General features: G+C 37.8%; 1 protein-coding gene and 1 pseudogene across 1 annotated transcript in view; one reads left to right on the top strand and one right to left on the bottom strand.

Moving 5' to 3' along the window:
- Positions 1 to 9974: 9974 nt before the first annotated feature.
- LOC136826965 (uncharacterized) lies at positions 9975 to 35498 on the top strand (annotated as a pseudogene).
- A 22937-nt stretch (positions 35499 to 58435) lies between these two features.
- The window catches only part of LOC136826967 (probable ATP-dependent DNA helicase HFM1), a 189103-nt gene continuing 175449 nt past the window's right edge, over positions 58436 to 72089 (bottom strand). The window contains 6 exon segments of the mRNA XM_067084575.1: positions 58436 to 58573; positions 59136 to 59206; positions 59368 to 59417; positions 62748 to 65489; positions 65631 to 65771; positions 71969 to 72060. Coding sequence (XP_066940676.1) covers positions 59164 to 59206; positions 59368 to 59417; positions 62748 to 65489; positions 65631 to 65771; positions 71969 to 72060 — 3068 coding nt within the window. The 3' untranslated portion in view covers positions 58436 to 58573; positions 59136 to 59163.

A 72089-nucleotide genomic window follows, 5' to 3' on the forward strand; every position in this document is an offset into this window, starting at 1 on the left:
GAATAAAAACCAAGCAAATGTGATGTTATAAACTATATTGTGTTTGTTATTGTGGTGTAAGAGGAATTTACCATAAGGAATAAAAGGAACTATAGCAGGGTATGTTTTATGGAATTTACCACAGAAGAATAAAGGAACTATAACAAAATATAATGCATTTTTAAGGTGAAGTAAGAGGCACTCACTATACGAGAATAAAAATACGTACGACATAATGTTTTTATAGTGAAGTAAGAGGAATTTACTATAAGGGAATAAAAAGTCATATAGCAAAATATGTTTATAGGGTGAAGTAAGGGGAATCTACCATAAGCAATTACGACAAATTACTAATATCCTTTAAAAGTAAACACACAGAGACTGGCGTTGTTGCCCTAGATAACCTTAGACTTTGCACGGATAGGCAACCTAACGCCTTTCTCTACCCCAGGACCGACAACAAAAAGAAGAGTAAAAGTAATGATGTACGCGGCAGACTTGCTTCTTGAAGAAAAGAGGGTTATGAGTCAGCAAAAACACACGGAATGGGGTTAATCCAAAGCTTAGCAGCACAAGGAGACACTAACTGAACCGTGTAACCTAACTGGTACCGATCGACTGACTGATTGATTAGTGGATTTCAGCAGACTGGTTGCATAATAACTATTGTAACTGACGAGTGAAACACACACACACACACACACACACACACACACACACACACACACACACACATATATATATATATATATATATATATATATATATATATATATATATATATATATATATAAATTTTAACTAATAAAAAGTTACAACTGGATGAAAAAACTTTTCACAACCTTCCAGCTTAAAAATCTACCCTTAAGAAACAGGCAGGTTTTGTACTTCAGAAAATACAGAAAAGTTCTCATTCTGGGGGTGAACTGTATGATGTATTAATCACTCCAGGTAACCGGTCACTGAAGGTTACCTATTTATCAACTTTTTCAGATCCCAATGAAATAAAAATTTAGAATTACTTTCCCAACCCCTTGAGGTTTGCCCTAGTTTCTGTGGGAAGCCCCGGAGGAGGACCTCTGATTTAGACTTGGGTCCCAGGGCTCCACAGCTGAACCCCGGAAGAGATCCATGCAGTAGAAGTGGCCCACAGCTTCCCTTGGAAGCACCAGAGCTACTCTATCGAACCAGGGACCCAAGGCGCCCTCCAGAATCCTAGGAAGATTACCTTTCATATCAAAATTAATTTATTCTTATGTTAAAAGAAATTCACGACCCATCAGATCCTTTCTGTCATTCCTCGAAGGCACAGGATCCATTCAACAATCTGTCCTGAGGCTTTTTGGGACCGCCTTGGCCCTAGGTGATGGGATAATTGACCCAGGGGGATTCTGAAGGGAGCCTAGGGTCCCGGTTCAGCACAGGAGCCTTTCTGTGGTGCTTTCCAGGGCAGCCCGGAGGCCAATGTTCTAAATAAAAAAAAAAAATAATAATAAAAAAATTCGGCCTTAGCTGGGGCACCCAGGGTCACAGGCTTATCAGAATGGTTCTCCTCCGAAGACTCCAGCAAAAGTCTAAGGAAATTGTAAGATTTGTGAGGGCGATAAAAAAATACTTTTATGTCACCAGAATACGAAGGGGTTAACAATACTGATAACAATTTAATTACAATTTCACCACAATTTGGAAACCCCACACACAAGCCGTTTCCAACCCTCTGTGTATGGTGACAATTTTTACTACGCTGTATCTTGCAATCCCTCATACAACCTACTTTTACTATTCTGCATTAGGTCAATCTACACACTAACTCATTTTATATATACACTTTGTCCCGAGTAGCTATATACCTGTTTATTAATTTGTTACAATTTAATTACTTTTTTCATTACGTTGCATTAAGGAACCACACGCAACTCATTTACAGGTCGTCTCAAGTGACAATCTATTCGTTAATACCATAACGACTCCATAACAATACACTAAGTTGCATTTGGGAATGTCATACACGCAACCCCTTTTCAATCCGTCCTCGTGTCAACATGCCACAACACGTCCCACTTAGAAAGAGAGACAGAGAGAATGAGGATGAAATTGTACCTAGAGCCAATGATAGGTCTCCGCTTCCCCGCCATTGATAATTAGGTGCACGGGCAGACCGCAATTGCTCGTTACGCAAATCACGAAAACGTAACCCTTTAACAAGGTAATGCGTGAGGCTGTCCTTGGAGGAAAAGAAAGGACAAAAAAAGGAGGAAAAAGTAAAATCTTGTAAATTGCGTCCCCCAAAATAATCACAGCGTTCGCCAGATTTTCTTAGGAGACTTTCTTGATTATAAAACCGGGATCTTGGTCAGGTTTATTTGCGTCTTTCTTTCTTCTTTTTTTTTTTGTGTGTGTGAATGCAGCCAATACTTGGCTCCCCCAACCCCCTCTCTCTCTCTCTTTCCTTGCACTTGTAGCGATATTTATTGCGAAAGCAAGCAAATAACCTAATTTTATTTTGAGTACATTACGTGGCTCAACAATGTCCTAAAAAAATTTAAGAAATCAATAACTTAATATCTCGACGGATGTAATGTTGGAGACTATGAGAATATAACCTTTATGTCATTCAACCCCTTAGGAATTTGAAAGAGCAAATGAGTACTAAATAAATAATAAGAAAAAAGTACTAGAATAAATAAAGAGAATCAAAACCTTAGAAGAAGCCGTTCAAACATTTCAACGTTCCTCGTGTCACCTACATCACTTCACATAACGTTATAGGAACAAGAGTAAACGTGTTCCAAGATTTTGATCCGTCTTTGAAATTATCCAAATAAATTAATAACAGAGCCAGGAATAAAAACGGGGGGGACTAATAATAACAGCCGGTTTTATAATACTTCTATATATTATGTATACATGCCACATTCCCATACGAAAATTGTGATTACTCTACGACAATGGAGGTGCGTCACCATTTCACTGATAGGGGAACCCCAAAACGCCCCCGATAACATGAAATATTGAAATATACTCGTAGGTTAGCTCTTCCACCCCCTAACTTACGTGCATGAGTTGGAATTGCACCAAGGATGTTGACAGCTTCCGTGTTTATTCCCCCATTCGGATTCAAGGCTTGTAGTGAGAAGCGCATCCGTATACTGAGGAAATAGGTTGGTTTAAAGGTCATGGCAGTACATACATACATACATACATACATACAGAGAGAGAGAGAGAGAGAGAGAGAGAGAGAGAGAGAGTGTGTGTGTGTAAGCTTAAAAAATCTAGATTGCCCGCTGGATCAGTCTCTGACTCAGGCTTGGCAAATGCGACCATTTGCTTTCTCAGCCAAATCCCGCAACCTATAAATCGTAGTTTCTACAAAGCGAATTCTTTGACTGACAATCTGAATAGTGAAAATGCAGCTGGATTTGACATAAATTACTGAAAATAATATTTCACACTCACATTTAACTTCTTTTACATAAGTTTTAATAATTTAATGGCAGCAGGGTGATTCGTAAAAAAATATTAGAGAGCAAACAAAACAGAACATGTGAGTCAGAGAAGAAGCAAAACAATAAAGGTAGCAGGTTGTGTGAAAAAGATTGTCTGTGGAAGACGCCAAGGGGTTTGAAACACTACTGATGAGTGTAAGTTTTACCACGGACGAGTTTCATCCTCAATTGATCAGTTAAAAGTACATATGTGGCAGTGACTGTTGTGTTGGTTTGTCTTTGGGACCACTCCCAATTAGGGGACAAGGCTTTAATATATATATATATATATATATATATATATATATATATATATATATATATATATATATATATATATATATATATATATATATATATATTTTTGTCTCAATAACAAGACAGTCTCTGCAAATAATGCCATTGATTTCAAAAGAAATTGCATCAGAGAAAAATTATGCCAAAGTAGTTAAGAGGGCATTGTGGTTATTGCAATACACACACACACACACACACACACACACACACACACACACACACATATATATATATATATATATATATATATATATATATATATATATATATATATATATATATATATATATATAATCAGCGCCAGTCTCCTCACTACAACATAATTCCTGAAGTCATTCTCAGCCCTGTCTTCCAGAGGCTTCCATCACGCCTATGCCGAACGCTGACCTGCGCCAGTTCCCACTGACCATCACTCATTAACAATACTTTTTTTTTTTTTTTTTTTTTGAGGGTCGTTGTCTTTGAACACCAACGACAGTTACCTAGCAATACGAAGAGCATGCGATCAATATAGTTGACATTATTTTGATTACGGGCGACGGATATTGATCGACGGAGGAGCCACTGTGGTGTGTACGACAGTGATATTAGTATCACTTCTTGTACATTACCCTAGTCTTACATTAGCTTTTGGTAGTAACAACATAAACTCCGTTTCCACTTCCTTTCTTCACTCTTGCAGCCAAACGCCTCTAGCTATAATTCTTAAGTGCAACCTAAGGCTTTCTCCTGGTTCCACCTTTAAATCCTTGTACTTCGTTTCCTCCGTTCTCTGGATCTCTTTACCTTGCTGTCCAACCACTCGAACTCCCACTTTTCACTGTCTCAAGCGCTGAATGGCCAAAGTGCCCCTGTGCATGGCTTGAAGCCTGAATTTCACAAGTCAAATCAAGTAACAAAATTAAGATGGTGATTTTTTTAGAAATATTTGTTAGAACATAAATAGCCGCCTATGCTTATAGCTTAATTTAACAATATTTCTTGAGATCTTGGAGAAATCTTGCATAAGAAAAATGACAGACCACCTTTTAATAGTTTAATTCAGATATAAATTCCTCAACTCCATTTGTAACGCCATTCAACTTCCAATCGATCAATCAACATTAACATAGTCAGCAATTATCAGACAGCACAACACAAGATTTACAATTTTCCCGATAATAATTTACTTATAAAAAGTACTGAACTACAAGAGAGACAGGAAGTTATAAGTTGCAGAACAAAATATGAAAGACCATAAATGAGACTTCCAATTCCGGTAACCAAACACTAAAGCTTCCCACGACGACAACAGGTAAGGCAGACTGATTCATTCGTTTATCAATAGTGCGAACCGAAACTGGTAAGACACGAAAAGCTGAGTTATTAATACCCCTTGTTTGATTGATCAGTTCATTCATCTCTATCTTCCCTTTTCTTCCTCTGCAGAATGCATGGCTTCCAGAGCTATAATAATGGGTTATCAAAATAACTTCTGTGGACAAATAACTGCAAGATATGTTTATTTAATTACAAGGATATTCTGCCCACTTGCTTATGCCAATGAGTCTCTACAATTTCTCCTCTTCTTAGACAGACTAGTATTGAATTACCAGCTAATTCCCTATAAGCTAATTCCCTATCATCTCTTCTGGTTGAGGTACAGTGTATAAGGTGATAATAGTAAGGACACTACCGACGCAACAAACTAACATGTTGTTAAGGATATATTTAAATCACTGTCTCAGTATTGTTTCATTGTCATCTTCGTCACCGCCTCGAACGCCGTGTGACGCAAAGGGTTCTGTACAACTCTGCTACTCTTTCCTGGGCTGTTTTTTCCACAAATCTCCAGTCATCTCCGGTATCCTTTCTCTATATTTTTATTCCAAAATGCCTTTACATAGCTAATTCATCAGATTTCAATCCCCAAGCCATACATCATATTGAAATTGCCTATCACATGCTATATCCTTTAAAGCTTTGGTAAGAGTCAAATAATTTCATAACTTTTACAAGTGAACGATGAGTGCCTCAAATACAACACCTAACATACATACTGCTGAATCTGGAACAGCTACTTCATTTTACTTTTCATTACAAGATAAAATCCAAGAAGAAATCCGAGTCACTGATAATGACGTTCTTGAGACGTATAATTAAAGCCAACAACAAGTAATATGTACTAGTAATGATATAACATAGGTACTAGTAATCATATAACATAGGTAACTCACGTGCAAATTTTTATTTAGCGTCTTAGGCACTCGGTTTATTCGGAGAATGATAAAACATTTAAAAAAGAGGTGGAAAGGAATATACACCAGTTTATGAAGTTCACATGGTGCAAAAAGATGATCCACTGTTTTATGGCAGTTTGGTCGTGTAGACCATGAGAGAGAGAGAGAGAGAGAGAGAGAGAGAGAGAGAGACGCAGACTAGTGAAACTTGTGTAAAATTGGTAAGATAGAAAGTTTTACATCGTGGGTGACACAAGCGTCACATAGGTATGGCGTTGAAATCCAGGACGTGAGTTAGTGAACGGGATATAGGTAAATGTGCAAAGTGGGTCAACGTGCTACTGATGAGGCTTCTGCATGGTGCCATCGCTCTGAAACTAGGGAAGTTTTCGCAAAGTACAGTACCCTTAATTCAGCAAATAGGATGATTGATGTGTTTATGAGTCACAAAATTGGAGGCTGCAACGATTTCTTTTTTCCACATTCAAATAAAACTTCCACACACACAAACATTATAAAACATTATATATATATATATATATATATATATATATATATATATACATTATATATATATGTATATACATGCACACACACACACACACACACACACACATATATATATATATATATATATATATATATATATATATATATATATATATATATATATCTAAACAGTATATAGAATCCCCTGGAGGAAACGCACCCATGCTTTCACTCCTGTAAGATGCCACAAAAGGAAAACAATAGCTTTCACTCCTCTCTCCGTCAAGTCACCAAACCGACGGGGTCAGGGAGTTCGCAGCTCAATACTTTGCCCTGATATCTTTAAATAAAAAACAAACATACAAAAACAAAGAGGGTACTAAGTCCTAAGTTTTGAACGTGAGTGGATGTGATACGGAAGAGGAAAACAAGTGATGATAGTTATTTTTGACACCCAAAGAGATAAAATATGAATTGTTGAAGAGATAGAAAATGGTAGAACTTTAGCCCCAGGGAGACACTTGATGACAATTGACAGAGTACAGATGTAACACCTCAAGGACTGCATGGGATAAGACTAAGTGTGCCTTGAGGCAAAGTTCTGTGGGTCAGGAATGGGAAAAAAACTAGTGAAAGAGTGTTTTTGGGAGAGCCTAAATCTGTACCCAGCTAGGTGATTTTAAATGCAAAAAGAAGGTGACAGAGAAGAAGTATGAATACCTAGAGTAATCGAGACACGAGACTCTTTTTGAAATAAGCCTTGGAAGTGGGTTGAGTGTAGGAAATTGATGGTTTTCAAAGCAAGATGGACATTGTTCAGTGGCGACGAAAAGTTTGTTACAGTTTGAGCTAGTACAAGGTAACTGGAAGATCTAGTGGATGTAATAGGGAGAGGAGGAGTAGCTGATCATTACTTTGTTGAAGTGAAAGTTACGATAGACAGACATTAAAATGAAATTTAAGGCAGACAGACATTAAAACTGAAGTGGAAGTGGTGAAAATGCAGCAGTAGATGTAATTAACAAAAGTGAGTCTGATAAGATCGAAGTGAGAAGAGGAACAGAGAGGATGGATGAAAAATGGCTAGATGTAAAGGTAAAGAGGTGGAGTAGAGGAGTGTATATAAAAACTGACTCAGACAAGCTTGTGACCGTCAATAGAGAGACAATGTGTTGAGTATATTCAAAAGTGAAGATAGAAACTAGTGAGGGTAATCAATAAAATCCACAGTGAATTGTATGGACTGGGGAGTGGCTGGTTTGGCAAACAGTTGGATCTACGACAAAGATGTGCTATCTATGGTAATTTCAACATCTTTATGAATGGAGAGATGAGATCTGTTAGTGAAGGACCATTAATGTAAATTTAAAACTGTGGGAAGAGAAATTGAGCCACGAATGAAGAGTGGAATATAACTGGACTTGGAAAATGGAATTTAGGTCAAAGGCCAAGCGCTGGGACCTATGAGATCATTAAGCACTGAAAGGGGCACTGAGAGAGCAGGAGGTCTGAAAGGTTTAACAGGAGGAAAACCTAGCATTTGCACTACGAGGCAATTGTTAGGAGAGGGTGGACAGTAAGATGGCAGAAAGATAACATAACCTGAGGTACAGTCATAGGAAAGAAAGGGGTTGCAGCTAGAGGCTAAAGGAATACTGCTAAGACCCTTCAGCTATGCCCACAATGAACCACTTTTCGGATGATACAGTGTTGACTGGGGACAGCAAAGAGAAACTGCAGAAACTTGTGAGTTTGAAAAGTGCTTGCAAGAGGAGAAAGCTGACTGCAAATAGCAGCAAGACGATAAATGGAAAAAAAGAAGAGGAAGCATGAATGGCAAAATGGATGATGGAAGAAAGATAGCGGCTGATTCGCACAGGTATTTGGGAGTAAACACGTTGGAGGAGGGTATGATAAGAAAAGAGGTGAGTCACAAAATAGGCGAGGCAAGAGAGGAGGAACAATACATGCAAAAGATCTGAATGGAACTTGAAACGTCTACGTAAGCCAAAATGGGGTATATAGATTGTTGAGCTAAATGTCCTTTATGGTAGCAAAGTTAACTTCAAATAAAAGGAAAAGTTGGAGCTTTTCAGATGGACTATTTGTATAGTATATGTGGTGAAGAAGAACTGAAAGGGTGAGGAGTGATGACATACACTGAAGTGTTAAAAAGGTCTGAGAAGGTTCAAGGACGAGTCAAAGAGCTTTGAGATAGTTTGGTCATGTTAATTTGATAAAATATAACATGGTGAAATTATTAGGAAGTAAGGGCCTTAATAGGCAGAGAGCACGAGAGTGCGTGCATAACAGAGGGGAGTTTGATACACTGCTGATGAGCCTTCTGTGAGGTTGTATGAAGAAATTAATGATGTGGATGTCTTCTGCACAATGAGTCCATCCATGAATCAGAAAGTAAGAAGTATAAATAACTTATTGGCTACTGTGTTGTTTCTTTTCTCTGGAACCATACCCTGCTGGGGGAAACGGATTAATTACACACACACACAATATATATATATATATATATATATATATATATATATATATATATATATATATATATATATATATATTTTTATATATAATATATAATATATATATATATAATTTTTTTACTGTAATCTAACGGTGTACTATGCTTGTGTGTGTATGTATATATATATATATATATATATATATATATATATATATATATATATATATATATATATATATATGTGTGTGTGTGTGTGTCTGTGTGTGCATGTCTGTATAAGATATTTATATAAATGGTAGCACGCACCTATTCATTTGTACGTAGTTCGAGTGGCGTAGGTATTTCATTGCATCGTGCCCTTCAAAGCCCTTGACCTACGAGGAAATCCTGATTTAATTAGAAAATAGTGTTTTATTTGGTTCATTTTAAATTGTTAAAGCTTAACCGTCACGGTATTTGTATTCAAAAGTCACTACTATTATAAGAGGGCTCTAAGAATATTGAAAAGAAAAAAAAAAAAACACCCGGTTGACTTCCGGAAGTTATTGTATCAGTCACTTATTCTTACGAAATCTTCAACCCCCAATATTCACAAGTTTATCTCCCCCCCCCCGTCTCCGTTCTGTCGTACGTCGGTTTGAAATCTCTTCTACCTCTATACAAATATGTATCCCCCCTTTCCTTTTACCCCATTTTAGCCCTGGCGCCTAAAGTTAAGCAAGAGGTTTCTTAGCTCCGCCCTCTACCATCGTACCACCTATGACGTCATGCGATGTCACCTCATCCTCGTTTCGTTGTCTCCTCGTCAAGTTTTATATGAAGTTTTGAATCTCTTCTTCCTGGGTGCCAGACGATTCATACAACCAATTACCGGCTCGGAACCAGTCGTGCTCGGCACCGAGAAAGAAAATTAATTAAAGTAATGATTGCTCTGTCAAATGTAAATGAGAAGAATTTTCCTCGGTGGTAACTAAGCCCCGCCCCCACCTCAGTCCAATAAAACCAGCAGCCACGTGGGTCAGAGTTTATATTCTAACGGACTCGCGTCGGATCTACGTCGGTCGCGGAGTGGATTATTCGTCACTGGAAAGCCCATTATTGACGAGAAATTCCGCTGTCAAAATTGAACGCTGACGCAGTTAGAATATCTCTTGCACTTGTGAAGTACGCAATAATATTAATCACTATTTAAAATCACGCATTTAATCATGAATCTGTTCAGTGTGGCACTGCTCTTCATCTGCCTCGTCCTTAAAGGAGTGTCATCATTGCCAAATTTCATGACTCAAGATGACCTCAGTGACGGTCAGCATGAAATTCGGATTCATCTCAACGGCATCAACGCCAAACAAACCTCCGTGGGACACGACCAAGGGAGCGAAAGGTATGTAGAAAACCTGAGTGGAAAAACTACGAGAATCTTCTCGTAACTCGTTTAGTCTTAATAGGCTACGGTAGGCCTCTTATTTTGGTGAGGGGGATCTTGACTGATCTATGGCGGTATTCTGCTTTATTTTTTTTGCGGATACAGAAGTACTTAATTATTGATGCTTCACTGATAAATGCCAGATTTTATCTTTGCAACACCGATACACGATGGCAACTCAATTTTTATCATTTTACCAAAATATGATGACTTTGGCTTAAGTTTTGTGTTAGTGCAGGCTGTGTCTGAGATCACTGAATAATGACGTGCAGATATGTTAGTCTAATAGCCCTATGTCTTAAGAATTTTAGTAATTATTAACCTTAAGATCGACGGATGAACTATGAGCTCTTGAATGGCAAGAACTCCCCAAACCAGCTTTGTAAGCCAACCGAATTATCAGGTAGCTTCTGTCCCCACCTTTTTTTTTTCTCTCTTCGTAAGAATGCTGCACTTGCTTTTTTTTGGCCTAAGTGTTAGGCCTAGATGAGGCTCACCCCCTGAGGGAGGAGAGTCATAAATAGTTTCAAACCGCCTGATATTCAGCCGAGTAAAATTTAGGCTTAAGCCAAACAAACAGGAGAAAATAATGTTAGGCTTAAGCCATGTATTTGCGAGAAAGTACTTGTTTACAGTGTAAACGGGTTTCTGAGTAAACTGGATAAGACTGGGAATGAGTTTTCAATTGCATATAAATTCAGAATATACAGAATACTACTCAAGATAAATTTTGATATAATTTTTTTTATACTACATAAAATCAACAAAATACCAGGATGAACAAAAAATCTTAGTTAATGCCTTAGAATGTTGCGCTCATATGATTAAAAAAAATTATTTCATCTAATAATGTAACAGTAGTTTATTTTGATGGCAAGCGTGAGCACAACATCCATCAAAGCATCGGGACCTTTATGTCAGAGGTGAGGGAATTCTACGTTACTGATTTAGATCTCAAATCATCACATGTTTTATAAGAATTATATAGAAAGAAGTCATGATTTGACTAGTCTTGTGCTCTGGCATGATTGAATGCCCTGAAATTTGCTAAATTATGTTTTCTTAAAGTACTTTAGTACATGCAAAAACACAGATATGTAAAGAAGGAGAAATAATGTCTCCTTGGTGTGGAGATGAAACAAATGCACCCAATTACAGAAGAATATTGCAATTTTCAGTATAAATAACAAATGAAGTCAACATCTCTAGCACACATACACTATATGTATGTGTGTGTGTGTGTATGTATATATATATATATATATATATATATATATATATATATATATATATATATATATATAATGTATATATATATATATATATATATATATATATATATATATATTATATATATATATATATATATATAGTATATAAATTTTTAAAATGTATCCCTAAACACTAAGTATATTCACAGGCGTGAACAGGGTGTGCCAGCATGTATGCAACCTGTTCTCGTTTTCTTGAACCTGAGCCAGCCTATAGTTGAAATATCAATACCATCCTTTCGGAAAACGTCATTGTTTCAGGTTTTAAAATGCTTGGCAACACGCGCCATTGTTTCCAAAGAAGTTAAAAATAGGATCGTATTGTGTAAAGCAATTCCCTCTTATTAGGGAACACACGGAGAGGTACGTAAAAATGCCCTTATGACTGACAGATGTACGAGAGAGGGGGAGAGAGCGCGCTAGTCTCTTTCGTTTGTAGCCTGTTTTTGTTTTACCTGAGGGCGGGATCAAATGAGCTCGCGGCGTCACCATAATATTTATTTCTTCTGTTTTTGAGTGATCGGTTCAACGTTAGTTTAGAATCTCTTCATTTTGTGGCTATTCAATGTTATGTTAATTGTTATCCGTATATATTAACAACTTATTTTCCTTTATATTTTGCCGGTTTTACTTTAAACTTACCGGCAGATAAGAACCTAAGCAAACGCGCCGTATATGTTTATACCCTCATAAATACATAAATCTACTGAATGCCGACTCCCAGCAACATCGGCCTACCTAAAGCTAATAACCAACGGTGTCCCTCTTTCTATCCTTCATAGCGGTCTAGTCCTTCGGCAAGTGAGTCACCATCGACACATGGTCACCCTTATATACGTGGGCGAAGTGCAAGAGGGCATGGGGGTGGACGGCTTATCGTTGAGGGACTGCGAAGTGACTTCGGATGCCGCAGAACTGGACAAATTCTTGGAAACGTTCAGAAAAGATATCGAAACCGCGCAGGCAATAGCAGAAGGTAATGTAGCCATATCATAAGATTTCTTTTATTATTGAACTGGCATAATGTGTAAGAGGGCGCATGCAGAAACGCATTGTGTGTGGGAGATTCGGCGCCCTGCTGATGCGTTGTATAGCTGTATGAAAAGGTTTATGTTGTAGAAGATTTTGTACGTAGGTTTTATCCTGGATACTCCAGTTACAGTATGAATGTGACAGTTGCTACTGAATTTTTTCTTTATATATATACACAAAATTATATATATATATATATATATATATATATATATATATATATATATATATATATATATATATATATATATATATATTATATGCATGAGTATGTGAGTAATGTGTAAAATTTAAACGCATGTACCCTGCATATATTCATACTACACAACTAAATATCTTTTGGCTGAGTATTGTTTATAAACTTTGCGACAGGTTCAAGTAACGGAGTCTTCCACAACACAAGTTACGTTCCAATTACAAGCGAGGACGAGATTCCAGAGTATCTCAGACCGGTTCTACACTTTCGACAGCTAAGAGCTGTGGTAAGTTGAAGTTTTAGACTCATTCTTGTCGTTTGGATTTCTTAGATGAAATACTCATTGCGATAGTTCAAGGATTTGGTATTTTAGGCTTAAATGTGTCCATTATACCCTCTCTCATATATATATATATATATATATATATATATATATATATATATATATATATATATATATACATGTTAAATTTCTAATTTCTCTCTCTATATATATATAGAGAGAGAGAGATTCACTAAGAGTATCATAACTGTCAGTGGAAAGAATATTTACTTAAGTGACTTTTGTTTCTCTTCAGTGCAAAGCTCACCACCGCAATGTGCGCAGATCTGTGAAGCTTTCCAGGCGTCAGGAAGATTCTTCACGCGAGCTTGAAGCTCCAACACTATCCAGGTAAGAAACGCTGTTTCTATTCTTTAAAAGATTTGATCATTCAGATGACTCATGTAATTGCAACTCGATCATTGTGCATTCAAAATTGCAACCTCCTGCATTGTCACATCATATTTGTACACAAAAAATATGCATGGAATATGACATGATTACAGTTAAGACTGCATAAGAGAACAATAGTAAAATATGTATGAATATTTTTTGTATCAAGATAACTGAATGTCATGTACATAATTATGAAGTTCCCTATTATAGAATGGCATACTCTCGAATGCATGTAGCTTCATTGATTTTGTTTAAGGGAACTGTGGAAAATAAAAAAAGAAAATTAGTCCTAGTATGTGGAACATTGCAGTTAGTAGATGGGAAAAGTGTAATGTAGTTGTCTTATATAATTATATGCTGCCGTTGCTTCTACCAATATCTCCCTCAGACCAACACCTGTCGCCTTCTCTCCCCTTCTCTCTCTCCCACACCCCGTTGCTTCTAGACTTAGTTTTTAGTAGTTGTGGATGTCGGACTGTCTTTAGATGTTTGGAGTCGACTATTACTTTTTTTTATGGCTGTTTCTCGTTTTCGGCGGGTTGTCTTTTTCTCTGTGGTATATGAATGATATTCTGAGCCGGTGTGGTTATATATATCTGTATTACCCACACTCATACATGGTACTATATGAGTGTGCGTCTCATATGAGACTACATAAATATGCTCATGTATGTTGCTGTATACACAGCAGAACCGGTTATACAGATGTCGTTTCTTTCATCTTGTGCTTGGCCGGTTATAGAAGTAAGCTTATTCTCTGCTGGCGGATATTCCCTAGTGAAGGCTGAGGTAGAGGCCAGTTCTGAAAATGGACTTCCCAAATTCTTCAACCATTTCAAAGCATATGGAGCAACCATGATGGTATTTCATGGGTGTGCTACAAGCAAAGGCATCAGCTGCTGTATAAGGACATGACCAAGAAGTATTATTGCCAAAGCCAATTTCCGTAGCTTGACGCATTTCGCAACTGCTATTTTTTCATCTAAAACCTGTGACCAATTATACGTGTAACTAATATGATATTCCTTTGTGGGCTATCTGATCTTGCAACGCAGTTTTTGATGCTTTAATGCAACTGACAATAAGCTACAGTGTGACGTTACACCTACTGTGAATTATACTGCTTTTCCATGTGGTTTCTCTTGTTTTATTCTTTAATGCTTTTGTTGCAATTACTGTCTTTCTGTGGGCTTTCTGTCTTTCATGCTGACCTGTGGTGTGGTTCTTTAGCTGTAGCTGTGACTCGTTTTTACCTGACAATCAAGAGGAATTTCTGAATTTCTAATACGAAGTAAAGCATGCCTTCTTGTGTACCGATTCAGTGTAAAAAAAAAAATATAAAGGAATGAATTCTCTTGAAATTTTAACATAAATTTGTATGTAAATAGCATTTTACAAAGGTATGGCTGAATTTTAGAAATTCTTGTTCAAGCTTCATCTTTCAGCTTTAATGCAACATTTTTGGCTGCCATATAAACACAACCCTACATTCAGAAACCTAGCAATATATAAATACATATAGTATATACATATATATTATATATACATACATATAATATATAGTATATATTTATAATCTTATGAGTGTGTACATGCAAACGCACACTTACATGCACACATTCGTACACCCAAAAATGTCATCTTGAGTTTGACCTTTCCTTTACTATGCTTGCATTAATTTATTGTCCTTAGTTTGCATGATGCATTTTTTCCCTCATTTGTTTTTTACCTGCTACCTTTCACAACTATGCTCATTTGATTTCCTTTCGCTTTTGAACATGCAATGATGATAACCCTGAGTTTATTTTTGTATTTTGTTCATTTTTTTTTTAATGCAAAACCCTCTTAACATTTGTGTTAATCATTTTGATTTTTTCGTTAGCCCTACTTTTATGTAAAAGTATAAAATCCATATATTCCCAGAAAATAGTAGTAAACTAGTCATTTGTTCAGTTTTGTCTCTTTTTAACTTTATCAAGAACTATGTTGATAAATCTTGCTCAGTTCTCTTTTACATTTACAAATTTCATTTAAACTAAGTAAGTTCAGCAAACTTACACACGTTATATACAGCACTAACATATGTTTGATTTCACGTTTAATTCTAATATACGCTCACGTTTCTACATAATGGATACTGTCCATGTCATGTAAAATACGCACATACATGTATTAATAAATTATTAATAGTCGTTAACAGTCCCTGCATACATGTGTATACATCACATGTATACTATAAAGGATTATGTGCGAACACGCCTAACGAATTTTAGACTTCTTGTACCCACAAAGTCAGAGCTGTTCTTTTAACATCAAATAACATTACAATCACTACTAATAACAAAAGAGAATCTGGGTCGATTGTATCATCATTGGTGGAGGTCTTCTCTTCTGATTATTGGCAAAGGTAGTTTTCTAATCATAAAGTAAAAAAATTATTGTGTATATTTTCAAAATTACTCTCAACACTTATTCGGTTTTAATTAGTCTTTATCTCTGGCCCTCATGGAAAAGGACAGTTGTGATTATCCATTAACAGACTTACAATTAATTAAGATACGAAGAGAAAGAGCGTTAATGTATTTAAATAGAAAAAATAAGTTAATGATCCTTAACGACACCTCAAAACAGATGGTGGTAAACTGTAAGATGGTTATTCCTATGAACGCTTTGGAGCATAATAAACAACGATATGACAAAAAAATTTCGTGCACCAAGCTATGTAACGCAATGTTATTAACTTGCATGCATCCGGAATAAGCTTCCAGGATAAAAGCAGAAGAGCTTAACAGAACATCACACAGAACGATGATATTTGTTCGATTTAAATAACGCAATGAAACAATTTTAGAGGAGTCAGGATTACGCCATGTGCTGAAAGTTAAAGACAGAATGGAACGCTTACGTCACACAGAGGTATGCGTATGCATGGAACTTTATTCTCATGAGTGGCAAAGAAAAATAAAAGGAAAGAAGGCTTCATTAAAACGATAATTACCCGGTCAATAATCACTGAAGAGAGTCGTCTTGATACACCAGTTTTGGGACGTTGGTTTGGCTGCCTGGACCAGAGGCAGCCAGTCCCTGTTCAGTCAGCTGTTGTAGGACTCTGCTCCCAGACAAAGCGGCCTATTTTTTTTTTTTTATCCATTAATTTTCTTTGATAAAAACGTTCCCCTTGAGTCGGATCAAAAAGCATTACTGAGTCGGAAGTTTGGTTATGTTGTGTGTGGACACAGGAGCAAGCGGTGGGTGTTAAACGAGCTCCTCATCATGCCCGGTACCAAGTGGTGTGGCAACGAAGATTTGGCAGAATCCTTCAGTGACCTCTCGGGGTTCGTTGGTGCCGACCACTGCTGTCGCCAACACGATATGTGCAACATCAACATCCCGGGCCTGACCAGGAAATTCGGCATCTACAACTCGCGCCTCACCACCGTTTCACACTGCGCGTGTGACGAAAGGTAAGGGGAAAAAAGGTCGGGGGGTTAGTTGGGAAGGACGCAAGAAACAGGACCCGAAGGGTATGTGGGTCCTGCCATTGATAGGGGTAGGTAAGGAACAGGGGTTTGGTCTTCGTTCATTCATTCATTCAGCCTTTCCCAAAGATCGGTGTCCTTTTGTAAGTTGCGTTTCTCTTCCTCGGAATGAATTCCGTCTGTTTGAGAAAGTCTTGGTAACTGGAAGTTGATTGTATTGTGCAAGAGAGGCGACTCGGTTGTGTTGTGGGAGATATGAGGTAAGAAGTCTTGAGACGAGCAGCTGTGTGTAAGGTTAAAGGTAAGTCTTTAAAGATGGTTGTGTGTGTTACACAGCAGGTCACGGCGATCCGTTCTGGACAACCTTAGATTCCCTGCAACCAAGTGGTGCGGCGTCGGGTATTCTGCTACTGTGTATGGGGACCTAGGGGGTTCCTCTGGGGCAGACAAATGTTGCCGCCAGCACGACATGCATTGCCCATACTATATAAAGTCCTTCGAGAAGAAATATGGCATCATGAACTGGAGTATTGGCACCATCAACCACTGCGCTTGTGATGAAAGGTAAGTGGGACACTGGTCGTGCCGTATTAGGAATAAGGTTGCTAGATGTAGTTTTGAATGAATTCTGTATTTTTGTGAGTGTGTTTATGGACAATTTTTTTCTCATGTCACTCAGTAGAAAGTTTAACAACTGTGTACAGAAAACTGACCTCAAGTATTACTTGGGACAGCCACACATTGAGACATCCACATTACTTTTTATGAGGTGAAAATATCAGTGGCCCGAAATGTTATCAAGTTTGTCTAGAAGGTGACAGTTTTTGGGAAAATTTTACATTTCCTTGAAAGATACATATCCCCTTGCTTTGTAGTCTTAATCACTTTTCATCAAAATCTACACAAGGAAAGCCAACAGGCAATGCAGTTTAATTCCGATTTCTTAATAGGGTTATCTCGCAAAGGTCGCGACAAACGAGAAAATACATAACAAAATAGAAAAAAAATCAGCATTACAGTACTTAATCGTCACGAAACACGAGAAAAATGCAAATCAAAAATGTGAAGACAATATTACAATATTTATCTTCACTTTGTGTGCACCTAAGGCCCCTGATTTGTGGAGCTCTGAAAGTTACATGATCTAGAAGTTTCTATTCTTCTCTGCTGCATCAATCAAGACTTTGACCTAACCTTCATATCCGCGCGATTTTCACATTTCTGCCTCTGTTCCGTCTTCCCCCTGCTCATAAAGAATTGGTCCTTCAGATAATGAAGTAGCTGCCCTTAGAGAACAGGATTAATGAGAGAGAGAGAGAGAGAGAGAGAGAAAACGGGACGCGGGAATTTCCTTGCCGCCACGAATGCAAAACTTCAAGAGTTGCCAAGTAGTGAAGTATGCAACTATTTTTCCCCGGCTGTCTGCCGATCCGCTCGCCAGAGGTGGTGCGATAGTGGTGTGATTTTGGGGGTTTCTGAGGGGGTAGAGGAAAGTGACCATAAGGACGTCTGAGGAGAGGAGGAGGGGGAGGGAAAAGGAGGGGGGGGTAACAGGAAAACTCTCAGACAAGCCACAGATAACGTTGGAATGTTGGGGAAAGGGGGAGGGAGTGACTGCTGTGGGATTGATCCCATGGGGTCATGAAACTTGTCTGTCTGTCTGTCTATATATGAACCTATCTTCTATAATTCGTATAAAGGAAGAGGATAAAACGTATATTTAATCCTGTTTCACTTTTGGATTCAAGACTGGCAGTGGTAATCGTGATTCAGGTCTGAGGAAATCGAGAAGAGGTCACTGTGTCTAAAAATATCAAGTCTCTCGTAAATGAGAACAGCAGATTCTGAGGCAAAATGTTTAATACAACGGACATTATATTATACTGATATTCTTACGAAAAGAAATAAAAAGGGGATGCTGTGATTTGACAGAGGACTTGGTAAAGGAATACACCCTGGTAAAGAATTCCCTTCTCTTAATTTAACTCTTAATTAGCGGTGGGGGACTTTCTTTCCCTCTCTCTCTCTCTCTCTCTCTCTCTCTCTCTCTCTCTCTCTCTCTCTCTCTCTCTCTCTGGAGGTACTCCACTTTTTGCTTCAAGGGTTCGTAAACCACAAGTTTTGACGCTGGCTCAAACAATTCTTCTCTATAGTAACTCTCTCTCTCTCTCTCTCTCTCTCTCTCTCTCTCTCTCTCTCTCTCTCTCTCTCTCTCTCTCTCTCTCTCTCTCTCTCGTTATTACTGATGTTCGCTCGTGCAACCGCTTAGCAAACGAAGCAGTTTATACAACCGTTAGTGATCATGATAATATCACTATTAACCGTCACAATAATGATAGCAATAACAGCAGAAAAATAAAGTCATTTTGCACACAAAGCACTGTACAAATATTAGTAACGTTAATAATTACTATATTACTAATTTACGAAGATATTACTAATACCTACGATGATATTAATGCAGAACAAACAAACAAAAAAAAATGTAATGTACAGACTATGCACAGGAGATTCCATTTGCGTCTCGGTGTTTCATGAACTCGACATACGAGAGGAAAAATGTTAGTATTTGTGAATGGATTTGGTGGTTAGCAGAGGTTAACGTTAGTGTGACCTGAAAAATAAAATATTCAAGTTGTGAAATAACTTCCAATACTCGGATGAGAAATCTTGATTCATTAAAATGACTTCACACCTTTGACTCTCCAGGATAATCAGATCTCTCGTACCAGCATTTGTATGATATCAACCGGTACCAGATTATGAATGAATACTTATCAGTGAACACCATTCAGATTTATCTGAAGGAGATAACACGTAATCACAGTTATAAATTCCTGTGATTTATTGCTTGTGACTGAAGCGCAGATTTTCCTTATGCAGTGGAAATACCGTTGAATTATCAAGTGAGGATAACGATCTATTATAGAAAAGTAAAACCATCGTGAAATCCTTTCAGCTAACGAACAAACACCCGCCCTTCTAAAAGTTGCCTACCTTGACGAAAAATGGCTTTCAGCCACCTGCACATGTAAAGGCATCTGGCTGACGTGTACACGGTGCCCTACTGTGCACCTTTAGGAACACACGCACGCACACACACACACACACACACACCTATTTATATACATATGCAAGAATGAGAAGGAAGGACGGGGTCAATGCTATCTAACAAGTTGCTGCTGCTACACGCATCGTACTATAAATATATATAGAGTATTAAGTAGGTTAGTGCTCGTATGTTGATAAAAACAGAGGAACAATATTGATTGCTCTTTCGTGGTAGTAAGATGAAGGGTCACCTTACCATTGCAAATAGATTAATAATGTAAAGATTTTAACTCCGACAATCTCACTGAATTCACTTAATATGTTTGTTGGTTTTACATTGTTAAGTACAAATTCTGACTATGTCGGCTTTACATTGTAAAGTACAAATTCTGAAATTAGTCAGACAGGTTTACAGTTGGATGGGGATCTTAGGAATAAGGGACGTGGCAGTACATAGAAAATAAACAAGAAAAGGACTTGGCAGTATACGGAAAATATACGAGGAATTCAAGGTGAATAAAAAGAGGGAGCGGGCCCTCTCGTCAGTTTGCACAGTGGGACCTTTTTGTTTTCCAAGCTAGCCGAAGGAACTATAATACATTACTCGGAAGTTCTTCTAGTGGCAGGTCCACTGCTCGAGCGAGTGAATAGAAACCTATTTATGGACTATGACCTTAAATACCCCGGTAATAAAGTGCAGTGCAACAAATATCCCCCGGTAGTAAAGTGGCCTGCGGTGCCGCGTACCCGACACAAACATTCATTTAAACAAGCGGCGTGAGATGTCTCTGAAGGTAAGGTCGCTCAAGGACCTACTTGTTCTTTTTTTCTTTATATTATTTTTTTTTTCTTCTGAGCCAGGGGCAATGACGGCTAGGGGGGAGAGACGCTTGTCTGTGGGTGGGGGGAAGAGGAGGTGGGGGGAGGATTTCAATGTAGAGTCGTGGCAAACTATTGCACGAAAGAATGTGGCCGTCAGGAGAGTGCGGTGGGGGTGTGTCCACATCTTTTGCCGTGTGATTGGCTCTCTGATGACCTCCGCGGCTCTCAGTGGCTCTGTGCTTACACACCCGCCATTTCACCTGTCTTGATTGGCCTCCGTGCAAGTTTCTGAAAGATGCGTTTTGATTGGCGGAGGCACTTGATGTCTACTTTTCAACGGCAGAGGCCCATTGGTCAGGCTGCGATCGTACGATGTCGTCTGGAGGATTTTCTGGCGCCAAGATCGGGTTCTCTGGGCCGTCTTGGGATCGTGGGGAAGGGAGGGGGTTTCTGCAGATAAAGATAGCCAAGAAGTAGCGATTACCTTCATGGCAGAGGGACTATTTAGGTTTTTTGTTAACCCGGTTAGTGCACTGCTTGGGGACTGTTCGCCTTGCGAGAGAAAACTGCACCAAGAAGTTATAAGGGAAGGGCGCTCGGGCCGATGATTCCCGGCGCATTTAATTTGACAGTACTCGAGGCAATGAACGAAATGCACCCCCTACCCCTCCCCCCCTCCTCCTCGTCCCCTTTCCCTCGTTTAAAGTCTATTCTGAGTTTTCCTCTCTTCTGCTGGGGAGAAGCATCTCCGACATTGATCTCCGAGACTTAAAAATACTCTCGAGTATAGACCAAGTGGTTGTGTCCCCCGTGAATTCCTCTTCATTAACGGTGTATTATAAAAAGGGCTGCTGCTGCTTCTCGCTTCTCAGGGTTCCACCCTCTCTCCCTTTTCTCTCTCTCTCTCATGTACATAGACTGAATAGCAATGTATACTTATAAAACACACAAAACGCTTTCCTTTTTTTCTCGTAGAACTCGGTCATCACAGAAATTCTCTCTCTCTCTCTCTCTCTCTCTAGCCTGAAGCAACTTTCACAGTTCCCTTTCCAAAGGACGACGTCGAGTTTGTAAAAAAAAAAAAAGGGGGGGGGCAAGAAAAAGAAAAATATTCCCTGCAAATTTTGCATCTGGATCTCGATTACACTTTCCTGATTCAATTTTCAAGCATCTGTCCTGTAGTGAAATGGTCTACTGGCCGTAGCAGACTTTTTTTTCCTTCGATGTAAATAAAAAAAAAATCCTTCGATGTAAAAAAAAAAAAAAAGCACTCATTGTTACTTGAAATGAGCGCCTGAGTGACGTTAATTCGGACTGAAAAATTGTATATGACAGCTTCCGCCATGTATTTCGTGTTACTTTCCCAGAATTGTCTGTTCAAATCGAACAGACTGTGCCGCTAGACACCCTAATTGTGAACTAGTCTCGGCATTAAACAGTCGAGCTGTCAGTGCACCTCACGCGGTGCACTGTAGGCACTATTTAAGGTTCTTTGCAGCGTCCCTTCGGCCCATAGCTTCAACCCCTTTCATTCCTTTTACTGGGCCTCTGTTCACATTTTCTTTCTTCCATCTGAATTCAGTTTCCGCGTAGAATGACCTCAAAGGTCCCAGCGCCTGGCCTTTGGCCTGAATTTTAAATTATATTCCGTTGAGCATTAAATAGTCGCCATGCAATGCTGAAAACATCCGCATCTTTTAAAGAATATATATATATATATATATATATATATATATATATATATATATATATATATATATATATATATATATTAAAGAGAATCTAATTTAAAGCGGGGGAAACAGGGAGAGCGCTGAGGGAATTAAAATGAGTTGATTATGTAGGGCATCCGCTAAGAGTTTTGAAGGAGGGGCTGCTCACGAGGGAGTGGTATGTGAGTATGTGTGTGTGTAGGTGTATGTGTATGTGTATGTGTGTTTGGGCCTCAGGAGAAATCAGGGTTGGGCTCGTGGTAATTATGAAGTCCCTGAGGGCCCTTTGTTACAGTGACGACGCTCAACAGCGACGGGGGACACGGAAAGAAAGGAGCAGGCCACTGCAATGACACTGGGAGAGTGGCGTGTCAAAACGAAAGCAAGGCTGCGGTTATTGCCTGTAAGGATGATGCTCATCTGTCAGACAAGCATGAGAGATAAATGTTAATGCAACACGGCGCTGACAGTATTAATTGTTACACACATTTAATATATATATATATATATATATATATATATATATATATATACGTACATATACACACACACAGATATAATACACACACACACACACACAAAGTATGCGTTTGTGCGCGCGTGCGTGCGTGCCCGTAAATGATCCCATAACGAATTTACCAAAGTATTTTTTTTATTAATGAAATACCATCTCCTTAATCAAGCGTCTCTCGGTGCAATTAATGCATTTTTCTCTTTTTAGAAGATTTGCTATCGCTATATATATATATATATATATATATATATATATATATATATATATATATATATATATATATATAATTATGTGTGTGTGTGTGTGTAAACTCCGTGTGAACCGGCATAAAAACCAAAGGCTAAAGAACAGAAAAACACTTCTCAGTGCAAGCACTAGCAAAGGGCAGGGCCACTAATATCACTCACTACCGCAGTCGTAACCGGAGAAGGGGGCAACGTCCAAGTTTAAGGCTCTGTCTGCCAAAGTGTCCATGGTCTAATATGAAGAGATCATTATATAATAACGCTGAGGGAAGGAGAGATTGTTGATGATGTTGATGTCTAAATGCCTAACCGGCATTTTCCTCCCTGTGTCTCTTGGGAATGAAAGATCGCACTGCTCGGAAATGCCACGAAGTTTTATAATCTCATAACGCCTTGTGTAGAGAAAGCCTCTCTCTCTCTCTCTCTCTCTCTCTCTCTCTCTCTCTCTCTCTCTCTCTCTCTCTCTCTCTCTCTCTCTCTCACTCATTTATACCCTCTAGTATGCTTTGTTTTTTGAATTTTCGAAATTTTGGATTTTACAAGGTGACAGTCTTCTGAACTTTCGAAATTGTACATTATACAAGGTGGCAGCCATAATGGAAGATTGATAAACGTCAATAATAAAAAAAATACAGACTTGAAACAGCAAATATTGTAAACAGTTTCGGAATGTGTACTTCTGGATGCCAATTTAAGAACCATGTAAATAATAAATATTTAATTAATGTGCTAGTAAAGTTAAACAGGAAAGAAAGGGATGTCAGGATTTAGGAAAACGACTCCAAAGAATGACCGATATCTCCTGCAACAATGTTACGATGATGATAATGAGATTGCTTGAGAAAATTTGTTGTTAAATTTGATGTGAAGAAAAGACTCCTCTTCCCCAATATTTTTTTCACGTAACCCTTAATATATAAAATTTTCCTTCAAGAAATTCGTTTAAACAAAAAAATTGTGTAGGCATAGGATATTTCTCCTGTTCAAGAGAAACATTTATGGTAGCATTTTCTTTTTCCATCTTAATCATCTTGTACTGTCAGCACCATTTATGTACATACAATATATATATATATATATATATATATATATATATATATATATATATATATATATATATATATATATATATATATTATATATATATATATATATAATTATATATATATATATATATATATATGTATATATATATATATATATATATATAATATATAAAATAAAATGTACAAAATCCGTTAATATAACTGTTAGTACATAAACAACAAAGCCTTATAACATAAAACCTTGTATAATCGTCTCAGAATATTTGTTAGTTTACATAATTTCCACGTCCATCCCAGTTTCACTAAATCCCCCTTCCCACCCTTCTTGTCTCCTCTCCTCCCCCTTGCACCCAAAGCCTGCCAGAAGTAATAGAAATCCCTCTTATTATCCAATGGTAACACAAGTTAAGCTTAATGGCTTAGTCGCGTTCTTGCCTGATTTATTAATGGATCTGCTAGAGTCTACGTCACTCAAGATGCAACTGGATGCAAGAGGAGAGAGAGATAGAGAGTGAGAGAGCCATTTACACAACTGACTCTCTCTTCCTCCGTCTGTTTAGCTTCTTACAAGGAAGGGAAGGGAAGGGAAGGGAAGGGCTTGGGGAGAGGGGGGACGGGGATGACGGTATGATGCCGTTGCTTAAGCCTCTTGTCAAGATTTACTTGGTTTAGAGGATTAGCTTGCTAAGTCATTTTTGGACAAGGATCGGGTGGGAAAGGAATAACCATATACAGTATATATCTCATAGCCGTGGATCTCTGTAAAACTCCTCTACTCATGTCTTTCCTGTGCTTTGTCTTCCATAGATCTCTGCTCATCTCCAGCCTCCCTTCTTACAGTTATCATCCAAGTAGGTTTGAGTCTTCCAAATGTCATGGTGTCCACAGGAACACGGCTGACACTATGAAGTGTTATTCCTCCACGGGTTGTGCGAAGGACATGTCCCAGTTGTCTATTCGCCCCACCCTCTCTCTCTCTCTCTCTCTCTCTCTCTCTCTCTCTCTCTCTCTCTCTCTCTCTCTCTCTCTCTCTATATATATATATATATATATATATATATATATATATATATATATATATATATATATATATATATATATATAGATAGATAGATAGATAGATAGATAGATAGATATACTCTGTATCTGTCTGTTTGTGTGTGTTCAGTAACTAAGCAAACTGGACAAAAGATTTCATTTCATTATTTGTTAGGGAAGAAATAGGACCCCTGGCTGTTATGATAAAGTGTCATCGGACGTGAAAAGGATTGACGAAAGGAATCCTGAAAAGGATTTCGGTCAACTTTATTTATACTCGCGAGAGAGAGAGAGAGAGAGAGAGAGAGAGAGAGAGAGAGAGAGAGAGAGAGAGAGAGAGAAAGGGGCATTAAAAGAAACGACATAATGACGTCCCTTTATGCCAACTGGATTGAAGTAAATCGCACGATAAGAAGAGAGAAAGAGGAACAGACATCAAAGGACCCGAAATTGGGAAATTGAGACTTATCGCGAGACGCGGGGGACGGCGCGCCCCGACAAAAATCTTTTGGGCATAAAGTTTGAGCAAATGATTGTCGCTATCAGCGGGGTAGGCGATGCCTTCGAGGAACCGCGATTATCAATTATTTGTATCATCGCTGCCTTTGGGCACCTCGTCCCTCGTCTTCTCTTTTTACGGTGTGTTTTGAAAGTCGAGGAGGTTCGTTTTCAGCGAGAAACGACTTTTATTATTATTTTTTCTGAATTGTTGAAATGTGTATTCGCGTGCGAGTATAAATTGTTAATGCAAATGTGTGTGTGTGTGTGTGTGTGTGTGTACAGCGACGAAAGGAATCATTATTATGTTTATTGTTGGTATTATTACTATCTTGAATGGCTTATGTATGTATTCACATATACGATTATAAAAAGAGGACTTGTTAGTGCAAATGCGCGCGTGTGTTTGTGTGTGAAAGTTATACATATTAAAACACCCTCGCTGTGTTTGTTGCATTCTGCGATACGTTTCACCAACTTGGAAGCCGTGCATTATCTGGAAATTATTTGAGAGAGAGAGAGAGAGAGAGAGTGGGAAAAAGACAGATATTGCACAAATCGGCGATGGGACCCGGGGGCGGTCATCTGTGAACGAGATAACTGGACGGTAAATAAACGACTTTGCCAAGACCTTCCAAAAGACCACTCATCATCTCTCCCAACGACCCACACACACACACACACACACACACACACACACACACACACACACACACACACACACACACACCAGCCTCCACAACCCCAGTCTATTTTTACCCCAAGAAAACTTACCAGTCACTTACACAATCCCTTCCATAATCGGTGTGATCGTTGGTAATTTAATCAGGCGTTTCGCTCGACACGCGCTTGTTTCTTTTAAACAAATAAGTGCAGTTGAATTGTGTTGCTGTTGTTACTGTCATTATATCTGCTGTATATTTTTGACAGGGGCTTTTTTTATATTTTCTGCATTCAGTTCATTAACTTTTTTCTTATTTAAATAACTTTTGTTACTCTTTGAGGATTTTTATGTTTTCTCACAAACAATTATATTTAATTTCCATTATGAGCCATCTGATCATCTGCATGTCGGACTATATATATATATATACACACAAATTACTGATGATAAGCATTCTTTTGGGTGAAAACTAAAAATCTCGCTGTGAATTAGCAGCACCTTTTCGAACGTCAAAAATACCCATCCATCAGATCGAGAGGATAAACTTGACATCTAAACAAGACGTAACAACCAGAAGACCAAGTAACTCTGGAATGTACAGAGCCAACCGCTGCCTCCCACCCCAGATGACAAAAGGCCTACTTGAAAAGGCATCATCATTCCTAATCGTTACGAACAGAGTTACGACCCCGTCAATTCTATACGACTGTGTGTGAGAGAGAGAGAGAGAGAGAGAGAGAGAGAGAGAGAGAGAGAGAGAGAGAGAGAGAGAGAGTACAGCAAGGAGGAAGGGGAGAGGGTAGGAGAGTCCTTTATGTCCTTCTGCCCATGCCTAACATCCTCCGTTGTGTGTAAGGACATTATCTCATTTTAGGATCTTTTGAGCCTCCCTTCCCGAGAGCGTAATCGCATTACCGAGGAGATTACGCCTGTCGTTTCCGAAGCGCCGCTGTCTCTGCACCGGCAGTCTTTCTTTCACTGTATCCCCTCTCCCATACAGTTGTCAGATCATTTCAGTGTTCCGCATCGAATTACATATGTTCGGGGCGATGACGCAAAGGAATGACTCAATCGCATGCCTCTGGTTCTCCTCTGACGCTGTAAACCCCATTCCTCTTAAAAACAGAAGTTACGCAATAATTACGTTCATTAGTTTCGTCCTTTAAATGCGCTGGTGTAATAGGTCAGCTGATGATAATCTAGTCTATACATAATACAAGATTTAATTGTCGTAAACAAAATTTTATACCAACTGACTTCGCCTCCAACTCCGAGGTAAGGGCATCTGCCTTAGGATGTATTACAAAACCTACCCCAACCTAATCCCTTTTTGTCAAGCTTGACGCTTTAACGTCTGTAGTTAGCTTTGTTAAACCTAAGAGGAGGTAGGGATATGTTTCAAGAAGACATTTCAGTGGCCAATAGAAAGAGAGAATACTTACATAGTCCATCACCAGAAGTTTGTCTCCTGAATTCGACTTGTGAATAATCCCCAGGACGGTCATGGGAGAGATAAAGCCATTAGCAAAATGTCCTGTTCTGAATACTTGATACTGTCTTCATTATCCGTTAACATAACAGTAAATAATTAGATTTGCCTTTCTCTCAATTCCCGCAGTGCCTATGGACAATTTCCCCTCTTCCAGGATGCTGAAGATTCCCTTATTTTCACGCAGTGTCTGCTGGCTCACTTAAAAGGCCTTTTTCGGCTGTTTATAGGGCCATGCGAAGCCGGCACAACGCCATTCGAGCCTCCATTTGGCCCCATTAACGGTCCAGTTCAGGAAGGGAAAAAAAAAAAAATCCCGTCAAAGGAATCGTTGAATGTGTCTGCGGTTCCCTCCGGAGGATTTTTAACAGAGGATGATTTATCCCGAAGCACGAGCCAAGTCCCCATTCATTTTCAACCCCTTGGATATTATATTAGAGAAAGAATTTTGAGAGAAACCAGGTCTACTGAGGGGGTTGGGGAGGTGAATGGTAATGGTTTGGTGGGTAGGGGGGAGTGGCGGTAGTTTTATATTTTGTTAACAGTTTCCGATATCAGTTGTTTGTGAGCGCAGGCGCGGATACGAAGGCGAAGCGGGATGTGTCATCATCATCATCATCCTTGTATGATCATCCTCACTATCAGTATCGAAGGTGAATTATTTATGGCATCGAGTTTTGAAACTATCTCGATTCATCTCCTGAGCTACGATACTGTTATTGCGGTCGTGGCTTTTTTATTTATTTATTTCTTCTTAGAGGGTGACGAGTATTTGGGAGAAACACAATAACGTTATTTCATAACAAAAGGGAAAATGATTTTATGCGGGAGTCGCCGTTTGACAAAACCTGACCGCCGTTACATTTCTGGAAACGTTCGGTAGATGTTCCTGAATTTTCTCAAGATTATAATCACAGATATGCTTTACACCAAATTCTGGTGAAAAATAATACACAACAATAAAAACAAACAAGAGGACCTATAAAAGAATTTCAGATGTATCAATGATTTTAAACATTGCCGTTTAATGACTTCACAATACAGTATACTGTACACATTCATATAAGTCTTAACTTACTGAATAAGCTTCAACAAAACAGATGGCTAGTTTGTGAAGAAGTCTGACCAGAAAATTAAGTAAAATAAAGATGAAATAAATGAAAATCCAACAAATGAGTTAATGTGCATTCTTTCGGCTCAGTATCTTACTGACAAAAACCGAATGTACTTTGTGATCATAAATTTTGATGAAAATACACGCAGTTACATTTTAAATAAAGATTTACGGCATCAGTCAAATTCCTAAGTTTTCAATTAGATGATTTACATATCCAGTCATTAATCGAGGGACACATAAGTCACACATCAAATCCTCAAAAGTAATAACAAAGAACCGGAACGGGAGAATGAAAACAAAAGGGGGAAAAACGTTCATAATCAACAAAGACCAGAACCAGACGACCGAGAGAGAGAGAGAGAGAGAGAGAGAGAGAGAGAGAGAGAGAGAGAGAGAGAGAGAGAGAGAGAGAGAGAGCGCGAGTGTGAAGTTGGGGCTGGCCAGAGTGACAATGATGAAAGTCAAGACTATTATTATTATATGAGTTCTTGCGAAGCTAAGTCATTTTCTGTTCGGGAAAGTTTGTTGGAGATGGAGGGAGGGGAGAGAAAGAAGGAAAGGAGAGGAAAATACGACGACGCTCCAGATTTCTACCTGAAAGACCCTAGCATCGTTTCTGAATCACACCAGATGGTGTGAGCAGTTATAGGTAGAAAAATTGAGGAATTTCTAAATCGCTTGGACAGAAAAATAGAGGAACTTCTAAATCACTTGGATAGAAGTCTTCAGTTACAAATAAAACCAGAAACATTTAATCACGTGGACTGACGTCGGGAGTTATAATCAACAAAATATAATTGTGTGCAGTTATGGATATATATAAAAAAATAAACATTTCTGGATTACATGAAGAGACGTCTGAAGTGATAAATAAAATGGAAACCTATAGATTTTGAATCTCATGTACTGATGTCGGGAGTTATGGACAAAATTAACCCTTGTGAAAGATCCCTTCTTTGCCAGCGATATAAAAAGAAATTCCATAAAAAATTAAAATAAAATATGTATCATTTGCAAGCCTACCACGCTCTCACTAATCTTTCCCTTCCGCGGAAGGTCTAAGCGACACAGCCGACGAATTCTGCCTATGGAAATGGCCGGAAGGGAGACGGCTAAAACTGTTACCACAAATTATTTCCTTCCGCCTATTTTCGGGGGTTGTGTAGAATTCGGGACAGTACCGGCCATCCTTAATTTGTAAACCCTGGAATTGTGGAGTTCCATTTTTGGGAATTCACGCGCAATTTTACATTCGTGTTCTTTAAAAGGATTTCTACAATTGCTGATGCTTGTTCGAATCAGTGTGACTAAATGCCGGGCTTTGTAGATTGTATTTTCACTGTAGATTGTATTTTCACACAAAATACAAACATAAAAAAATATGAGTGCGTATGCGCGCTCTAAAAAAAAAAAAAAAAAAAGTTGGTGACAAAATGCTGGGCTTCTAGATTTTTTCACATAAAAATACAAACATATATATGTGTGTGAGCGGCGCGCACGTTGGGAAAAAAGAAAAAATACTTTGATTTATAAAGATAATCCTAAACAGGATGTATCTAATAGTGCCTTTAAATCTTAGAATTGAGCGGGACGATGAAGGAACGACACTTGAGTGATTCACTGCTGGGCCAGTTTTCGGACAAAAGGTCAGGCCTATGGCATACAATAATATCCTCATTGTCGTTCATTCTCACTCACTCTCTCTCTTTCTCCCCCTTCTTCCTTCCTCCCTCCATTCCTTTCCAGGTTTCCCTTCTCATCGACCCCTGTTGTCCTACGCAACAACACAGCACCACCAGCAGCGGGTGGTTTTGCTGTATTGTGTAATGGTGCGGACATTATGATGAGGGCGCCACTGTATCTCCACAATGAATCCCTTACTACTTCGGCTACTAATACTGAATTACTGGTAGTACTACTACTACTTGGTCAAACGATCTATCCTAGTTAACGCAATGAGTTGTCATTGACGATTTTATCGCGATTTGTTTCTCACTTGAGAGAGAGAAAGTACTTTAATCTCTGCTCTTGGTACTATGAAGAATCATTACGCCAAGATCGTGTTATTTTCTACCACGATTCCCTTCGGCACTTGATGTAAAAGCAGTGGAATTCCATTCCAGACATTTTATGATGTGGCGATTACATGAAGGTGTAAGTATTCCATTAAAAAAAGCCCAAGGTTTCTTACTACGACAAACTTATGAGTATGAATTTCCATGAGATGTCATTCTAATTAAATTACTTATGTCCGTTTAGTTATTCATCTGTAAATGTTTTGATCCATTTATTTCCATTTCTTTATGGATCCTCTTCTTTACAAGATGCAGCGTCAACCCCTCGTAGTGTTTACTGATGTTTGCTGTTATATTTTACATTTTGGGACTAAGGGAAAATGCTTGTCCTCTCTCTCTCTCTCTCTCTCTCTCCTTCCCGACGTGGAGATGTCAGCGGGAACCAAGTTTGTGTGTGTTTTCCCCGGGCCAAAAGTTTTATCAGAAGGGCGGCCGAGCCAAATTAGTGGCATTAGTGGAGCCGACCCGTCAGCTTAGCCTCGTCACAGGGTTGGGGGGAAAAACGCTATACCAAGCCACAGGGAATTCCACCGTTTGATTAAAATGGTTAATGTTGGGCAAGAAAGAGGACGAAGAGAGAGGAAAAGAAGAAATGCCTAGGCCGGGGCGGGGTTCAGGCCACACGAGGGGAGCTCTCAAAGTCTACTAGATAGAAGTTTATTTTGGGGGGGGAGGGGCGGGCGAGGAAGAGAGAGGGAGAGGGATTCCGAGTGAGTAAGTTCCAAGTTTTTAGGAACTATCACTCTCTCTTCTTTCCTGATGTTAGGAATGGGAAGTGAAGGTCGAGGCGGAAAGATGGATGCTAGTTCTCGAGCGAAAGTCTGCAGCAAATTGACTTTTTTTTCTCTCTCTCTCTCTCTTTCTCCCTCCATCCCTACGTCAGTTCTTCGTAATGTCCTCGAAGGTTGGCTGGCAGAAGGGATTTATTTGTTCCTTTTTTCCTGGAATGTCTGCGTTCCCTCTGGTAACAATAGTCGCAGAAATACAGAGTGACTGGTGCATGTGCCAAAGCCCTTTCGCCTCTTAATTGTCAATTTATGTAGTGTTAAAACTCCCTACCCTGTGAAGGAAACAGTACTTGGTCATCTGTTGTCCCAGATATTATCTGGTATCTCTGAACTATCACGAAGAGTGACGGGCAACTGTTTGAGTGGGGGAAGGAATGATATGACGTGTGCAACATCCCTTTGGAGAAAGAGATTCCGAGAGTAGATCAACTTGGCAGTCAGTTCCCCCTCTTTCTCTCTCCCTCGGCTGTATCAATCTGGAGGTACTTTCAATTTCCTGTTCCATAGATTCTCCCATCTCAGCAGTTGGGTCGTGTAATCGCCATTGTTTCCAGCTGGGACAACAGTTCCTACTATCCCACCTCCCCCCTTCTTCCCCCACCCTCCCTTTTGAACCTCAATGTTTCTACCACCACTCAAAATTAATGTACTACTCTCAGGGGGGAAAAGGGGAGACAAGAAGAAAGTAGTGGAGAGAAAGAGAGATGAAAGGACGAAAAACTTAGAGAAAGAACGAAGAAATTGGAGGGAGTAGGGATTCCACGAAATGAAAAATCAAAATTATTAAAATTTACAGAATAACCGAAAAAGCAGAGGTTTAACAAGTTTAATTTTGGATCAAGTTTGTATTGCTGAAGGAATTTTTTTTCTTATGAGTGCAAATAAGCGTTCCTCAACAAATACTAAGCCGTTCTTGTAATTACCAACGTTAATTTGCTAAACAAGAATAAACACTAGGAAGTTCCCAGAGCATTAATATGCGAGATCTTGGTACTAGCAACTCGCATAAATCCTAAACCTTCATATGAGACCTGTCTAGGAGAGCACTTTGCATTCAGGGGGTTTTGTAACAAATGTGTCGTGAGAGAAGGGATTTAGTGCATAATTTTAATTTGGGGACCGCTGAAAACATAAACATCTATATCCTTTTATCTAATTTCTCGCTTTTAAAGTGTTCATTGTTGCCTACATATTTATATTCTCTCCTTGACAAGATTTGAGGAGATTCACATAATAACTCTATCCCATATGGGGTAGTGTCGCCAGTGCACCTCGAGTGGTGCACTGTAGGCATTACTTGAGGTTCTTTGCAGCGTCCCTTCGGCCCCTATAGCTGCAACCTCTTTCAGATTTTTCGTTCGTATTCTCTCTCTTTTATCTTACTTTCCACCCTCACCTAATAATTATTTCAACATTATTTTCAGGGCTGAATAACGCCATAGGTCCCAGCGGTTGGGTTTTGGCCTAAATTCTATATTCCAACTCCAATTCCGTAATAAACTCGAACGCATTCAGATTTTTTTTTTTTTTCCCACCGTACCTTTTGAAGTTACGGCAGTTAATTACTTGAATTCATACTATGAATCCATAGCCTCCTCGGCTGCGATTTCCTTGCTATCAGCAAGGAAGGATCACATTTTTCTTCTGAGGTTGTGGTTACAATGGAGACGTATCAGATATCTATCAGGTCATGTTAGTAGTTAGTCTTACACTGGCGATGTACTATTCCTGCAGCCTGTCAGACCAACTACCTAATGTATCTTTTATTGTCCTTCAGAATGAGACATCAGTCTTTTTAGTAAATTGCGTCTCTTGAGCAGAACTTGTTGTGGTTCATTTATGTCTTCACTGGTAAAATTATTCATCCATTTTGATGAACTTGTATGATTTTACTCAGGAAAATGTTTGGTTATTTACATGCTGAGGATATCACTCGGCGCAATATTTTAAGCAGTGTTATGGTTAAAATGCCAAACATTATTTCTGAACTTCAGTCTGGGTAATTGTAGAAATAGGATACCATTATTAATTGGTTTTAATAGAAAAAGTACATCAAAGCTTATAACAAACTGGCTTTTACGCATATCCTTCATATTAAGAAAAATCGGTTTTCTGCATTTTAATGACTGCAATCACGGATTTAGAAATTACGGTTTTAACGTCCACCAGATAAAGTGGTAAGCTGGAATCTATTATCACCTCTATGATAGAGTACAAAATTAAATGAGATTTTCACCTCATAAAAAATTAGACATGGGTCAGGTTCCATATTCACCTTAAAATATTTTACACTTAATCTCGTTGACACCTCTTAGTAAAATGGACACCAGATTAATACTTGTTTTCACCTGTAGGATAGTATACACCAGCTGAAATGCCATTCTAACTTCAGAGTTACGAGGTACTAATTCAAACATTTTTTTACTCTTTCAGATTCCGCGCTTGCCTGAAGATGTCGAAGACGGGAGCCGCTGACATGGTAGGCAACGTCTTCTTCGACGTCGTCAAGACGCGCTGCTTCGTCTTCAAGAAGGAGAAAGGTCTGCAAGAAGACCTCCTGGTGGGGCAAGTGCGAAAAGTATCGCATCCAGGGCGTCGCCGTCCTTCGTGACCCCATTCCCTTCAGCTCCTGAGCTCTAGGGCGGGAGGAGATTCAGAAATTGAACGAAGGAATGGCAACGACCACCACCACCACTGCGCATCTCCAACCCACCAAGAGAGGATCTTCCCAGTCGAGCATCGTCACAGTCGTTTTCGGAGGTGGAGGCAACAAGAAGAAGAAGAAGAAGAAAAAGAATCACGTCGTTGAACCTACACCAAAGAAACCCCGAATATGCTGAGACGTGCCGCCGCCCGCCCCCTCCCCTTTTTCAGTTTCGAGGGGAACCGACGATCAGAATCGGCGGTTGCCAAAAGCGGCAACACTTCGGATCCATCTTGAGAGGGCCAAACGACAGGCGGAACCAACCTACCAAAGAAGTAAATAACTCAATCTCGCACTCTCTTATTAAGCAATAATAATGTTAATAAGGAGCTTTCAAGTTAAGGTTTACATTTAAAAGTGTCAATGATTATCCGGACATTTTTTTTTTTCGTAATTCAAATGATCCGGATACTCGCTGTGCCATAACGGATCACACATGCACAAGCTCATGTTTTCACACTTCCCGAACGGTACCTGAAGAGTATAAATAGTAGTTCACTCAAAGCACAGTTATGTTTGTTCATGGTGTGACATTCGTTATATATCAGTAGAGGGGTTCCCGTGCACCTACTGGGAACTCATTGGTCAAATGTCCCAGTCAAGAAATCTTCCTGTAACTTAAGATATCTTGAAATCTTACTTTTTAGGAAATCTTAGAACCTTTATTTTTTCTCTTATTTACCACGTTATGAAATCTTGAGCTCTTACCGTTTACAAAGTTTATTCATCTTTTGTCAAGTAGACGAATCTTGATATCTTTCTCTGTCTGTAAAGAAGAGATATCTCGAGGTCTAGACCAGTCAAATTAAGAAACCCTGATTGGACAATCTTTAGAAGTCTTCATGCAAACATCGTCTCCCACATTCATCGCTTTCTCCACTCCCTTCATGCCTATTATTTCCTACATCCCTGTTTTTGATTCTGAAATATCCTCTTCACTGGTTATTCACATAGGTGCTATTAGATTATGTGTCGAAGTATTTATTTGTTTCTTTCTTTTTTAGTGAATGTTTCAAATGCAAGGCTGCATACTTGCTCGTATAAGAATGGAATGAAACAGTCTCTTTCAAAGTCCCTTCCCTTGTCTATTCTCGAAAGAATTCAATCAATCGGTGGTCACTGGAGTGGAAAAGGCATTGACTTTCGCTACTATTTACCTAAAACCACATGCCAGAAAGAGCATTGGACAGTTCTCTGGTAATGAGCTTTGTTTACCTGTATTTCTTTTTAAAAAGTTATTACGAGTTATATCACTTGACATTCCAAAACGTTCGAGTATTTTTACTGATCGTAATTTCATTCGTAATTAAATTTTTTGTTCGGTTGTAAATAAGTGCGAATGATATATATATATATTTTTTTTTGTAAAGGCCAATCACCGTCCGAACCAAGCAATTAACTCTTATTGGCGTTATCATTCCCTGCTCCACTTTTATTTACTTCCACGCCATTCTTATTCTTGCATTCCGATGGCAGTTACTTACATGAACATACCGCAGTATGCAGCGTTCACCCACGATATAGGATGTGGTTGCAGGAACATAATGTAATACTTGGTAAAGTTACAGCAGTCCGGAATGTGAAGTTTAATGCAAAGAGAAAAAGTTCTTTCGCAGCGTAAGTGATGAAATACGACATCGTATGAAGTTATTTCCTTGCAGAAAAAGGGAACTCGTGTCCTCTCCCAGAGTGTACAGAGGAAGACACTGCTGTAAGGACTGCAAAAATATTCATCTGAATAAATTGCCATTCAAATTAATTTTTCGTGTTCAAGTATATATATAATATATAGTATATATATATATATATATATATATATATATATATATATATATATATATATATAATAATGTAAATATAAGCAGTACAACTGCGTAAATCGGCTTTCCAAGCTACATGCGTAATAACCCTTCCATTAACCTTTGAGAGAGGAAGTCTTAGCAAGTGATAAAAAGAGGAGACTGTTCACAACCAAAGGTTATTATAAATATTGTTTTTTCTTCGTAAACACCGTGTATGCATGACGAAATGCCACCGTTTCACCCATTCAACATCTCCCGTCATTACCAGTATCATTCGAAATCTGTGAAATACATCCAGCTATGCCGTATCATTATCATCATCACCATCATTATCATTCGATTCACCTAACGAAGAGAGAAAGGCATTTATTATTATAATATACGTCACTTCCCGTTTGTTACATGAACCACGTTTCGTCTCATTACAATAGTCCGTTGTTTGTTAGACCTGTCCGAACTTGATTTACGTTAAGTCATAAGTACGTTAGTGATGTTATTTGTAGAAAAAATAAAATAAAAAAAATAAGAGCATTGCGCCAAAACTTCAGCCGTTGATGTCTTACAACATACGTGGCGGTTGCATTCGTTTGTGACAAGAATTTCGTTTTAAAAGTCCCATGGCATCGGCTGTTAAAAGAACGCGCTGGTCATGCTCTCTCCCTCTCTCTCTCTCTCTCTCTTTTCGGGGGGGGAAAGACGTGGCTATCTATGCCCAGGGTCCATGAGCAGAGAGGCATGAGGTCAAAACAATGCCTCAGCCACTGGACGAATACATCTATCAACTCGCTAACTGCTGAATACAGTGTTGAATGCAAGTGTGTGTGTGTTTTGGCAACGAAACTAAAATCGTAGTATTCCGAAGTGTGTGTATGTGTATATACCCCATGTAAATGTGTATACATCATACATATTGCAAGGGTGTGTATGTGTAGGCAGATTACACATTTGAATGATGATTGTCTTATAGAGCCTCTTCAAGTCATAAGTTTAAGATGTTTATTACTATGATTATATCCTGTTGCCGCGTGGTTGTAAATATTGTGTAACGCCTCGCGGTTTTGTAAATAGTAAATACACCCCACCCCCTTTTATTATGTGGTTGTACATAAAACAGAACGACATTTATTTTTATCTTCAGGCAACAGTATTTAGGCCGAACCTATTTTTTACTTTGTAATGTTAGCGTGCGGACACCTATTTATTTGGAATGAATACATTATGCGAACTTCGACAAATGATCTTCGAGAATGGCTGCTCTCCGTGCTAAGAATCGCCCTGCGCTGAAACGATTAAGTCGTTTTGTTCAGTGCTATTAGTCCAGGCTCTCAATATCATCCTTTTGACTTTTTTTTTTTTTTACGTGTTCGGTACATTCCTTTTTTTTATTATTATTATTATTTTTTTTTTTTTATTAAATGCGCTTCTGCAAGATCTCACACAACAGGAGCCGTGGACTGCACGACCTGAAAAGGTGGTGCTTTCTGGAGGAGGCAAATGAACAGACAGAAAGTCCCCTTAAAGTCCCACGACAAGTCCGGGTCGATTCCTAGCGCAGCGTAGCCAACAAATTAAAACATTGCCATATTTATTAAATGAGAGTCATCACCCAGTGCGTTGTAGTGTTTATTGTGTCGGTTATTATACGGATGGTATTTTTTAAGATCTTCAGAGCTACTATTTATTGCCGTTAATATTATATATATATGTATAGAGAGAATGTTATTTCTACACAGCGGTAATGTATAAGACATTCCAGAATGTATTTCTGCGTTGGTATGCTTTTATTCTATGAAGACATACATGTACTAGATAGGATCGGACTTGTAATTTATGGAAACATTAAAGCAAAATAAGATTTTTGGCGAATTTTCCTTTCCCCAATAGTACTATTAAGGCACGAAATGAATATGTGGAAGAAAACACATACTTCTGGTCTACCTTGAACTGATTTACTGGAGCAAAACTATGTATCAAATTGGAATAATTCAAGTTGTCACAATTAGGCTACTGAAATGAGTGCTGAAAAAAAGTAAAACTCACTTGAAGTAAAACCTGAAGTACTGAGCAACAAACAACACTCATCTGCTAAAAAATGGGATAAACGATAAACAAGTGAAAAATGCGCCACTCATCTCCTAAAAAATGGGATAAATGATAAACAAGTAAAAAATGCGCCACTCATCTCCTAAAAATTGGGATCGATGATAAACAAGTACAAAATGCGCCACTCATCTGCTAAAAAATGGGATAAATGATAAACAAGTAAAAAACGCGCAGAAGTTTCTTGGGCGCAATCGAGTTTTCTGTACATCGTACGTATAATCAAGGCAACCGAAAATTGATCAATCTTTCAGTGGTCTCGGTATAACGTATTAGCCAAGGCCCATGGAACTTTAACGACGGTCCGGTGGTGTCCCGGCCTATATCGTTGCCAGAAACACGAGTATGGCTAACTTTATCCTTAAATAAAATAAAAACTACATAGGCTAGAGGGCTGCAATTTGGTATGTTTCATGATTGGAGGGTGGATGATAAACATACCAATTTGCAGCCCCTAGCCTAGGTAGTGTTTAAGATCGCGGGCGGACAGAAAAAAGTGCGGACAGACAGACCAAACCCGCACAATAGTTTTCTTTTCAGAAAGCCAAAAAAAGGAACAGTTTATGTGCAAGAACAGAATGGAATTTTAGATACCCTGTATGAAATAAGAAAATAATACAGAACAATAAACAAGTTTCAGAAGTAATATGCAATGTCAAAAACAGGCGTATAAAGAACCTAATGTATTATATGCTGAGAGAACAAGCTTGAACTAAGCAGTTATGTCTGTCTAGCTCTTTTTCCTAATAAATAAAGTAAAATATTTTCAAGGACAACAATGACCTATGCTGAAGGCTTTAGTATAACAAAATTTAACATCAGAATATAACGCAGAATAGTGATGCTGAAGGTAAAAGGCCGATGGTTACTTATCCTCTAGATCTCAATACACCGTTTTTATCAAAGTACTGTAAAAGACTTGTTTATAAAGTACTTGTATTAAAATAGGATTATATTTTGATTTGTCATACTATGCAACGTTATGTTTAACTGGAGTTCCATCCTGGAGTTACCTTGGTTCCCCGTAAAGTTGTAGCTATTCGTAGTTTCCCACAATGGGAGTCCCAAAATTTAGCCATGATTGCATCTTCCTAGACACAACACAAACCAGATATTTCGAGAACGGAAGAAAACAATTATGGAAAGTGCTGGCAGAATGATATGTTTAAGAAGAAAGGGTCTTGTTTCCCAAGTAGCTCATGAGCGCTCTGCAAAAGGGAATTGTAATGATGATTTGTGTAAAACATCACCATTTAGAAGCTTACGCACACAACCATAATGGCGGGCCGATAGTTTGATGAATAACTTCTTAACCAGGTACTCACGAAGGACATGACAAAGGCGCCAAAGAACAGTGCAAATTACTGAGGAATGACAACAACAGCGGTCTGCGTAGGATGGAAAAAAGTAAAGAGTATTGTGAGGTATGGTATCATCCTAGACGCTCCCTAAATTTCAACGGCTGGTGGAGGACCCCGCATAGGATCTTAGTAAGAGGTTAAGGCTTGTGCCCAGGGCAAACATCCGGCAAGGCCCCGAAAATTCCCGATATTATAAAGCTCTACATATAAAATGATAGAGTTTAATGTGGAAGAGAGTAAGACTCCGTGGTCACTTGATAATGCCACAAAAATTGTTCAAAAACAAATATATAAACATATACAGTATATGGATATATATAAATTATATACATATATATATATATATATATATATATATATATATATATATATATATATATATATATACATATATATACACTTCAGGCTTGAGTTAAGAAAAGAATCTTCTCTTTAGAAGCCCTAAAGGCTCACTATCTTATAAAAAACAGAATATACAGAAATGAGTGGTTGAATACCAAGCCCCTCTTCTTGCCTCGCAGCTGGCTGAAGAAGACACCAAAGGCCTATTACCAGAGGCTATTCAAAGACCAATTGGTTAGGTAAATGGCTCAACGTATATCTTCCACTGGCTCAATCTTTCGGCAAATCCAATCTAACAGGGCACCCAATCTGACAAAGGAAAATACAGAAAAAAATAGTATAGCAGTATCGTAGCAGTTTTGTTTATCCCTCTTTGAAGATTGATAAAAATACTGGGGACATTTGAAGGTTTGCCAGTAAATTGTAAAAGCCATATGTGCATTAGGGCCTAAAGAAAGTAAAGAAAAGACTGTCTTAAAAAATTAATAATAACAGTTTGATGTTAAGAGACGGAGAGCAGTATGACGGGACAAAACATGCTCTGTTTGTTAACAAGTCTCACTTCTTGGGTCATGAATGACTAATCCCGGGAATATAGAAGGCGGGAAATGCCACACTTAGAAAGTAGCTAGTAAGACGACTTGATCAAATAGCTTGACCGTGTGGTTTGCGATTATCACAAAGTATCTGTGGTACAGCGAAGACTTCCGTCTTAAATTAGGACGAGATAGTGGGGCCGGTATACAATCGCTTTGCTCTAAAGAACAGTGCCCTTTTTGATAAGACAGACATACTAGGTCGAGTTCAACAACCTACCCCATTTATCCATAAGATGATCGTTTTCACCTCCATATCATCCTTTCCTACCTAATTCGTACTCTACCTATGGTCATTCTACAGAAATCATAATGCAAAGACCAACTGAAAATATTTAACTTTGATTAAAAATATATCAGTGAGCTACCTCCAGCAAATTCATCATCAAATATTAAGGTACGGAATGGAATACAGAATTTTGGCCAAAGGCCAAGCGCCGGGACCTATGAGGTCATTCAGCGCCTGAAAGGGAAATTGACTGTATACCAGGCTTGAAAGGCGTAACAGGAGGAAAACCTCGCAGTTGCACTGTGAGACGATTGTTAGGAGAGGACGGATAGTAAGCTGGAAGAAAGAATATGAACGGAGGTACAGTAAAAGGAATGAAAGTGGTTGCAACTAGGGGCCGGAGGAACGCTGCAAAGAGCCTCAAGTAAATATTAAGATACGGTTGACTTGTATAGATACGGTATTTGGGAGTAAAGGAACGGATGATGGTAGGTAGAAAAGGAATATAAACAGGTAAAAAAGAGAAGAAAAATCAAAGGACGGAAGGTATCAGGGCAAAAGATTGGAAAGAGGCTTGAATTGTCTACAGGAGCTAATAAGGGAATGTATGGTAGGATTGTTGAACCAACTCTCGTTAAGGATGTGAATTATGGATGTGGAATACAAATTAAGTAAAAAAAAAAAGTCGTTAAACTGAACTGCTTGCAGTAATGTACGTGACGTAAGAGTAACTGCAGAGGTGAGAAACACGGAAATCCATAGACGTAGTGAAGAGGTGAGCGTGAGTGAATGGCTAGGTTGGTGAATTATTATTATTATTATTATTATTATTATTATTATTCAGACGATGAACCCTATTCATATGGAACAAACCCACAGCGGCTACTGACTTGAAATTCAAGCTTCCCCAGAATACGGTGTTCGTTCGAAAGAAGAAACGGAAGGTAATAGGAAGTACAGAAAGACAGTGTATAATTCGTAGGTGTTACAAGGCAGGTGGAGAGGAAGTCCAAGAAAGTGGTGGATAGATAAGGAGTGAGTGGAAGAGGAACCGCAAATAATGGGCCAACCACCTAAAAAGCACAAGAGCAATGTTGAAGGGGTTTAACTACATTTGAGATTTCTGTGATGTAGGCGCGTGATGCAACAACTTTTGTGTATGTTTTCTACACGGTGTGTCGTCCACGATTCAGTGCTTACAGCATGAATGTGTCAGTGACCATTGTGTTGAATTTTCCCTGGTGCCTCCTATTGTTAGAGGATGGAACTGTGTTGTTTATGTATGTATGTATATGTATATGAATATATATATGAAATTTTTATCACCGTGATTTATATACAATCATTTGTATACATACAAACGCACATACATAAACATATATGCACAAATTACAAATTATATATATATATATATATATATATATATATATATATATATATATATATATATATATATATATATATATATATATATATATATATATAGTGGGAAATGACAGAGTACGTGGTGGTATTGGTATGGATAACTAGCTTATCTGACAGGCTTTTTTTTTCACTCAAAACACAAACAAAACACACGCATAAAAAAAACGCACCTGACGGTCAGGAACTGGAACCTTGAAACTATCTACATTCGACAGGACTGAAAGGAAACCCGATCAGCTTTGATTAGAGGGATCCTGACAGGTCGTGGAATCGCCGTAAAACCGGAGTCCTTCCGCCCCTGAATGCATTAACAAGGTAATAGCCAGGCGCCATTCGCTAATGTCGGAGGATTCTATTCGCGTGTGAGTAATTCTCCTGCCTCCTAAAATCAATGAAACGGAGACGACATGAAGATCTGTATGTTTTTTTGCCATTCCGACTTCTCGTTTTTTGCTCACGTGTGGGAATGATGGTAAACAAAATGTTAACTCTGCAACAAGCGAGTTAGAGGAATCTACTATGATTTATGATTTTATAATATTTAGGTTGTTATACCAAGCACTGGGGAACTTTCGGCCATTCAGCGCTGAAGACTTTAAACAGTGGGAGTTGGAGTGGTTGGACAGAAAAAAAAAAAAAAAAAAAAAAAAAAAAAATATATATATATATATATATATATATATATATATATATATATATATATATATATATATATATATATATCCAAATATAAATTTGATAAAATACAAGGAACCACAAGTGGAACCTGGAGAAAACCCCACCGTAGCACTCAGTAGTAACTGTTAAGATGTGTTGGACTGCCTAAAAAGTGGGTGCAGCTAAGGGCCTAATAAAGAGACGCTGCAAACACCACTTATTAATGCCCACAGGGCATCACGTTAGTTGCGCTGACGGCACTAACCCCCTACGACGAATATATAATGTAACAACAGCAATAAAATTATGATATTAAAATAGTACAAATAATATCTTTAGACAAACAAAGTACTTCTCTTATAGAGGTCGATCCTTGCGTAAAACAGTGCCACAGTCAATCAAGAACTCGGTCACATGAAATTCATGAGAAAAGAAAAAAAAATACCTACAACTCACAGGCAAAGAGAGACGCCTACTCAGCATGCAATCTTGCAGTACTTGGATAATCTCATCCTTTTTAGTTTTCCGTAAGAGAAAACGGTTGAGATGGCTTTGTCTCTCTGTCCGCACTTTTTTCTCTCCGCCCTCAGATCTTAAAAACTACTGAGGCTAGAGGGCTGCAAATTGGTATGTTGATCATCCACCCTCCAATCATCAAACATACCAAACTGCAGCCCTCTAGCCTCAGTAGTTTTTATTCTGTTTAAGGTTAAGTTAGCCATGATCGTGCGTCTGGCACCGCTACAGGTGCCAACAACACAGGCTACCACTAGGCCGTGGTTGAAAGTTCCATGGGCCGCGGCTGAGAGTCTCACGGGCTGTGGCTGAGAGTTTCATACAGCATTATACGCTGTACAGAAAACTCGATTGTTCCGAAGAAACTTCGGCGCACTTTTTACTTATTTCCATGCTGTACAATTTTAGTTTGGCAATTTCCTGCTATTCAATTCTTCCTTAATCAGAAACTATAAAATGTCTTTAGTTTTACCAGTTTATTTCTCCAAAGCCCCCACTTGGCGAACTCATCTCCTGAAGTATTTGATACGTTACAATACCGTAAATCGTACCCCTTTGTTCTTCTCCCTGTTTCTGCTATTTCTCTTTTCTTTCCCATCGCAGACAGCTAATTTCTCTGGCTCCAATATATAACCATTGCGTAATCATAATATTTAAATCCATTTTAAGAAGTCCTAACTTACCATTTCCTCGTATGTTCTAAATATTAGCTACTTATGGCAATGTTCTTTTCGACAGCATTTGGCATCCTCCTATTGTTTCTTTTGTGACGCCAGAATTAGCATAAAATTTGCCAATCAATTCAGCTGCCACTTTTGCATGACATAGTACTTCATCTCTTCCATTACTCGGTCATTATCCAGAAAATTCACTCCCAGACACCTGCGTCGACAATTTTCATATTTTCATTAGTCATGGTACTAACCAAAGAACCACCTTCAGAAGCCTATTCAGTCAAAGAACTTTCCTTGCCGATCTTAATTTTACACTTTCTCTAAAGAACGCCACTTTCATCGAAGCTACAGGCTGAAAAGATTAGGCAATTCACTTTCCATTCAGGTCAACTTTCGTCACACCATAGCACTACATTCTCAGATGTTTTACAAAATGAATAGCCATGGGATCAACACTCCTTTATTATAGACTTACTTTTACGCCAGGGCGTTTGTTCCTTTGTATATTCACTCACATAGGTTTCACTTCCATTATAAAAACTTGTTGTCACCCAGTTATTCACTACCATTCACATAATACATCCTCAATACCTCACACATTTCACCTTTACACGTTCTGGGAGACGCTTGAATTAATAATATGGCTTAAAAACTCTCCCTTTTTACTTTCAGATGATTAAAAATAACTATTATTCGTTAACATTTCATTAGCTGTCTAATTTCCACTTCCTCTCTCTACATTCTTAAAAAGCCTTTCGTATTCTTGTTCAGCTTCATTTCTGCTTGACGAATGCATTCAACAATCCTCTCATTGTTTAAATCTCATTCCTGCTTGACGAATGCATTCAACAATCCCCTTATTGTTTAAAACTGTTTGCCTTCCCCTTATCCTCTTTTTTAAGATCCTTTCTCTATACCTACATAATTTTAGAAATCTTATCGTCTTCAACATACAATACCTGAGTCTTACATTTTCCACACCTATTCCTACCAAATTAATACTTCTAACTGTAACTCTTACGTCTTTTCTTATCAAAACTATTTCGTCTTAATCAATCTTCTCTGCTTTGACACAAATCTGGTAAGCGCTATGATCGTTTTGTTATTTCTTCCTCAAATCAAATTATACAGTTCCAGCAATCAAGACTTTACTACTGTATCCCTAAAAGGGCCTTTACATTTCCCTTAGGGTATGATCCTCAAGGTATTATAGCATCTCTAAGAATCAATCACTTACTTGGCAATAAAATAACCTACTATAATTTACCTTAAACTTACAAAAACCAGAGTGATGCTACCAAAAACTACATGTCCCACAAGGGTCCCCTAACTAAGTCCTGTCAAGGAGCAGTCCAACTGCTGAAATGTTGAAGACACCATTTGGTTTCTTGCATTAATAAATAGCTTTGAATATTTTCTCCCGTTTTGTCGATAATGAACTGAACCAAAAATAGCTGGTGGCACCTAAGAATGCAATGTAAAATAAACCTAGTGAACTTTGTCACTGAAATGTAAATGAATTAATGCCGGCTCGGGTTCTTGTTCACAAAGCAGTCATTGTAAGAATAAGCACCTGAAAAACTTCACAAAACAACATTCAGCCCTTACAATGTTCATATTCTTTCATATGGCCGTTTCCTACCCTCATATTCCGAATGCAATATTTGTACATAGAGACCAATGGAGAACTCCCAATAAATATATCACTTTTCTTAAACGAATTTTCAAATCCCATGAAAGCAAGACTATTCTAAAGATGAAAGCAGAGCCAAAACGTGTTTATTGCAGAAACTCCTACTTTTGGCTTTTGATGTGAAGTCACATTCATGCAGCCAAAAAGATATTAAAATGGCATGGTAAAATAAAATAATATAATAAAAACCATTTCAAAGTGCGACACCTACTGACAAAACAAAGCAGCAAAAACCGTTTTTAACAGAGGCTAACATTTGCTGTGAATCTGAAAACTGTCATCAATGGAAACCGTCACAAAAGCAGGTTCTTGGCATTTTTACCATCGTGCCGAATAACAAATTCAAAAGGGAAAATGAATGCACAGTGCATTTCGTGCATGTATGATATCTTCATAACGGTTATGCACGACTGTCTTTCTTGCATCAACAAAGAAAAAAATGCCGGGTACTTGGTCCCAGGTCCAAGATTTCTAAAAGTTGGAAAGCGTGTTCGTGCGGCACTGATTTAAATGACCTGGCCCAGTTTTTGCAATTTTCATCATAACAGGGTCTTAGGCACAGATAACTTAGCACTTCTACCACATATGAGACTCGTGTTTTTCTTGTCAACTGATGTCTGACCCCTGATATTTCATTCCTAAACACCTTGCAAATTGCTAAGGTGCCAATTGTTTGTTCACCTAATTTTAGGTTGCTGCTATTTTTCTATATGTTCATTACAAAAGTGTCGTTTGCTTAATCTCCCACTACAGATGACTTCTCAAATTCCAGTAAGTTTACCATTTCTTCGGGGGTTAAGAAACAAGGTTTTTCCTTCCTACTTTTTCTTCTTCTGATCTGGACTGCGAAGGCTACACAAGGACTGTTCTAATAACATCAATAAAAGTGACCACACGATCTATGAAAGCATTGACTTACCAACATAAATTTTCCCCTGGTCACAAAAATTGAAAATAATTTTCTACCCTTACCCCTAAGCCCTATCCCTTTTAAGAAACAACAGAACCAACTCTATTATATCCTACATGAATAAGAAACATGTGATTCATACTAAGCCAGCGATAAGGAAAGCTGCACTCAGCGTCACGAGGAACAGATCAGGAAAAAACAAAATCATAAGATTCTAGAACCTAGCACCAAAAAAAAATGCACATCTTCAGATAAAAGCCTTCAATCCTACTTACGACAGCAGTACCTTAAGCACTGACGTGTGAGCTCAAGCCTGACCCCGATAGAAAAACCCACTTGACTGGGTGCATAATGTACTGCTGATGCAAGACAAGAGGGGAAGGAAATCAAGATACCATAAACTCGTAACAATGACGCAGATCATTTTGGGTGTTTTAATGATCATCTTTGATTACCTTCGTAAAAAAAAAAAAAAAAAAAAGTTGGTGGTAACGTTTTCACCTGTCAGCGTTACCAAAATATCTTAAGAACAGATGTACAGAGACTGATGAAACCCGATAAAACCATTCGCCAGGTGACCTCTCGTACAAAATTGGCTGCTGTCGATCAGATTTCAAACTTAGTCTATGTTTACGGAGATTGGACGCCGACTGGCTTAAGGGAGATGGCTCTCTACTGACTGCCTTAGCTCTTTCTATTTTTCAAAGGAAGGGGGAAAACGAAAATCGGCAAATTTAGCAAAACCGTTTAACGACACCGGCTGTCTGGGAGAGACAGTCTGGTGACGCTAATGTTTCCTCTGGTGGCAGATCTTGACAGACAGACAGACAGGCTTCAAATAAAAAGCACACCGCGCATGCAGAGAGGGACTTTGAACTTGTTGTGAGGAGAATACTTGAACGAAGTCCAACCATGACAAAGGGGTAAAATGCCATGAGTCTAAAAGGCTCTTGAAACTAACAAATACCGGACTTTGCTCCGGCACCACTTCCTTAAAAATCATTCGACCTTTGAAACCTTACAGGCGAGGGAAATCTTATCAGTCCTTATCGGCATTACGTGTATCTAATATTTTTTATTATTAATAACGATACCCCTTGGAGATAGGAATGGAGACCGTGAGTAACTTAGTCAAAACAACTTATAATTCATTCAAAGATTTTACGAAATTCTACAATCACCTTCACATATGCTAAACAGATATCCCGGCTTGTGGGAATGGAATGGAATCTAAAGTTTAGGCCAAGGGCCAAGCACTGGGACCTATGAGGTGATTCAGCGCTGGAAAGGAAACAGAGTAAGTAGGTTTGAAGGTGTTACTGGATGAAAACCTCGTAGTTGCACTATGAAATAATTGTTAGGAGAGGGTGGATAGCAAGATGGAAGAAAGATAATGAACGGAGGTACAGTAAAAGGAATGAAAGGGATTGCAGCTGGGGGCCGAAGGGACGCTGCAAAGAACCTTTAGTAATGTCTACAGTGCACCCCAATGAGGTGCACTGATGGCAATACCCCGCTACGGGAACCCTGGCTTGTAGAGATGTCGTGAATGAGCAAAGAACCATCGTTTATGTCTTAATGAAGGAACTCCCCCAAAATCATACAATCATACATTCCACGAAGTTGAGCAAATTCTATACAATTTTACCATTCGACCATTTAAGCTTTTCAGTCTCTGAAGTGGGTCCTTGTGATTCACCACATGAGCATGAGGCTTGTCACTCCTCTTTTGCATGTTTCAAAATAGAAATAAATTTAGACTATTACAACTTTGTCAGATAATTAATCCGGCACCTGACAGGTGCACAATCATCGCCTGATCGTGAAGCATATTACCCCTTTTCTTGCATGTTTTACAATCAGAATACATTTAGATTATTACTGTATTATTATATTTGTATATGTATGTGTAAATGTGTGTATATATACACACATACATACATACATATATATAATATATATACATACGTATACACACATACTATACATACACACACATATATATATACACATGCATACATAAACACACACTCACATACATACTGATATAAATACACAAACTTGTTTTTAAAGATATAAACTTTTATTGCAACTAAATAAATTGTAATCGAAATCGAACACTCCGAGCAAATGACGAAGGGTTCCTTAACCAAAAAATGCTAATAAAACCCAGTAGCTACTAAGTCAAACTTTCTATCAGAAACTCTAAACTGTCTCAATTTATTTAAACTGTTGTGTAATTTTGTCCAATAAATATTGTCTCCTTCACCGTGGATGAGACGAGAAAACGTTCTCACTGGTCTTGTGTTGATGATAAAATGTTTGGAGAAGCTTTAATGTATCAATGCAATGAAATATTTGGCGATCCACCTCACCAATGAAGACTTGACGACTTGCCCCCATGGAAACCATTTCGCCTATTATTATTATTATTATTATTATTATTATTATTATTATTATTATTATTATTATTATTATTATGCATACGATGAACCCTATTAAATATACACCTATAAATAATGACTTATCATATCCACCAACGATTAATGGAGGAAATAATGTTGCTCATTCGATTACAAAATTTAGGCCAGCGGCCAAGCGCTGGGACCTATGAGGTCATTCAGCGCTGAAAATAATAGAAGTGGGTGGAAGGTAAGATGGAAGAAAGAAAATATAAATAAAGGTACAGATAAAGAAATGAAAGGGGTCGCAGCTAGGGGCCGAAGGGACGCCGCAAAGAACGTTAAGTAGTGTTTTGATTCTTGTGTATCTATGAAAATCGGCTCCAATTTTTGACCCCTGCTTCCCGAACGACATGTCACTGGAGAGAAAGCAAATCCTGGTACGATTCACTTGAGCATCTCGGGACGCCGAGCAGTTATAGTTACGGACCTTGAGGTATGCCAGAGGAGGACAAAGCTCCCTCGGGACGTCGTCCTCAAAGCAACCCAACACTCGGAGGACAAGAAAAACGTAAGAGTACGTTTAAACAGATGTGGGCCGACGTAACAGCAGTCTCTACCTCTTCGTCTGATTCCTCTTCGCTTATAGAAAGTTCAGTTCTCTCCGGGGCTTTTCTGTGAATTATGAATCATATATTCCGTCTCTTTTTGCAAGGTGTGTTTCTTCCACTATTCTCTTTCACTTACAGAAAGTTCAGTTCACCCAGAGGCTTTCTCTGAGTTGTGAACCATACATCCTATCTCTTTTTGCAAGGTGTAAGCTTATTCCACTACTCTTTTAGGAACTGGAGGCCAGTGGGAATGGCAACCCAAAGTTGTTTTCTAGACCTGGACCGAAGAAAACTAGGTAAAAGGAAAAGAAGATAAGTGGGAACCAACTCCGAAGGAAAGGCAGACCTTTCTGTCTCTTGAAAGTCACTATTGCTAGGCGTCGGGAACAAATGCACAAGAAGAGAATTTCAAAGAAAGTCTATTACGCACAAACTACCAGCTAGATATGTCTCCCTGTCTAAGCAAAAAATAAGCTAATAAGCTAAGTCAACACATGAAAATATAAATAACTAGTGATAAAGTAAATCACTTCCAGTGGAGGATTTACCAAAGACCAACATCCCAAACATAGGCAATATACCGAAGTAGCAAATTATCTTATTTCGAAAATTAAACTGGAGACATGAAAAAAATAAATTTGAAAAGCATTTATCTACGAAAAAAGCCCTTGGTTCGTTGTGATTCCAAACCAAAGTTCACAAAGAGCATGTGTATATCTCTTATCTGTGATGCTATGCTAACGATTTCATAACTGGTTCTTTCTGAGGGTTGTTCATCAAATGACTCAACAGAGAGAAGGAAATTATATGAAACAATAAACAAGTAAAAAATGCGCCGAAGTTTCTTCGGGGCAATCGAGTTTTCTGTGCAGCCGCTACAGCGTATAATCAAGGCCACCGAAAACTGATCTGTCTTTCGGTGGTCTCAGTATAATGCTGTATGAGCCGCAGCCATGAAACTTTAACCACGGGCCGCTGGTGGCCTATCCTATATCGTCGCCAGAAGCACGATTATGGCTAACTTTAACTTTAAATTAAATAAAGACTACTGAGACTAGAGGGCTGCAATTTGGTATGTTTGACGATTGGAGGGTGGGTGATCAACATACCAATTTGCAGCCCTCTAGCCTCCGTAGTTTTTAAGATCTGAGAGCGGACAGAATAAATTGCGGACGGACAGACAAAGCCGGCAAGATAGTTTTCTTTTACAGAAAACTAAAACAGTAGCAACGCTGCTATTATTATCACTATCAAAACTACTACTAATTGTTTGATATAACTTTTTCAGTCTTTCACTAAACTCCATCTGAGGGAACAAGTACTTGGTATCACAGTCCCCAAATATTTGAAGGATTCAACCTCATTATTTCGTTATCCATCTCTTGTTATTTCATTCCTTTGTGGACACTGTATACTCTGTCCTCTTTACGTCGTTCTTCTTACGTCTTTCTTTTAGTCCTGTCTATCTGGATATACGATGCATTTCATTCAACAGGCTTTGTAAATCTTGTATTTGCTGACTGAAACAGCTTCATCAGCATATTCCAAGTCTGTCAACTTTCTACCGTCACTCCAATATAAAACTTCTCTTCCACCCCGACAACTTTTTCATCATAAAATCTGAGAGCAAAGGCAAAGGTGAAATTACCTACCCTTGTCGCACTCCCCGTTTTACAGCAAATTCGCCAGACAAGATCCCATCAATATTAACTGTCAATCGACCTGAGATGTTCATAGGTGAAATGTTCCTCTATCATCGGTCGCTTAGCAATAGCACCTCCCCAAGTGAAACCAGTTAAAACGAGACACCATTGACTGATCAGGCAATCAATTGTCTCTTTTCTCCATCACTTTCATCGATTGAATCATCGTTCCTTTGTATATGAATCAGAAGATGACCTTCAGACAATTGGTGACTTGGGCTAGCCGGCCGGCACGAAAGAGGAGAGAGAGGGAGCGAGCAAAGGAGTGAAAGAGAGAAAGTGAGTGAGAGAGAAAGATGTCTGGGCAGGAGAAACAAGTGTCATCGAAGCGTCTCCTCGCCTTACATCTCAGCTCCGGCTAACGCCGATTGGATGTGGCAGCAGTATTTTAAGCCATCCTCCCCCCTACCCAGTATCGTGCTTATCACTCGGTAATCCGAGGAGTAGTCTTCCCCCAACTTCGCTATAACTCAAACCTCCTCTTCCCTACACTATCCCCCTCACCCAATACCCATTTCTAAAACCAACAATAAGGCAACCCAAGCAACTCTTTATCGCAGACGATAACAACAACAGCAGCAACAAAGGACTTAATTTCTCTTATGTTCGTCACGAATATTATTCAGGGAGGGAGACCGCCTTTCATCGTGCGAGGATCTATTCTATTATGTACAGTTGTAGTCAGATGCTAAGGTGGTCTGGTCGTGATACGTATCATGAGAAAGAAGTTGTGCAAGGTTTCCCGGAAGTTATCTGCAGAAACATAATCAATTATCACACGCAACTTAAGTTCATGAATGTAATTATGAGTAAAAGGCATTGGGGATTCTACTTAAATTTAACTGGCTTTTAATTATTTTTTATCTTGATATTTTTCTTTTGACTCATTTCTGAAAAATAGTGATGAATCACGCGTTGCTTGTACGAGCAAGAGCCCGTGCTAACGAAGGTTAGCTTAACCAAACAGCACTGACGACAGAAGCACCGGAGGAAATGTATTGACGGCCTAATGCAACTTCAGCATAACACCAGAAAAGAAAAACACCTATCGCAAAGGCGTTCGTTCCACCAATGCCAGAAAACGCTTTCTGACCCCACCAACACTCCCTACTGAACGCATTCCGTAGGCGCCTTCTATGAAAGCAATACAATCTCAAGTTGCAAACTACTCTTATTTGTAAAGAAAGAAAGAACGCTTTCTGGCCCCACAACACCCCCTACTGAACGCATTCCGTAGGCGCCTTCTATGAAAGCAATAGAATCTAAAAAGTTGGAAGCTGCTCTTATTTGTAAAAAAAAAAAGAAGAAAAAACGCTTTCTGGCCCCACAACACCCCCAACTGAACGCGTTCCGTAGACGTCGTCTGTGAAAGCAATAGAATCTCAAGTGGGCGAACAATGGCGGGCGCATTCTGTTGGCTCGACACGGACAAAAGGAATGAGCAGATGATGCCATGATATCCCTATTGAACGGAGTGGGAGCCTTTGAATGTGCATTACTGACATCAGTGTCTGCATCAACATCATTCAGGTGGTTTTGAATTGAAAAGACGGGGTAAAGAAATAAAAAAAAAAAGAAGCAACGCTTCAAAAACGAAAGAAGGAGAAATAAAAAGGGGTCTTCACTCTTCATCTGCCTACTCATCATTTCAAGGAAAAGAAAAGAATGGGAGAGGGAAGGGGGGGGGGGTGGAAAATAGGGCACTGAAATAGAACAGGGCCTCTTTAACAATAAACAAAAATTCGTAAATAACGACAAGTCAAAAATATGTTAAATGTCATTTGAGATGTATTCACCACACGGCAGCCAGCATAAACATCTATTCACCATGATGAATATACACACCGGTTTTTCAAGCGAACGCGAACGCGTAGATACTGGCTCGTCGGTGTTTGTGTACAAATATGTACGGAGGAGTGATGTATGAATCCATGCGTGAGCACAATACCTAAATAGAAACATACACTAACGCATGCTTTATAATCTAAAATCTCAACTTTGCAAAAACGACAGCTTCAGGTGTGGTCACTGACCCAAGAAGTATCGTGATTTTCAAGTTACTGACAAAACCTTTTTTGAATTCCGCTTTATTTAAAAGGGCAGCGATTTTAAGCCCTTCCCTGTTTCATCATAAAATGCAAATTGCCAGATACCTGTACAGCGATATTTGTTGACATTTCGATATTGAATTGAATTGAATATAGAATTTAGGCCAAAGGCCAAGCACTGGGACCTATGAAGACATTCAGCGCTGAAAAGGAAATTGACAATAAAAGGTTTGAAAGGTGTAACAGAAGGAAAACCTCGCAGTTGCAGTACGAATCAATTGTTAGGAGAGGGTGGAGAGCAAGATGGAAGAGAGAGAATATGAAAGGAGGTACAGTAAAAGGAACAAAAGGGGTTGCAGCTAGAGGCCAAAGGCACGCTGCAAAGAAACTTAACAATGCCTGCAATGCACCCCACTAAAAAGGAATTTCGATATTAACGGTTATAAGAAGCTTAATCACACGACAATCTTTTACTATTAACATAGGATACTAATATTAATGACGCCTGCTAGCTATCTGAGCTTTAAACCTGAAGTTCTGGATGACCAATGCGATAAGGAATTGCCTTTTTTTATTTTCATTATGCTAAAGAAATTGATAAAAAAAAGATATGTAACCGTTTTATCTTCACTACATATATGCCTCGGAAACCACCAGTATGTAACATTTTTTTATTCGTCTAGTGTTAAAAGTAATATAAAAAAATGTGTAATCACTTTGTCCCGAATGTTGATGTACTTGTCACATCCTACTAAACTAGATGTGGCAGTAAGACAATTTGACGAACATTACAGTGAAGAAGCTCAAAAGATCTTCGTATTGCAAGAAAGTAAGTAAAACTGTAAACAATCAAGATTCAATGCCAAAATTTGTGGCCTTGAATATGAGTAACATTCCAATGTTTTCAAAAGTTAAAGTGGCATTTTTTAACAAACGATGAGTGAAGACATTTTTCTTGACACAGAAGCCAATTGTTAATTGTTACATATCCGAATCCTGAAAAACCCAAGATCCTGCAAAATACATACGTTCCGCTTCAGGACTCTTCCTTGAAGCCTTAATGTGAAGAAATGAGATGAACAGGCTTGTTTAAATCAAAAAGTCAATCAAATACGGCAGTTACACAGATATAGACTCTACACGGCTTGTGAGAAGAATAGTGAAAGTTGCGAAAACGAGGGTAAACCCGTTTAATATGTGCTCTCTATCTATATTAATCCCGAATAGAGAATTTCTCTTCTTCCTTTGCTACCTGACCAATGCTGGCCTGCATTTGTAGGTGTTTATGTCAGCATTCGAGAAGAGAGGTCCCTTAATGCAAGTATCTCTCTTTCTTGATAAGACGGAGCTTATTTGGAAAGCGATGCCCTCCTCGGTCTTATTCGCCATGGAAAAAAAAAAAATCTGTGGCTTTTTCGCCATTCGTTTCCATTCCTTCGTCGTTAACAACGTCCTATTCTTGTGATGACCGGAAGATCTTGCCTCCCCACCCCTTCCCCACCAAACCCAGGCCCCAGGAAAAGAACCAGAGGCTGAACCCTCTCCTCATCCTCCCCCACAGAGGAACGAGGATTGAGGAGTCTTAATTAGCTCATTCTCTTTTCCCCTGTGTGTGGGGGAACAAGTGAACGGATGGGGCAAGGGACTACTCACAGGAAAAGGGAAACCTCCTACGGAGGGTAACATATTACTATTATTCAGAAGATGAACCCTATTCCTATGGAACAAGCCTACAGGGACCATTGAATTGAAATTCAAGCTTCCAAAGAATATGGTGTAAATTCGAAACATCTGTAACAGAGTAATACAAAGTGAACACGACGCCATACAGAACCTTAATCATTCACTCTAACGTACACTCTTTCATCTGCTTTATTTGCATCTGCCTTTAGCCTTAGTGTCTCACGATTCACGCAGCACATACAGCAGATCAAGCTTTTGCAGTAACACTGGCCACATTAAGCACAGCTCCACTGACTTTTTTTTTATATATATATAATTCTCCTTCTAAGAATTTTCCTTGTACTACCTAGAATATCTGGTTTAAATTTATAATTTTTCTAAACATCTCAACAACGGCCATAAAATACAACCCTACGATAATGCTATACTTTCTGAATTCTTTGTCCACTTACTAAATACGGATTCGTTCCCTTTTTGCATAAACATGTCATCAAAATATTAATCAAAGTTAACTGAGCAATTGATCCCACAGTTTTCATGCTCAGGTTATTCCAATTATTAATCAGAATTTAAATAAGCTATTTCCCCCCTTTATTTCAAACTCAAGTTGGTCAAAATATTAAGCCGAGATAAATAAGCGATTCGTTCACTTTCCTTCATATTGATGCTACTCAAAATATTAATCACAAAGGATCAGTTACGGTTATTCTTATCATGTATTATCAAACCTCAGAATTCCAAGTGTTACCTAACCTTTTCTCATCCTAAGTCCCTAAATAGTACGCTAATTTTTCAATATTATCATCTTTCTAAGAAACCACCTAACCTTAACAATGGAATGAACTGACAGTCTGATTAGTTGCCAATTGAGAGGTTCGTGTAATTTTCTCGTCTTAAACTTTACAAGGACAAATCAATCTTTCTAAATTTAACCACAGACTGTTTTGTCTCTTGTTACCATGACTGGCTTAGTATTCCTTTTTAAAGAATCTGCGGGGACTATTTATGCCATGAAATCACTTATATTTCAAGCAATTTTCCACCCTGAACCTTTATGCGATTTTAACGACGCTGGTAAAGAGAAACGGTCAAGCTTTTCTTCTTTTGTTCCTTTTTTTATGGTAAAGATTTAGTTTTTTTACGAACTAAAATACTTTATTTTTTAATGCACTGGCATTTCGTGACTTCACACAACTGTGTATTCTTAGATGAAAGTTTTGCATATGACATTTTCCCCTGCCTCGTTAAATATACCCCTACTCTTGGGTTTATTTACAATTTATTTTTTCAACAAAGCAGAGTACTGTATCTATTCCCCTGGAGTGCTGCTGATCATTGAGTACTTTCATATTTAAGAGAATCCCTGAAATGTTCATCTTATTATCCTCAAGACCAGTGGGTACTCATACAACAGCCAACGGTCGAAACGTAATTGAAAACTTTTCCCTATTACTTTTTAAACTCTTCTAAATACCACTAGCATACGGATAAGTTAAGTTAAGTAGACCTTAGTTTAACCAGACCACTGAGCTGATTAACAGCTCTCCTAGGGCTGGCCCGAAGGATTAGACTTATTTTACGTGGCTAAGAACCAATTGGTTACATAGCAACGGGACCTACAGCTTATTGTGGAATCCGAACCACATTGTACCGAGAAATTAATTTCTATCACCAGAAATAAATTCCTCTAATTCTTCATTGGCCTGCCGGAGACTCGAACTCGGGCCTAGCAGAGTGCCAGCCGAGAACTCTGCCGACTCTCCCAACGAAGAACTAAAGGGCATACGGATAATTCGTCTTCAACCGCTGCGGTGAAAGAGAACGGGAGAGGTCCTACCTTGCAATCAATTCATTTGCAGCAGCCAGTCTAGCAACACAATGCACAGCTTAGTCATGAAGAGTTGTGCATTCTGAAGCACGCTCTATGTAAAAAGGATAATGGCCAAGCTTCCAAGCAATTTTTCTTAACACACTAATCATATCACTGTCCACATCCACAGTCGTAAAACTGTGCAGAACAGAACTTTACAAGTAATCCAGTCTTTGTGTGACGTAAAGAAGAAAGCCGTAACTACAAATCTAAAATAAATGAGGCAGGTTCCTTCTGTATCAGTGAAATGGCAACTTCCACAAACTCACATAAATAATGAAAGTAGTAGTTTAGGAAATAATGAAAAATGTACTGAAAATATATATGTATTTCCGAACAATGAATGAATGTCATTATACCTACAGCCAAGAAAATAGAACAAAGTTTCACTACGAGGTACATGATCATAGGGCATCAATTGTAATGAAAAATAAGTAATTGACCACTATTCATACATACTGGGCCACACATCCAAAATCGATGAAGTAACCAAAATGGAGTCAAGTTAAAACGAAGCCTCTATGATTCCAAGTTACATAATTTTCACAAGTATGTACCGTCAATAAAAAGCGACCCTTAGTGACAAAAACATAACAATACACACTCACAGTACCTATATAAATACAAATCACAGCTCAAAATGATATACTAATACGTTGTATAATATTATGCAAACTATATATATATATATATATATATATATATATATATATATATATATATATATATATATATATATATAAATTTAAAGTATGATCTACGGCAGTACGTCAATAAATGTGACCTATGAGAAAATTAGAACTTAAGTCAATAAAGTATAGCAGAATCCTTGTCAAAAAGTAATCAAATCCGTATAAAAAAACAAATACTAAATACTAAAAAATAAATACTAAAGGCATTTAGCCTGAAATAAATATTGATAACTGATAAAAATCCTCTCTTAAAAATCAACAATATAAAATAAATAAAGTAAGCAATTCTACTTGTCATTAATTAAAGGTAACTTACTGGACACTTCAAAATGTAAACAAAATATACTTAAACAAAATCTTCTTTTTTCTATACTTCTTCAGACCGATACTAAAACTAAAGAGTTAATTCTTGATCATGTACTGAATCTGGAAAATGAAATAAAAAGCTTTTTTTAACCTAATCTATAAAAACAATAATCAAACAAAAATAAATGAATTGTCACAATAAGCTAAATGGCTCAAAGATACACAAGTCACAACTCAAAAACACACTAACCACTTCATGAGTGCATACTTAATAAAAATTAAGCATGCATAGACTAATTCTGCATGAGTAAAGAGTCACAAGAAAAAAAAACTCATTTAAGAAGTTAAAAAAAAAAAGGTGTGACAGTTGTAAATAATCCTTTGTATAAGGATAAATATTCACAGAGGGAATTACTTTAATATTCAGCAAAACAAATGATCGAATGGTGTGCACGACGTTGCTTCTATAAAAGGTGATAATAATAATAATAATAATAATAATAATAATAATAATAATAATAATAATAATAATAATAATAATAATAATAATAATAATAATAATATTAATTGATGGGGTGACTGTGATTCAAAGTATGCTACACGATAGAAAATTTGCATACCTTCCCCATCCACCCTTAAAACAAAAATACAATAATAAATAATTTTCTGGTCTTTCTCTTACCTTGCACTGCTGCTAAATTCTGCTCAAATCAAATTAGCCCGTCGAATATGTCGGAGCGATTTTCCCATGCACTGAAAAAAAAAAAAGAAAGTTGATAACCGTTTCGCTTATATATCAAGGCTTCAGCAAACTAATTGTACAACAATAAGAAAGATAGAATTTGCAAAGCATACTGATGGGACTTTGTTTCAATAGTGAACGACAAATAACCTTGAGAGAGAGAGAAGCTTACTTGTTAGCAGTTTTCTTCAAGATTCCACGAAGAGGTTCAATTCCTGGGGTCTGCAAATACAGAATAATGAGAAATGTTACACAAAAATAAAAATATCTTGTCCTTTTGTGCATTGTAGTAAAAATACAAAGACTTTTAAAACAGAAGAAAAGCTATTTTTGTCCTACAATGTTTGTACATATTTATCATAAGGATCAAAAATCTCTTCTCTGCATTACAAAAAAATAATACTGTAAAAACACAAATAATTTATATATATATATATATATATATATATATATATATATATATATATATATATATATATATATATATATATATATATATATATATATATATATATATATATATATATATATATATATATATATATATATATATATATATATATATATATATATATATATATATATATATATATATATATATATATATATATATATATATATATATATATATATATATATATATATATATATAAATATATATATATATATATATATATATATATATATATATAATATATATATATATATAAATTATATATACATATATATATATATATATATATATATATATATATATATATATATATATATATATATATAATATATATATATATATATATATATATATATATATATATACATATATATATATATATATATATATATATATATATATATATATATATATATATATATTTATATATATATATATATATATATATATATATGTATGTATATATATATATATATATATATATATATATATATATAATATATATATATATATATATATATATATATATATATATATATTAAAGATTAGGACAAAATCTTGTGATGTCTTTCTGCTTTGCTCCCGATAGATAGGCCTCTGTCTATTTTGAACCTGTGAGAGGTAGTGGATACTGGCTTGGGTTAGTTTCAACCAGTGGAAGTCAGGGGTATAAGAGACGCTCAAAGATTTAATCCTTCGCCATGGGCAGTAAACTGGCTTGCGCCGTTTTCTTTGGTACAGGAGAGTGAGCCATTTTCTTTGATATAGAAGCGTGACCCGGGTCAGGACATCGCCCCCACCCGTCCAGAAGCAATAAAGGTCAGGGCGAGGAAAGTTCCCTCTCACACACAGTAGCTAGTTTAAGCCGAGAGGTCACGAGTGCAGACCTTGCCCCCCGCCCTTCCTTTCCCTCGCCGCCACGTGGAAGTTAACTGCCCTTTGCTCGGTACCCCGACCCACGTGGCCATCAAAGACTGCAAGTGGGGATTGCAAGTCCCAAAAGCGAGCGGAAACTCAACTGCGGCCTTTTCATCATCCCAAGGGCACCCTTTTCCGCCCCAACCTACCACTTGAAAGCAGTACCTTGGTGAGGGAGGTCCTTTGTCGACGCACACACACGTGGACCCTGGCAGAAGATGCCGCTGGACGCCGACGTCAGCCTTACACCCCTGCAATGTGGTAAAGTACCTAGAACGAGTTGCTAGTCACGTTACTTCGCCCTTGTGCATTTATTAAACTTCTGGGCCTATACTTGGTATCCCCTGATGCTTCTTGGTTCAATCCCGGCCCACGTGTTCACTGCCTCCTTCCTCTGAGTCACAAGTAACGCCTTGGGGAAGTCCTTGGCGCTTTCAGCGCACACCCGAGTAATTCATTCCCTAAATTCCAGCATTAGATTTGTAACCTGGGTCCTAATATCGTTTCACAAGGACGATCGTAGCAGAATTCTCCTTGGTCCGTGTTCCTGGCATTCCCAAAGCTCCCCTTTGGGAGGACTTCTGCAGCAGCAATTTAACATGTTTCAGTTCATTTTCCCTTTGATCTTGTGTGTTATGAGAATATACCTATTTTTGTATCCACATGTTTCAGCACTTCCCTTTGAGAAAGAGCCCTCCGCTCCTTGTACCACTCCTTTTAGTTTGTGTTTTATATGTCCTGGTTATCTTGCAAGGCCATTTTAGAGTAAAGTAATAAATGTGGAGTCATAAGAACCACCTGCACCAGAAACATATATTATATATATATATATATATATATATATATATATATATATATATATATATATATATATATATATATATATATATATATATATATATATATATATATATATATATATATATACATACATACATACAGTATATATACTGTATATATAGGCAGTCCCCGGCTTATGACGGGTCCGGCTTACAACGTTCCGAGGTTACGACGCTTTCCACATATATCCATCAGAAATTATTTCCCGCTTTACGACGCATGTTCCAGGGTTACAACGTGTCGTACACCGATCCGACGGAAGAAATATGGCTCCAAAACGGCGGAATAATAAAGATTTGGACTTTTTTTATTATGAAAAACTCAATAAAAATGCAGTTTACATCGTTTCCAATGCACCCAGAGCATTAAAAGTAAGGTTTTCTTAGGATTTTTGACGATTTTTCGGTTTATGATGTGGTCTAAGAACGGAACCCCGTCATAAACCAGGGACTGCCTGTATATATATATATATATATATATATATATATATATATATATATATATATATATATATATATATATATATATATATATATTCCACTATCTGCCTTGCTTCCCTATGTGGGGTGGCTCAAAAGGTATACATAAATGCAAGGTGTAGGACACTACAGTACTAATCAGATAGGAGGTAAATAAGACACATCACGCAAAACTATCTTAAATTACCAGCCAAACCTAAGGCGGTAAGCTCAAGCTGTAACCGAGACAAAGGAAAATACAGGAAAGCAAAGAGTCGAAGGAAACAAAATTAACGCAAAATCCAGATGCAAAAATACGCATGAACCTGGGCAAAAAAGTCCTTCTCCATTTCATGATCAATTTTTTTTTCTTTCATTTTCCCATATACTCATTTCTTTTTAGTCTGACACTTAATATCAAAGTTTGTTCTACATTTAACATCAAAGTTTGTTGGGATCTTAGCAGTTCTGTATCGGTTATGCTTGCAATATTCCCTTTTAGTTTGCTTAATATTCTTTTTTAAATTTAAATTTCCTTATTTATTTCCACCTGGAAACTTATATATGAGAATGTAGAGTGGCATTTACTAAACTTGAAATGCATTGCTGTTAGAATAATATTCTAAAACAATAAGAATAATAAAACAGGTATAGAGCATTAAAATGGCCTACCCTCGGGACTGGTTAAACAATACATAAGGTGAAAAAGGATACTCAAATGTCATGAATAAATTGGACAAGTGAACTCTAGGCCTAACTGAAATCATGTGGCAATATTCTCTATACTTTAGTTTTTAAAAAAATTCTTTGCTACTCCCATTTACCATATGTAAAATCTTAGCCAGTCAGTTGTAAAATAACAATAAAACATTGAAAACTTACTGCATCTGCTAAAACTGAAGTGGCATTACTATGACCTGGTGTGACATTAGGCAAGATATTAGACAGATTGATGTTTATATTCTGCTGGAAACCACCCACACTGGTCACTCCCACAGCAGTCTGCGTGTCCCCATAGGTCAACTGGAATCGTGGGGTCCCAGACATCAGACCTCCTGGATTCTGGGTCCCGGCTTGAGAGCTTGAGCTTGAGTGAAGAGACTGAAGACCGGAAATTCCTATGCCTGAGAGATGGGGGGCAGTATTGGGAGGTCGAAGACTTGACAGCTGAGAGGACACATGCTGGGGTTGGGAAGACAGTGTCGGACCCACGTGTCTCAATGGAGATTTGAGGTCTCGGTGTTCTGCTAGGGGTCTTGGAAACTGGGGGCCAAGTAAGGTATCAGAAGACACAGGCTTGTCTGGGTGACTAGACTGCTTTAGTTCACTTGAAAACTCCTCCCTCGCATGATGAAAAGAGGGACTAGGGCCAGTAATTTGTGAAAATTGATCTGGCTCCAAAGAATGAGATGGCACCTCAGTTCGTTGACCTCTACCATATAATGAAGGCACAGGACCCTGTCTATAAGACAAATCTTCCTGGTGAGCAATGGGTTCTGATTCATAATGTTGAGGTAAGTTTCCCTTATCTATGGGTTCTTGTGTGGAGTCAGCAAACAGATCTTGAGACAAGGAGTCTATATCAGGTTTTTGATTTTCGAAATCACTGCTAATTTCTGGTTTTATCTCTCCTGCAGCAGGTAAATTGGTTCCAGCTTCACCGTACAGATTACTAAGTGAGCGTTTTTCTTGTTGACGACACCACTGGAACATTTCAAGGTCACGCCATTCAGCCTTCAATTTTTCATTGGCAGGAGTACTTAAATTGTTGGCACTAAAGCTAGCATTTAACATAGCTGGGTATTTTGGTGTGGAGCTACTAGACTTATATTGACCCCTTAATTGCTGAGATGATTTAAATTCTTTCGTTAGCTGGGCAACAGCATCTTTAGCACCTCTTACTTGACTCCTATGCATATGACTGTCTTTTGTGATCATGGGCTTAACACCCATAATAGGTTTATCATGATGGAGACCAAGTTTTGCTGATACATAATTCAATTTTTGTTCATCTGAAGTTACCTGATTTGCTGTAAAACTTCCATATAACTTCTGCCTTTGCCCCTCAAAAGAAACAGGTTCACTGCTCATATTCAAAGATCCCTGCTGGGAATACTGAGAGGTATTCCTTACTTCTCTATCACCAAACTGGATACTTTCACAATTACTGTCACTACTCTTTGCCATGAACTGATTAACTCCATCAAGACTACATTTTGCATTTTGATCTGGGGGCATCATTGCAGAATTTTGTGAACTTTTTTCTGCAGAGGACCCTCCATATTCCAGTTGAATAGATTTTTGTAATGCTTCTAAGTTTTCAGTTTGGGTTTTTAGCATATCAATAAGATCCTGTGTTTTGCGTAGATTATCAATAACATTTTGGGATTTGTGTATGCTCAAGTTTGAGGGATTACAGATGTTATTTGTACTTGGTGGCACAACAAAGGTGGTCTGCGTAATGCTGGCTCCAGTGATTGTAGCGTTTCTTGGTATTTCCATTTCAGAAAAACCAAATTTTGGACTAGAAGATAATGGTTTAGATGTGCCTTCCAGATGTTGCCCACTAGTGGAAGCTGATTCAGCAGTACTTTTCATGTTAGGATTCCTAAGCGGTATATTAGAGTTGTTTTGGGATATATAAGTATCTTGAGTCACAGGTACAACAAATCTGGGACAGGGAGCTTGGAAACCAAAATGTCCTTGTTTTAACATCTTAGGAACCTGTAACGTCTGTGAGTTTGAGACACCTGTTTGTTGCTGACAAGGAACTTCAAATGTTATTGTTTTCTTTGTCCTGATACCATACGTTTCTGTAGAGACTGGCATCGCATCACTTCCGGTCATAAACTGATCAACACCTGTAGAAACTGATCCCTGATTCCTTGTCATACTTGCATTTGCATTCAATGAGTTCTGACAGCTGCTAACAGAATTAGCATGACAGCCTACAGGGGGGTATACTTTACCATTACCAATAGCCTTTGTTGGGGATATCTGGTCTCCCATTTTAATATTCTGACTATTTTGGAGCCATCTGTCAAGAGATAGCTGGCCTGCTTGTCTGGTTTGATTACCATTATAACTTTTACTTTTAGACTTTTGTTGATTTTGCTCTTGCTGCCTTTGTTGATTTCTTTGTTGCTGCTGCTGCTGATGTGGCTTTGAATAGGTACACAGAGTGCTTGCTTTTGTAAAACAGTTACTGCTAACAGTGTTCACTGAAGGAAATCCAATTCCTGTTGCTTGACTGATGCTACTTGGTGTTGAAATAAAAGGATTTCGGCCATCGATATCTTGAATATCAGGAATTTCACTTATTTCCAAAGAGTCATTAAAAGTGTCTTCATAATTATCTTCATCCTGTAAATCGTTAAAAATTTCCATATCAGGGAAACTATCAACGGATTCATCTAGATAGCCTCCAGGATTAACTGACAAACGGGATTCTCCCTCTACCACAGGCTGCATCTGTCGGTGGGAACTCTCCTTATACCTAGAAGTTTCATCTGCTTCACTGTAAAATTGACTTTCAGCGGCCCGCGGCACGGGCTTAGCCATTAAAACTGGACCCCGGGGAGCGAACTTGAATTTTGACAGCATATTTCCAGAACTGTTAGTCATCTGTTATGAATAAGACAAGAAATGGAAACCATTTATAATATACACAGAATATGAACTTTTTTTATTTACATTTCAACGTAAAGCATAATCCTACGTTGAGATTACTGTGACAAATGAACCTAAAGTCCTCCAAAACCTTACCTTGAGTTTTTTAGGAACTGAACCTTGCATCTGACTAGCTTTCTGACGAATTTCTTGAACATACACGGGTACATTTCCCTTGCTGTTGCTAGAGGTACTTCCTGTTCCTGGTTCACTAGTGGCTTGGACAGTCACACCAATCTTTGATAAAACGAATGAGAAAATTAGCAACCTCCAATGCGTAACAGCATAACAAGATAATGTAGCTCTACACTGACACCTAGATGACTAGAGACCAAAGTGTCCAAGTGACAAAACTTGCCCTACAAAATATGTCCTGGGTAGTGCAGTAAACACATTCGTGTACCTGAAAGGAGTAGCCCATAGATTCTATACTGGCAGAATAGTTGGAATATCACTTCAAAGATCAACAGCCCTTGTCTCCCTGGGGTTTTACAGTTCCATGCAATGCTAACCGTAGGCATCACTTAAGATTCTCTGCAGTGTCCCTTCGGCCCCTAGCTGCAACCCCTTTCATTCCATTTTCTGTACCTCCCTTCATTTTCTTTCTTCCATCTGAATTTCCACCCTCTTTAACAACTGTTTCACACTGCAACAGCGAGGTTTTCCTCCTGTTACACCTTTCAAACCTTCTTACTGTCAATTTCCCTTTCAGCGCTGAAAGACCTCATAGGTCCCAGCGCTTGGCCGTTGGTCTAAATTCTATAATCCAATCCACACAATGCTAAAAAGTTTCATGAAAGAGGTATACAGTACTTACATTTTCTGCAATCAAACTTGTCAGTCATGGAACAGCTAATTATGTAAATTTATTGGTCAGTCCGCAAACTTCATATTATAAATGAAAAAATAACAAAATAACAAAATTAAGTTTCAGTGCAAGTGAGATACATGAAATGAATGGTGTCGTCATCAAAGATAATAAGCTTGATTTCGGACTGGTGATAGTAAATATAGGGTAAAATTAAGCTCATGGTCCAATCCTGTGTCCGATTACATTACTAAGGTTATGTCGTAACCTAAAAATTCTAATATGTAAAAAGGGAAGTCACATTCCAGATAGGGTAAATATTAACCACTTTTGAGGTTTAGAAAAAATTCGATACAAGAACTTATACTATTTTAGAAAAGACGTTAAAAGCCGATGTAATAAAAACCTCTTGAGAGAGAGAGAGAGACCTTACAGACCTTACAGACCTTACAATTGTTCGGGTTGCCCCAGGTCCCTCAGTGTGAGGCGCCTTTGATGTCTACCAGAGAGTTGCTAACATCTTCCGGTATATTTTGCATCTTCCAGTCTTGGATGGTCTGGGATGCATCTTAGATATTTGTCGAGCTTATTCTTAAACACATCTACGCTCACTCCTGTTATGTTCCTCAGATGAGCTGGTAGCGCATTGAATAGACGCTGCATTATCGATGCTGGTGCGTGGTGGATTAATGTCCTGTGTGCTTTCCTTAATTTTCCTGGTATAGTTTTTCGCACTATTAATCTACCTCTGCTTGCTCTTTTTGATCATTTTAATTCCATGATGTTTTCAGTAATGCCTTCTATCTGTTTCCATGCTTGAATTACCATGTAGCGTTCTCTTCTCCTTTCAAGACTATATAAATTTAAGAATTGTAGTCTTTCCCAGTAGTCAAGGTCCTTAACTTCTTCTATTCTAGCTGTAAATGACCTTTGTACACTCTCTATTTGTGCAATATCCTTTTGGTAGTGTGGGTACCATATTATATTGCAATATTCAAGTGGACTACGTGACGTCGTTTTATAAAGCATAATCATGTGTTCAGCTTTTCTTGTTTTGAAGTGCCGAACAACATTCCCATTTTTGCTTTGCATTTGCCAATAGAATTGCTATTTGATCATTGCATAACATATTCCTATTCAACATCACACCAAGGTCTTTAACTGCTTCCTTGTTTGTGATTGTCTCATTATTAGGTCCTTTATATGCATATAGCATTCCTACTTTATCACCATAGTTCATTGATTCAAATTTATCAGAGTTAAATACCATCCTATTTATCTCTGCCCATTTATATATTTTGTTTAGGTCTCTTTGTAGTGAGTTCTATCTTCATCACAAGCAATTTCTCTACTTATTCTTGTGTCATCTGCGAAACTTCTTACTACTGAGTCCTTAACATTACTGTCTATGTCTGCAATCATAATCACAAACAGCAACGCAGCTAACACCGTACCCTGGTACACGGATATTACCGTAGCTTCATCCGATTTCTCATCGTTTGCAATCACTATCTGTTTTCTATTTTGCAAAAATTCTTTTATCCATCTTCCTACTTTGTCAACAATGTTATGTTTTCTAATTTTTTTCGCTAATATATTATGATCTACCTTGTCAAAAGCTTTTGCAAAGTCTAGGTAAACCACATCTGTATCTTTTTCATTTATCATATTTTATATATGCTTTCATGGTGGACTAACAGTTGGGTTTGTGTACTTTTTCCGGGTACAAAACCATGTTGTCCTATATTGAACAATCTATTTTTCATTAAATGTTTCATTATATTTTTTCATTACCCTTTCATATACTTTCATAATATGAGATGTCAGACTCACAGGCCTATAATTACTTGCCTCTAGTCTTGAACCACTTTTGAAAGTAGGAGTAATATATGCTAATTTATGCTCATCATAAATCTTGCCTGTATCTATACTTTGTCTTAATAATATTGCTAGCGGCTTTGCGATTGAATGAACCACTTTCTTTAACAATATGGCAGGTACTCCATCTGGTCCTGCTGCTGATCCATTTTTAATTTCATTAATAGCCTGCACAATATCGGCTTCTGTAATATCTATATCTGATAAGTATTCAGTATTTTCATCTCTTATTTCTGTATCATCATCTTCATTGTCAATTCTAGGTGTAAATTCACTCTTATATCTTTCTGCTAATATGTTACATATTTCCTTTTTTCATTCGTTAATCGCCCTTCAATTCTTAGAGGGCCTATTTCTACTCTTATTTTATTCATCTTTTTGCATATGAATAAAAAAATTTTAGGGTTTTGCTTGATATTTTGTAGTGTCATTTCTTCTAGGTTCCATTTTTCATTTTCTTTTGATTGTATAATCTTTTGTTCTGCATTTTCTATCTTACTTTTTAGTTCCATCACTTTCCATGCATTCTTTTCTTTTGCAAGAGCTTTTTTCCACTTTCTAATTTTCTGGAACAAGATCCTTCTGTCTCTTGGAATTCGTGACTGATGCTTACTTTTTTTTCTTCGGTATATTTTTCCACTATTTCCTCTAATATTTTATATAATATATCGGTATTTACCTGTATATCATCACTTACAAATATGTTTTCCATTCTTTGTTTAATTCTTCATTTATTTTTGACCAATTTATATTCTTACTATAGAAATTGTATTTTCCATATCCTTCCCATTTTTTCATCTCTTGCTTTTCTTTGTTTTCATATGTTCTGGAACGGACTGTTAGTTCTATGACATTATGGTCCGAAATACTCGTGTTATATACTATTATTTCTTTAACATAGTTCACCTCATTCACAAATACTAGGTCTAAAATATTATCCTTTCTTGTTGGTAGGTGATTTATTTGCTGAATGTTATGTTCTAGTAGCATATCTAATAGCTTTTCAAATTGCCTCTTATCTTCTGCACTACTATTGCTCTCTTTTTATATGTATAAATACAACCACAGTCTCCTATTCGTTCTTTCCATTCTACAAAAGGAAAGTTAAAGTCTCCGGTTAGGAGTATAGTCCAGTCCTTGTGATTTCTACATATTTCATCCAATTTTTCAATTATTATGTCAAACTCTTTAGTATTAGGGGTCTATATATTACAATGTTCACTAATTTTTCAGATTCAAATTCTACCGCTATTAATTCACATTCTGTGTTACTATATTTCTCACAGATTTTTCCTTGATTGGCATCTCTCCCATATATCGGTTCCCCCTTGATTTCTATTTTTCTATCTGATCTATAAGTTTGAAACCCTTTATCTGGTCATCATTACCAGTCTCTTGGGAATACCAGGTTTCACTTATATTCAATATTTCTATTTTTCATTTTGGGTTAGTTCTTCTAAGAACTCTATCTTTCTTTTGAGTTACTCGAAACTAGACCCTGCTGCGTTCATCACTATGATGGTTTGCATATTATCTCCATTATCTAATATGGGTAATAATAAGGATTTTCCCATGTCTCTTTCCTGTTCTGATATGTTGATCTTTTTCATTTCCAGAAATTCGTACATTAAAAATCCAACTTTTCCATTATATTTGTTCTTCCAGCTTCATATTTATTCACTTTGTGCTTAAACCTGCACTTATCTCCATATCTGCACCATCCCCTTGCATCATAGATACATTGCTTGTTCCTTGTGCTATATCTAGGTGCTGATGGCTCATATCGTGGTGCTGACTTTTCATAATGTGTTGTTGGCTTGCTTTTTGCCTTCATCACATGATCTTTGTTCTTTTCTTTATTTGTTTCATTTTTACCTTGGTTTTTATATGTATTTGATTTTGATTTTGATCTTTCATGGCTACAGGATGCATGTACCTACATTTCTTATTAAACCTACATCCATTTCCTTCTTTCCAGTTTCTACATATTTTTGGATGTAGATCTCTGCATTCCTCTTCATAGCCATCTAGATATGCACATTTGCCATAGATCTCATAATTGTGACATATCTTGGGATGTTTGTAATAACATCTTTCACCAAACCTGCAATTCCCCTCTTTTCAAAAGGGTGCATACTGTGTCTTTCTTTTCTTTTCTTTTTTTCTTGTTCATTCCCCTCAGTATGGGAGATCCGGTACAACCTCTTTGGGATTTTATTTTGATTTATCAGGTCATAATTTATTTCTTCATATGTATGTTGCTGTATTGCCTCATATGTAGAATCTATGAGTTTCTCTGCATCCATACTATTATCCTCTTCTTTGTTTTCATTAATCTTTTCTCTCTTCAGTCTTATTTTCTTCTTTTCTATTTTCTTCTTCTTCCTCTTCTTCATCTTCTTCATCTTCTTCATCCTCCACAATCTGTACATTAAGTCTTGATTTAATGACCTTGTCTATCCATACTAGACATGTTGAGCAAAATATTTTTGTGTCCTTATTTCTATTTTGCTCAACTTCAGCGCATGAAGGGTGTGTCGGTACGTGGCAAGCATAGCATTTCCTAATCAGGTTTTGTGGATTTACAATGCTATACCACACTCTACATAGTTTACATGCTTTAGGCATCCGTTTGCCTATTGCATCAATCAATATATTCACTAATTGCACCGTACTTATTTTCTTTGATGGAATGTGTTGATTTTTGTATATTTTCTTTATAAGTCTTTTGATAACTTGAACTTTCATTGGTATCCCTTCTATTATTTTCATTATATTTTCTACAGATTTACTCCAGTTTGAAGGATCGTATCCTTTCAATATGTTTGTGAATGCTTCCACATCCTTTTGGTCGATGTTGCAATTCATCTCCACGATCAGCAAACCAAGTTCCTTCCTGCCAATTCATCATATTGAATGTCTCCAATGCAAGCTAGGTTTCTCCACCTTTTGCCACTGTTGGCTGATTCTCCATGATTTTCAGCTTTTTATTAATTCACTCGTAAACAACTTATTAGACGGTTTATCACTCTAATCTGATGTTAAGCTAATCACCGATAGTTCACGAACACGTATTATCGGGTAGATTATCCAGACCATGAACGATTACGTCTCACCGAGAGAATGTCAAATCACAGAGAGAGAGAGAGAGAGAGAGAGAGAGAGAGAGAGAGAGAGAGAGAGAGAGAGAGAGAGAGAGATTCTAATTGCATCACTTAATGAAAACAAGGCAAAACTTCTAGGAAGCATAATACTGATATTCTGATTTTTTCCGTGGTCACCCACTAATAGAATTAATATATATATATATATATATATATATATATATATATATATATATATATATATATATATATATATATATATATATATATTATATATATATATAAAATGTCATGCTACAATGCCATAGAAAAAGTGAATGTGCTCTGCCAATTATAATGCTCATTTCCACCAGTCACAGCAAGTAAAAACACTAAAGCTTCTTCAAACAGCTTCTGCAGGAAGTTGTGGTGTCCATATGAATATTAAAACCCAGGGTGTGATGGGACGGGTGTCAGGGGTTCAACAGTGAGGGACATTCCTGTGTGGAGGGAGTGAGTACTGGATTAGTCTGCTGTAACCCGATGAATGGGATCAAATTCAGGATGGTCGGAAAGAGGATGAAGTTCGCCATGATGGCAACAACAATACAACAACAACAACAGCAGAGACTACAACAACAGCCAACAAAGCTGGGACGGTGTACCTTACAGCAGTTGTGAGCGCACGTCCTTTTATTGTTGCAAGTGTGTAGACAGGCGCGTCTACCTCCTTCGAGGGTTGTCCTTTTGGTTGTACCTGTGAAGTAAAGGCCAGAAATATGTATA

The sequence above is a fragment of the Macrobrachium rosenbergii genome, chromosome 41 (assembly GCF_040412425.1).
Source record: "Macrobrachium rosenbergii isolate ZJJX-2024 chromosome 41, ASM4041242v1, whole genome shotgun sequence".
NCBI lineage: Eukaryota > Metazoa > Arthropoda > Malacostraca > Decapoda > Palaemonidae > Macrobrachium > Macrobrachium rosenbergii.